Raw genomic sequence first — 72089 nt, 5'->3', positions numbered from 1 at the left:
CCGAGTCGGGGAAGAAACCGGTTTTCTCCCGCGCCGGCGCCCTTCTATCCCGCCTGCTCACCTCCTCCTCGCTTCGGGTCGCGGTAGCAACGGCGCTTTGCTTCACAGCGTTGAGCGGAGGTCCGAAAAAAAGTCCAGTCGCAGGAGACCGCAAAATTTGACTCACTGCACTGGCGCGGATTGCGCGGGAACTTCAAATTCGGCATTTGGAAATTGTCTTTTTTTTTTTTTTAATTAAGAAATACTAAATTCCCAAGTTTCGAATTTTGAAGGTAATGTCCCGGCATCATTTTCAATCGTTTCGGATAATAAAATAAAATATGATTTTGATCTGTCAGTGCCCCTTTAAACGGTTATTGTGAAATACAAAAAAAATAACGGCATCAGTCTTTTTTCTAATATGCAGGAAAACGGTACTATCGAGTACGAATGAAATAAAAACAGCGGAGTGCGTGGCCTACGACACATGTTGAGGTACATATACTTCGTTTTAGCTTAAGTCCAGGACGTAGCCGACGCTACGAGCTAATAAGACCAATCAAGCAGCCTCAAAAGCGCAAATCACTAGGTCATTTTTTTTCGTTTATGATTGGTTCAGAGATGATAGAACACGTACCAAAACATGACGAACATCGTGGCTGTGTTCCAAATCTTACCCAAATGGATCCTAGTTACTCCGGCACATCGTATCACGTGACAGCACAGATTGAAAAACGCTGGACGCGGATAGGTTCTAGAACGCCAAGGGTACAAAACCCTTACCCTGGAGTAAGATCAAGTAAATTTTAGAACACGGCTCATGACGGTGCGTTTTTGACGTTGTCTGGTTGATCAGCTCGAAGCGTCGGCTGTGTCTGGACTTAAGGTCCGTTCACACTCTTGCGACCGAGTACGACTGAGAGAGACCAGACCGGTTTTTAAGCCTCTTGCGACTTCTTAGGACCAGCTCCGCTGTAGCGCATCCGGTTCTAAGAGGTCGCAAGAGGCTTAAAAACCGGTCTGGTCGCTCTCGGTCGTACTCGGTTGCAAGAGTGTGAACGGGTGAAACGAATTATAGAGGTTACTAGGAACTGATAATACTACGTGTTAAAAAAGGCGCTGCCTGAGTGCGCGCCGCCTACTCAGACGTGCATACCCCCGTAGTCATTCTCTCCACTCCGCAGTTTTATCAATTTCTATGCACCGTTTCACCTTACCTCCGAGCGCAGCGGATGCTACGAGCCATCAGAGCCAATCCAAGGCCATCTTAATGTCACGTGACCTTGGAGAGGGGGCACAGCGACACGCGGAAAGCTTATCACGGGCTACTTCCACAGAGAGCGATTGGCTAGGATAGCTTGTAGCGTCCGCTGTTCCACCCAGCAGCAGCAGGCATCGAAGGACACGCAGTCCGCTGTTCGCATTTCATTCGTACCCGATAATGCATTGATATTCTGTCTCTTTAAGAAGTGCTTGCACTCGCTGACTATATAGCGCACCTTTTAGAGCTCGTTTTTGTATTCACACAGGTTACTAAATAATACATTTTGTGTACGTTTAATATCATTAAAATTCGGAGGAAAGCCATCGCCAACGGCCTGGTCAACGATTGTTTCTACGAAACGAAATGACAATAGGTGCGAACAGGCAGGACTATGCAAAAATTGTACATAACATTTTAAAAAGTCGTGCTGAGGATTAAAAAAAAAAAAAAAAAAGCCAGGCGGACGCTACGCATTTTCAGCCAACGCAGTACTGCTCACTTCGAAAAAGCAAGAGCAGATAGTTTTTTTTTTTTTGCACTGGCTAATTAATACAAAATAATTAGTCACCCCATTAAAGACAATTTCTGCGCACACCCTCCAATACTTTTGCTTCCTCTGAATGATCAAGTTTGGTCATTTTTCAAACACACCCGCGTAATTGAACGGACGCTCTGGGTATAGGTCCCGAAGACCTCACTGAATCATCCAATCCGTAGTAGCGACGGGCGGTGTGTACAAAGGGCAGGGACGTAACCAACGGGAGCTTATGAGGCGCGCTTACTGGAAATTTCTCGTTCAAAGGGAACCATCGCAAGTCCCTATCCCGACCACGAAGGAGGTTCCACGGGTTACCCAGTCTTTACAGACAGGGATAAAATCACGCTGCTTCGTTCAGTGTAGCGCGCGTGCTGCCCGGGACATCTAAGGGCATCACATACCTGTTATCGCCCTGTTTGGTGCAACTAGGAGCCCCTTGTTCCTTTAAAGAGTTTGAACGTTTCGGAGATTCACGCACCTATTTAATAGGCTAGAGTCTTCTTTGTTTTTGGAATTAACTAGGCAAATCGCTCCAGCAGCTAAGGACGGCCATGCACCACCACCCACCGTGTCGAGAAACATCCAATAGAGTTATCTCCATCAAAGTAGCCCTTGAGTGTCTACATGTTTGGGGCTTTAAAAGAAATGCGCGAGATTAAAAGAGAATTCCACGTGACTACTCGTTAGACAACGGCGATTTTGGCGCCCTTAGTCACGTGGGTACCTTGATGGAAACGGCAACCTCTGCATTAGAGAGTTCGCGCACAAATAAAATATAAAGGAGTTAGCACAATAATTTGTGTTAATTAGCCAGCTTAGCACATCGCAAAAATATCTTGACTGTAGACCTTTTGTGCAAGTGCGCCGCCATCTCGAATTGACGTCACTTCCAGTATGGGAGATAACATTGTTTTGCCTTTGCCACGCCAATAGAAGGCCTTTAGGATATAAGCGTAGCCGTCACACTTTCTCTTTTTTCCTCCCCTTTATTTTTTTACTATTTGCAGGTTGAAACGTTTTAATATATTTTCGTCGCCCATACCGGGGACGGGAGCACACAGAAAAGGTCTATACTCGATACTGCGGTGGTTGAACACGTGGAACTTACATACATACATAAAAGTGAAGGAATAAAGCACGGAGGACAAGCACAGGACAACCACTTTCTTTCATTTAGCAACGACGTTTATTTTGGGCAGAGACATTGCACCCTGAGCGAGACCCCGACAAGATAGGTTGATAAGGGGGAAGGCTAACAGGGAGATGGAAAGGGTGATATGGGGGACGGAAAGGAAACCTGGGAGATGGAAAGGTGATAAAGAAGAAGGGAAACTGGGAGATGGAAGGGGTGATCGGAGAAGGAAAGGGAGAAACACGAGGCACGGGCAGAACTACCGTGATGGTGTGTATTTACAGGGAGTTGCGATGTTTTTCAAGTTCAGGCCTGATGAATTCTAATTCCCGTCTTGATAAGGTTACTGAGGCCGACGAAACGTTGTTTTCTGCGTTCTGGATGAGAAAAGATTCGGTGATTTCACGTCCGTGGCGATTGCGGTATCCCCCTCTTGTCTTGGTTCCTGCGAAGTCAAGCGCGCATCCAATGCATTCGTTCGCGTGAACCGCGATCGGACGAATGGGGTTGTCGGTTCTTGAAGTGGCCTCGTTTTCGTGCTCTCTCAAGCGGTCATTGATACATCGGCCGGTTTGTGCTATGTACTCGGCACCGCATTTATTTATTTATTTATTTATTTACCCTCAAGGCCCCGAAGGGTATTACAGGGGGGAGTGGGGGGGGGGGGGGGGGGGGGGTATTAGGTGACAAGGGTACAGTTGTTGATACATAAAATATAATACAGTAATTAATGCACGCTTGCTCAGACACTTCAAAAATATTTACACAATGTTTTAACAGTAATACCAACTAGAAAATGGCTAATCAAAATGAAGAAACAAGGCATTTTTTAAAATTAATAATATTGGTTATGGAGGCTATGTCAGTGGAAAGGCGATTCCAATCATGGCTATTGCGAAAAACAAAGGAGTTATAATAAGTGTTACTTTTGTAATTGGGGATACCGACTTTGTACTGGTGATCTACGCGGGATGAAACATAAGTAGGTGGCGTTAGAAGTTCACGGCGCATGAAAGGGTTATTATGGTAAATTTTATGAAATAAAGTAAGGCGAGAAATGCGTCTACGGTTCATTAGTGTGGGTAAACCAAGGCTATTTTTTATTGAAGTGACACTGGATGTACGATGGTAATTACAGAGTATGAAACGCGCTGCACGATTTTGAACTGATTCCAATATGGCAATGATAGTATTATGACCAGGGTCCCAGATAGAACATGCATATTCAAGTTTAGTACGTACTAAAGTAGTATATAGAAGGAGCTTTAGTGACACTGGTGACTGTGAAAAATTTTGTTTGAGATATCCAAGCATGCGATTGGCGTTGTTAGTTACGTAGTCAGTGTGAGTTTCCCAGGAAAGATCAGAAGTTATGTAGACACCTAAGTATTTGTAAGAGGACAGAGACTGCAGCGGAGTGTCGTCAATGTAGTAATTCGGGCATATGTTAGTATCACGGGAAACTCTCATGGATTTACATTTATTAAGATTGAGTTGCATCAACCACTTGTCGCACCAGTTAGATACAGAGTTAAGATCAGATTGGAGAACAGAGATGTCGGAGTTATCAGTTATTTCTCTATATAGTACACAATCATCAGCAAATAAACTAATATTAGAGGAGGTACATTCAGACGGATCATTAATATAGATGACGAAAAGTAGCGGACCTAATACAGAACCCTGGGGAACTCCAGATGCTATGGGAGAAAGTGAAGAGTTAGTACCATTTGCATGCACAAATTGAGAACGGTTAGTTAAAAAAGATTCTATCCAGCGTAGCACGTTCGGATCAATGTTGAGTTTGCTAAGTTTTAATAGGAGTAGCCGGTGAGAAACTTTATCGAAGGCCTTAGAGAAATAAAGGAAAACGCAGTCTATCTGGGAGCCACGGTCAAGGACAGAATGAAGCTTATTAGTGAAGAGCAGAAGCTGTGTTTCACAGGAAAATGATTTACGGAAGCCGTGTTGAGTTGGGTAAAAAAAGAATTCGATTCCAGGAAACATGCGAGGTTAGAATATATGATATATTCGAGTATCTTACAAGGAATGGATGTTAAAGAAATTGGCCGGAAGTTGTTCGGTGAGGAGTGGTTGCCACTTTTATGAATTGGTATCACCTTTCCAACTTTCCAGTCTTCGGGAAGGCAGTCTTCCTCCAATGATTGCTTAAAAATCATTGATAGTATAGCTGATGAATACGACTTCGTGTTCTTTAAGAATTTAGAGTTAATATTGTCAATACCGGATGAGGAGGAGAGCTTCAGGTTATTAATTATTGCAGCTATACCATCATATGATATTAATATTGGATTCATTGGCAAAAAGTCAGGGCAATTAAAGTTTGCGCACACAGAAACATCGGTGGAAGAAAAAGATGGTATAAATATATCGTTTAGCAATGATGCACACTCATCTTGACCTACCCGTTCCCCATCTGCGTTTGTTAGCTTCAGGTCACCGTGGTTATCATTAGGTTTGATTAAGTTCCAAAAGTGGCGAACATTTGTAGATAAAATTGTGGGCAACGTGTTAGTAAAAAAATTGCGTTTTACTTCTCATACTGCACGTTTATATTCCTGCTCTGCGCAATGATAGGCGTTAAAATGACTATCTTGTTTTGAAAGTTTGGCTACACGAAAGAGGCGTTTCTTTTTATTGGAAAGTCGTAGTCTAGTGTTGTACCAAGGGGAATTACTTTTAGATGATAATGTGCGAACAGGAATATATGTGCTTATTAGATAGTTAACTTTGTTTCGAAACAGGCACCAATTTTCATCCACAGAGCGTTCAAAGAAATTTTTCCACAAAGTAACTCAGAAATTCACACAATTCACTATTTATAGCCGTAAAATTAGCTTTTCCGTAATCACGAATCTGTTTAACTATTTTTGGAGAATGACTTGTTGTAATATTTAAGGTAAAATGCAGCAATAAATGATCACTAAAACCAGGTAGATAGGTAATAGGGGAAACAAGGTCGGCGCAGGTTGACAATACGAGATCTAACACTGAGGCACAGGAGGGCGTAATTCTGGTGGGGCGAGACACTAGCTGAGAGAAATTGTAGTCCGAACATAATTTGAGGAATTTGTCACTGTCAGACGAAAAAGGGCTTGCGTAAGCTGTTTCCGCCGACCACACAATATTTGGATAGTTAAAATCACCCAGAAGGATGAAGTTTGGTGTGGGAGATCGCAAGGTCACTGTACTGATTACGTCATGAAGTTTGTTCAGAAAGCTATCGTCACTTGAGGGAGGGCGGTAACAGGCACCCAAGATATATTTTTTGTGATTCACGGAAAGGCAAACAAAGACTGTTTCGAGGTCACTCGCAACATTCAAATAAAGGGAATATATATGTTCGGCGACTGCAATCAGCACACCTCCGCCTTGGCGAGCTTCCCTATCAGTGCGATAAATTTTGAAGCGTTTGTTAGTAGTTAGGATTTTGTTATCATGACCTTTACTAGAGAGCCACGTTTCTGTCAAAACTACAACATCAGCCCCGGTGGAGTCAATGGCAGAGCATAGATCGTCGCGATTTCGCATGACACTTCGGCTATTAGTAAACAGAACATTAATTATTTCGGGCGCGAAAGAAGAACCACTACCCCTCGCACAATGTTAGGGCAAGGCAGATCGGGCACATGCTGCGCGGGCGCTTAAATTTGGTGCCACGTTATTTTGGAGGGAGGAAGAAGTTTGATTATTATCGCCTCCAGGGCTTCTTGTATTTGTATTTGTCTTGCCCGGCCTTCTGTCATTTCCAACTTCATACACCCTGTCGTTCCCATTTTCATACATAAAACATTTATTGTTCACGTAAAGCTGATTGTAGCGCAGTTGGAAGACGCCCTTTTGTAATTTTCCAAACTCAAAACGTTTCTGTCTTGCTAGGCGCGTAGCCGGAGAAAAATCTTCATTAGCCGTTATGCCGCAGGCTTTAAGCTTAGGTCGTGATTGTAAGATTGATTGTTTTGTTTTGAAAGAAGAGAACTTGACAATCACTGGTCTGCATCTTCCGACTGCATACGAACCAAGCCTGTGAGCACGTTCAACGCATTCATCGGAAACTTGAAGACTAAGTGAAGTAGATAACGCATCTAATATTTTTACTTTTGACTGCTCCCAAGATTCAGAGGCAGAATCTTCAATACCGTGAAAGATAATATTGCTCCTTCTTGAGTGGTCCTCAATATCGTCCAGGCGCTCGTGCAGTCTTTGGTTGTCCTTAATAACAGACTGCATTAATCCCTCGGCGGCCAATAGTTCCTCCCGGGTTGCATCGAGAGTTGCAACTTTGCACTCAACTCCGTCGAGCCAATTTTGGATGTCGGTAACCTTTAGTTCGACGGATTCTTGTTTACTCTTTAACTCGTTAATATACTTAATAAGGCTAGCTTGACCTTGGTCAATCTTGACCGTACGTTCATTAACATCTTGCAAGAGCTTGAACATGTCGGTAAACTGCTTGGACTGATCTATAGACATGGGTCCCGGATTCGCCTCGACGTCACCGGAGCGTAACAAGAGAAGTTTGAATGCATCAGCGGAATGTAGGACACGCATCGCATGTGTACACAACCAGTAATACAAAGAGCACAAAGAACAAAAAAAGCGCAATGACCGTGGGCACGGTAACTCGAGAAGCCGTAAGTTATTACTTCGTCTAGAGTGTATAGAATACTGATATCTTACCTGTATGTAGAACAAGAAAGGGTTCGTCAGCGACATTGCCGCTAACGAGTCACCGTGCCCACTGGCGTAGGCCACACCATGCGCTGCTTTTGTAGCAATTGACGTGGCTGTCGCAGTCGATGGTCGCGCTAGGTGCGGCTGAATCGATGCAGGATTTTCGATGAGGGCGACGTCTTCCAAGGCCGGTGAAGACGGGCACTTCCATAGAATGACGCTTGATATCCGGGCTTTGCCAGCACTGGTGCAGGCACGCGTTCCGCGATGTGATGGCGAGACAACGAACGCCGGTATCGAAGGCGCTCTCATTAACGAAGCCTGCGGTACCGTAGATAGGCACAGAGCCAAGGATCCTTCGGGAAACAGCGTCGACAGCAAGCATGCCCGTATGTAGAACAAGAAATGGTTCGTCAGCGACATTGCCGCTAACGAGTCACCGTGCCCACTCATTTGAGAGGGATGGAGTAAACTTTTTCTGTGCAGCAGGTTCAGAAAAGCGTGGCGTGCTTTTTTTCGCAAGCCGGCTTGGCCTCTTGTCGGTTGATCATGTTGCACATGCTTGCCAATTTGAATCTACTGGAAAAGACAACGTTCGTGTCATAGCGTGATGCAATGGAGACGGATACGACGGGGAGCATTATGAATGTAAGGTATGCTGGCTATTCTTCGACTGAAAGGCGTTTTTGTAGTTGCTTTTGGGTTAATAAGTTGGTGGAAAACGGACACGAGGCGTTCCACCGGATATCCGGAACTCAGGAGTCGTCGAGTTTGGCTCTTTATGCTATCTGTTGCCGAATGTTGACAGGATTACATTTTAGCTGATGTGATTAGCGTCTTGATGATACATATCTTAACAGTCTTTGAATGAACACTCTCAAAAGGGAGCACCGGCTTTTCTGAACGCGGATTTAACGCCCAGCAAACGCCTTCGTTGTTGTTTTTTTTTTTTTTTTTCAATCGCAGGTCTAGAAATTGTAGCCATTCCGAGGAGGGATCTTCCTTTCTGAATTTCAGTTTGCCTCCTGCGCTTTCGAACGAGGCCACGATCACCTCGACCTTATTGGCTTCAGGGTGAATACTCAGGTAGTCATCAACGTAGCGGACTACGGTGCATTCTGGGCTAGTGTTCTTGAGCTTTACCTGTATGGTTCTATCGACATAAGACAGGTAGATTTCACTTAATATGGGTGCAAGGCAAGACCCTATACACACCGCGGATTTTGGTATCCAGATTTTTCCTTCGTGCCCGATCATTGTTGATTTTAGGTAGAGTCGCAGAAGCTCGAGGAAGCCGGAAAGCGACGTACACTCCGGATGAGTTCTGGAAGCTACAGATTCCGTGTTCGGTGATGGCTTCTTCCTTCTACGGGTTCGAGAAGAGGTGGAATGTCCAGGCTGTAGTACATATCTTCTATGTCTAGGGAAACGTAGTCTAAGTTAGGAGCGAAAGTACGAACCGGTTCTAGGGCGTTGATAAGCTCCTGAGAGTTTTTGATTCGATAAGGTTGTGAGAGATGTACGCCGGAAAGATATTTCTGGAGAAACATGGCGAGGTGCTTCTGCCAGCATCCTCTCTCAGATACTATTGTGCGGAGGGGGACGTCCGGCTTATGCGTTTTAGCGGCGAAGAATACTTGCAGATTCTGGTTGGCTGGAGCTTTTACCATATTTTTCATTTTCTGTAGGTTTAGCTGCACGCATAGCTCTTTCAGTTTGCGGCGGAGGGATCCTGAAGGCCTCTTCTTAATGGCTGTGAAGTCCTTTTCGACTGCGGCTTTGGCTTTCGTTTTGTACATTTCGTCAACAATTACTACGAAACCTCCTGTTTTATCCGTCTGGAGGAGCTAGAGGTTTTTTCTCGAATTTCCGCTACTGCCGACCGAATGTTGACACTTGCCTTTGGCCGGGGGGCTGGATGGTGGCAGACTGAGCGGGTCGCTGCCCCCCAAAATTCCTGTCGTTCTTGTTCCGGTATGACTACTGCAACCTGGTGGATGGCTGCAAGGTGGTCGACCTTCGAGACCGGAAGATCTGGTGCGAACTTAGGTCCTTTTGAAAGAAGAGCCTCTGTGTCAGAGGACAGTTTTGCATCTGTTAGGTAGGTCGGTGGGGCGAACTTAGGGGTAGGGGCTTGCGTACGGCTTTGCAGATTGAATTGGGAGACAATATTGGTCCGGGACGACTCTAAAAGTTCTTTGGTAGCTTGCTGCAGAAATATGTAGGAAGGATGCTTCACGTAGGCTGGACCAAAGAGCTTGTCCATGAAGCTAGGCTGCACTGCTGATGTGACGCTTAATTCTCGGGAAACTTCCTTGCGGGATAGTTGCATTATCTTGCGGCTGGTTGTCCAGTTCTGGCTGTTGAATCCAAGGGCTTGGTGCACCGAAGGGTGAATGGTGTTCTTCCGCAAATAAAATCCCAGGTTCCGGAGACGGAGTCGAAGTAAGTTCTGTCTTTATATAAAAATGGCAGCTTGGTAAAACATAGTCGGGTCGAACATGGCGCAGATTCTTGCTCTAGAAACAGGACAGGACAAAGCTCACGCGATCTCATTGGTCACATCTAGTCCTGGCTGCCGACATCACATCGCTGGAGATGACATCGGTGAGTTCGATGTTCGATTGTTAATTTTAATAGACAAATCGACCGCGCATCGTTATGATTTATGGACTTATAGGATGTTTAGAGCCCGTAGAGTGTGTAATCGCCATATATAGGGGATCTCAAAAAACGTCCTCGGGGCACCTTTAAAATATTTCGAAATGAGTAGGGACGCTCTGGTGAGGGTAGGTGCAACTCAAAACCTGGAGAGCGTTTGCAATTTAATTGCGGCTCCTGAGGGAGAAGTCTGGGAAAGGATATGCGCCACTGTTGCCTGCACGAGAGCAAACGCCCGCTCTGTTGCAACTCTGTTGCTCCATACGCCTTTCCTCCTCTCGCCTCCCATTGCAAGCAACGAACGCCTTGGCGTAGCTTTTCTCGCTCCGGGAATTGCAAACGTCGAGCGGAGAAAGCAGGGTTGCCATACAAGCAGAAACGTCCAAGATGGCGGAATTTACTGTTTTTCGCTTTAAACAAATACGTAACCTATCGGAACAAAACTTGTGGATATGGAAAAGTAAACATTTATACCTTGCGTAAATTATTCAAACACATTAATGGGCTCTTATGACCTGAGTTAGGAAATTAAACACTATGCCCCGTAGACTCCCCGCAAAATTCAGCAATTAAATGGCGTCCATACCCTGTGATCCCCGATCTAGCAGTTGCACCCCCTCTCACTTGAGCCTCCCTAGAAATGAGAGAAGAGACTTACGCCGTCTATCGGGTAGCCGTTGAACACTTGACATTTCTGTATATTTCTTATATTTTAACGCATTATGTTTTCTCTCGTGGCTCGAATATCTTTTGGAGATGTTATAAACAATCATTTCTCATTAATAGCCACCTACATTTAATCTCCCATATACCGCAAAACCTTCCTTCGAGCCAGTGAAAAGCTGTTCCAGGGTCACCTCATAGAGGACGCCAGCATTCCAGTCTATTTTTCTCGTCTCAAGATATGCAAGGAACCCACTCCTAAGCAAATGCGTGTGTGTGAAAGGGACTACGGTCTGACCGCAGCCAATTAAGCAGGGCCAAAAGTGCATCGGCACGGCTCTCGTCGTTCTTGTGCAGTTGCTAGTTCCGGAACCAGTTGCGCTCAGAAAACATCACAGGATTACGGCGTGTGCGTGATTGGTTTAGACGGTGAGAGCGAACGCACAAAGACGACAAAGGCTCCAAGAATGTGTGCACCCTTGGCGCTGCTCGATTGGCTCGTCTGTTCCAACGAGTCAAATTTCAAGGCGTGCGCGTCTGGTCTGCTCCACCACCGCTTCTTTTTTTTTTTTTTTTTTACATCGGAGCGCAAGTTTGTTTATTAAAACTGCCTCGCCTCCTTTGTTTATGTGCCAATGTTATTTTTACTTCGTGCGTACATGACAGGGGAGCTTGATTCTCTCATCGCAAATATATTTCTTGTAATGTTTGTAGTGAAATTGAGAGGATTGAAAATGTAGAAGTAAAGGGATGAAAGAAATAAAAAAAAGAAAAGAAACGGAATGCCTTTGGCACTGAGTGGATGGCAGCGTGCCTTGCCACGTGTACTTGGATTTTTGCTAGGTGTGATCCCTTCACTCGCTTATATGTAAGAAGACACAGTTTGAACCTATGGTGTGCAACATACACTAAAATCTGCATTAATGCGTTAAAAAACGAAAAAGAAAGGGGAGTTTATTGCACCCACACTTTACCTATGACTTTAGAACTCGCGTAGGGGAGTAATTTCGCTTAGAGACCTCGCTCGATATCCCCCCCCCCCCCCCCCACACACACACACACACACTTCCAGAAGAACGAAGCCTCCTGAAAACACATGTTGAACAATATTCTAGGTACGAACGCAAAGTGTTGAAGGTGCTCGAAATTAAATTTTGTTATTTTCTCGGCGATCGCTGCATGAGGCCTAAATTGTTGTTGTTGAAAACATAATTTATTTCATTAAAGGAAGGTGTTAAGGGGATGGGTGCTAGAAAGAGATAGAAGATCTTTATGGAGGAATCAGTTCTGGCTGGTACCCCTAATCCGGGGCTGAATTTTTGTTTCTTTCTAGCAAATATTTTATTTTTGCTCATTTTCGCTTCGAGGTTTCTGAATCAGTTTTATAGTTTAATTTTAAATTATACAATGTTAGGTTTCTTGAATATAGCCTACTGCATATGCAATGCACTCCACGGATTTTATGGTCTTAGAGTACAGTTATGGTCAACATCCCACCACGACTAACAGTCGCGGTACGACTTAACGCGGACTACGCCGGAGCATCGCAACAGGATTGGCAGCCACCCTACGACTAAGCGCGGATTATGTCGGAGCACCTCAACAGCTTGTTGCGACCGAGGAGTTCCCCAGGCAGCCTCAGGCAGGGCCAGGCGAGGACAGGAACCGCAGGCCGACTCCAGGCAGGGACATCAGGAGACGGGAGGGTGTCTCGCGATAAACTCTGTTTTAATTACATATGTACAGAAGTTTCTTGTTCGTCGGAGAGCACACCTTGCGGCCTCTCGTTTGCTCTTTTTATACAGTCGCTGTTGATTTTCCAGCGGTTGGCAGCCAATGGTGGCCGAACTGCCAACGAACGTCATGTTCAGGCCCCGCCCCCACTCATCCTCTCGAGCGCGCACACACATACAGGCACACACTGCAGCGTCGGACGGGCTTCCCGATCCGGCGCCGGGGCATTCTTGACCTCGATAAGCCGCGCCAGGAGTTGGTGACGAACGATCCGCTGTCAGCTCGTGAGACGTTGGCTACGTTTCCATGGATGCGACCATGGCGCATCGAATCGAGATGTGACCAGTCACGCGCCCGCGATCCTCCTTTCCCTTCCTCGTCTACCCAATCATAGGCGGTTAATCTCGATTCGATTCGCTACGATCGCATCCATGTAAACTCAGCCGTTGACCGTGATGGAGATGATCCCCTCATTATGCGGCGTCGTGGCTCGGGAAAGGTTTAGCGGGATAATCCGCAAGTGGCGCCGGACGAAAACTTGAGCCGAACGTACTCGGCCGGAAGTCCCGCCGCCGCCGTCGTCCCCCGGAATCCTCTCCCGGTAGGGCAGCTGGTTCCTGGATGGACTGACCCCCGCAGCCAGAGAGAAGAGTCCGGCTCAGCTCCGCTCCCAGGTGTGGCGGCGTCCACGCGGCGCCGGGCGACGTGTTCTGTCAACAACGGCTCAGACGGCCGGTCGCCGATCCTAAATGCGAAGGCCAAACCCCGCCGGGTGGAAAAGAAGGGGAGGCGAGGGAAGGGCGTGACCTTCGCCAAGGCCTATCGCAACAACACCTCCGCCGCCACTGAGCTCATCAGGAGGGCAGCAGTCCCACACTGCTGCGCTGACTCGATGAGTGCTTCGCTTTCTTGGGAGAGGGTTCGGTGATCCTCTCCCGCCTTGAGACGTAGGCGAGGGTCGGCTCCAAATCTCTGGAGTGGGGGACCTCAACTCAGGTCACAAGAGGAAGGCGTGGGCGAGACAAACATAGCAAGTCACGATCCCAGTAGCGACAAGTGCTTCGCTCTCCTCCCCCGATCCGCCAGACCAAAAAAAATAAAGACAACCCCCCTCCACCTACTACCTAAAATCTCCCTCACTCGACACTCGAGCTCAGGCTGTCAATAAGCCCTTTAAAGTAAACCATACCCCAAACCAGGCAAACAGAAACAAAAGTTATGGTAGCGTGCTTTGACATAAAAACACAATCACAAAATCAAGATGACCCTTTCCAAGGATTTGAAACAAACAAAAAAACTTTACAAATTTGTACAATCCGATCATGGAGCTCGTTCGCGTCTTAGAAGCCCCGGCTTAGATAATCAGCGTTCCTCTTTTAGCTGTGCCCCTTTTTACCTCGCCTCGAAGGCTTACTACCGTGAAGCAAGGTCGCACTGCGGCTCAACAAAACGCGAAAACGGACTCCCGTGAAAAGAACACATTACGTACCGTTACGTAACTTACATAGGACATATCCCTATTAAATTCAAGCGCCTCCTCCATAAGGCAAACTATACCGAGGATAAAACCGCTTTAAAAGAACTCTACCGCCGACACAACGAACTGAAGCCGAACAACACGCAAAACTCAGACTCCCGAAAAAGGAAAAGCTATTCATACCACTTGCTAAGCCGACTTCAGGAAAAAACATTCAAATTAAGCCTTCCCCTTTTCTGGCGGCCTCTGCCTCGTCCGCTTTCACTGGCGAGAACTTGCGCTCTAACCTACACCCAGTCTGTTCTCGGTGACACTCTCACAAGAAAAGCCCTGGTCCCCAGACTCGAAAGTTTCCTCAAAGCCACAGTCGGAAAGTTCTGACTTGATTTCCGCATCTGACTTGATCTCCCGCTGAAGAACAAGCTGCGAGGCGAGCACGCACTCGTAGGACCCGAGGTACTTGGACGAGATTGAGGATTTGTCCAGCAAGGTTCCTGCATTCTGTCGATCATCTTCACTTCTCGTCGTGGAAGCATGAGACGAATGTGACGGCTTGACTCTCGGCTTCCTTACGCTGCGTGACTCCTCGCAGCCTTCGTTCTTCTCGTCCGAGCGGCTCTGTCTCGTCATTTCCGCATCTAGTGTAGATTTGCTGGTGTCGCCTCCAGGCCCGTTGCTCGCACTTCTGGTCTGGATCGATGGCTCCTTGGGATAGGTGTCCTGGCGTTTGCTTTCTCCCGGCCTCGAAGAGAACTTTCTGGAGTTGCGCGCACTGAGCCTCTTAAAGCGCCGCTGCTTCGAACCTTTTTGCTTTTTCAGCTTTGGCTTCCTAGCGTCACCGCTGTGCTCCTTGCTCCTCCAGCCGCTGTCGGTTGGTGCTTTCTTGGGGTGGATATCTTCACGATTTCTGTCTCCCAGCCCAGACGACGGCTTTCTCTTTCTGGAGTTGCTCCTCTTCAGTTTCTGGTGACGTTGTTGATTTGATGGGGCCGGGCCGGATTGGAAGGCACCGACCCTGCGCAGCCTTCTCTTCTTGGGTCTCTTTTGAGTGAACGGCCCGCTCATGTCGGCGCCTGGGTTGTCGCCGTCAGACTTGCCGTGCCTTGATCGGGATGACCTCTCGGACCGCCTGCGCTTCGGATCCTCTCGCTTGCCCAGACTTAACTCTTCCTTGTCGCAGCCAAGCCCCTTGCTTTCGCAACCGCTGTCCGTAAATACTTCCTTGGGATGAATATCCGCGGGATTTCTGTGTCCCAGTCTCGACGACAGCTCCCTTCTGCGAGACTCGCCTTTGCCAGATTTCCAAAACTGCCCTTCATCAGAAATGTCCGCACCAGGACGGAGAACGCTGATCTCGGGCTGCCTCTTCCTCCCATGTCTTTTCCGTCTGGACGGACACCCGATGTCGTTCTGCGATGAAGACGAGGTTTTCGAGGGACCCTGCTCCGGATTTTCCTCATCCAGCCTGGTTCTCTCCGCGCTCCCCTTGGATCCCTTTCTCTTGCAGCCGCCGCCGGCTGATGGATCCTTGGGATGGGTGCCTCCGCGCTTCCCCCTTTCCGGCCTGGACGACTTCTGTTTCTATCTCGACGCATCGCGCATCTGTTGACGTTGCTGATCAGAATCGTTCGGAGCAGGACGGAAAACACTGACCCTGCGCTGCTTCCTCTTCTGTTCCTTCTTTCCAGAAGGACGGCTCGAACAGGACGCTTTTTCTGAGCACCCCTGACTCTGGTCTCGCTCGTCCAGCCCCGGCTTGGTCTCGGAGTTCCACGGGGGACGGCCAGGACGACCCACTTCCTGCTCCGCCTCCCCATCCGCTGACTTCTCCACGTTGCTTTCCTCGAGTTGGATAGACTTCCGCGGCGGCATCACCATGCTGGCCTTGTCTTCGTCCCCCAGGAAGCAGACGTCAGATGCTTGAGAGGCCTCTTCTCTTCCTTTGGCGGGATCCCCTCCAACATCCAGCACTTCAGGTCTGGAGTCGGCGTTGTGCGGAACGGCGTCGGTAGTCCCGTCGGCACGAAGACCCTGGTCGTCGGTTAAATTGAACTCTTCCTCTTCAACCTTTTCTTTCTGACCCACCGTCTCTGCCGCTACCTGACGCGTTCTAGCTCCGCTTAGTGCAACCGCTCTTTCCCTCCTGGACACAAGGTCTTTTTCTCGTGGCTTCGGATCACCCTCGTACGTGAACCAGTGAGGAAATGTCGCTGCTAGGTACTTCGAGTCTGTGACCTCTACTACTACCGTTTTTCTTTGAGACCGAACTTCCTGCATCAACGTTTCAATCTCGAGCCTTTTCTCCGCCAATTCACGAACCCGCTTCTCGCGTTCACGTTCGCGTTTTTCGTCCCGCTCCTGCTTTTCAGCCTTCGCTCTTTCGTCCCGCTCCCGAATCAGCTCCCAAGCCTCTTGAAGCTCTACGTCGGACACTTCCTTTTCGCGAAGTAGCTCCATGATCGGCTTCCTTCGCTTTGCCTGCCCCACGCTTATACCAAGCTCCTCGCATACCGCCACCAACTCAGGAATGCGTAGCCTACTGACTTCCATGATCCCGAGTGTCGCAATCTCCCTCCCTTATCTAACTCAATCAGCTTGAACTTCGCTTTTTCTGAGCCGAAAGGGCAGCCTTCTACTCGCGTACCTGACACTGAGCAAAAGGTCTGGCAAATTAAGGAAAAATTGCAAAGCACTCACCCGTACCAGGAACCATGAGCAGGCACGTCATCCCGCCGCTGCTAACCAGTTGTTGCGACCGAGGAGTTCCCCAGGCAGCCTCAGGCAGGGCCAGGCGAGGACAGGAACCGCAGGCCGACTCCAGGCAGGGACATCAGGAGACGGGAGGGTGTCTCGCGATAAACTCTGTTTTAATTACATATGTACAGAAGTTTCTCGTTCGTCGGAGAGCACACCTCGCGGAAAAAAAAATTGGCTTGCTCTTTATGTTTATACAGCCTTGATGGAGATGCGCCTCAACGGGTAATCGGTCTCTTAGCTGTAGATGAGAAATTTGGCCAGTGCGGTACAACCGCTAACCTGGGGTTTTTAACGTGCATCACGCAGTAGTGATCACACGAACGCGTGCCGGTACGAAACTCATCCAGATCGAAACGGGCGGGGGCGGCGGGGATCGAACCCAGGAGGTTCCCAGCGCAAGCTTTCGCTCCACGCTCCGAGCTGAGACGCGTTAGCCCACTCGGCCACTTCCTCCCCTGCACACCTTGCGGCCTCTCGTTTGCTCTTTTTATACAGTCGCTGTTGATTTTCCAGCGGTTGGCAGCCAATGGTGGCCGAACTGCCAACGAACGTCATGTTCAGGCCCCGCCCCCATTCATCCTCTCGAGCGCGCACACACATACACGCACACACTGCAGCGTCGGACGGGCTTCCCGATCCGGCGCCGGGGCATTCTTGACCTCGATAAGCCGCGCCAGGAGTTGGTGACGAACGATCCGCTGTCAGCTCGTGAGACGTTGACCGTGATGGAGATGATCCCCTCATTATGCGGCGTCGTGGCTCGGGAAAGGTTTAGCGGGATAATCCGCAAGTGGCGCCGGACGAAAACTTGAGCCGAACGTACTCGGCCGGAAGTCCCGCCGCCGCCGTCGTCCCCCGGAATCCTCTCCCGGTAGGGCAGCTGGTTCCTGGATGGACTGACCCCCGCAGCCAGAGAGAAGAGTCCGGCTCAGCTCCGCTCCCAGGTGTGGCGGCGTCCACGCGGCGCCGGGCGACGTGTTCTGTCAACAACGGCTCAGACGGCCGGTCGCCGATCCTAAATGCGAAGGCCAAACCCCGCCGGATGGAAAAGAAAGGGAGGCGAAGGAAGGACGTGACCTTCGCCAAGGCCTATCGCAACAAGCTCCACTACGAATATGCGTGTATTACGTCATAGCGCCGCAACACGACTGACACCCCCCTACGACTAAAAGTGTATTCCGCCGGAGCGTCACAACACGACTGACAGCTCCATACGATTAAGGCTCTGTTCGCGTCACAGCGACGTCACGTTCGCGTCGCTCACCCGAATCGCTCTCAAGCTAGCATCTGGCACCCAGGCAAGTTATTTGTTAACACGAAATGGGTACCGTCTAGAAGTTTGGATATCTCAAACGTATTTAAGATGTCCCGAACTGAATTAATAACCTATTTAAAACATGATGGAAACCCGTAAAGAAATTGTACTCGCACAGGTGTAACAGGCAGGAAAACAGACAAAAAACATTGTTTTCAAATCTCTTAGAAGATGATTACACACAGCATGTTCCGTAGAGAAGTACAAACGTGCAAACGATCTGCGAAATGTAAAGAGATAATTTGAAGCTTTTATACAACTGAGAAGATTGCAAAACAAACAAGAAACGGCGTAATTCTAGGCAATATTGTCTATTTATTTATTTATTTATTTATACATACCCTCAATGCCTCGGGGGCGTTATAGAGGGGAGTGGGTCAGTACAAGTGGTTTTGAAGGGCTAGTCGGAATTGCTTGGAGTCGGGTATGGTGACTATGGCGTCCGGGAGGTCATTCCAGTCCACAACTGCTTCAGGGATGAGGGAATGCTGGTGTGCTTCGCTTGATGACTTGGGACGGGCGATCTTGCATGAATGGTCTAATCTTGATGATATGTAGGTGGGCGGGTTCAGAAGAGACATTTTCAAGAAAGGTGTGTAGAAGACTTTATGAAGAAGAGAAAGGCGGGAAATTCGACGGCGGGAGGAAAGTAGAGGAAGGTTAAGACGAGACTTCATTGATGACACACTTGAGGTACGAGAATAGTCATTAAAAATAAAGCGAGCAGCACGGTTCTGAACGGATTCAATGGAGTCTGTTAAACTTTTCTGATGAGGATGCCAGATGGAGGACGCATATTCTAATTTAGGCCTAACAATAGTGGTGTACAAAATACGTTTTAGGTTTTCAGGTGAGGATCTAAAGTTTCGGCGAATGTAGCCTAGAGAGCGGTTTGCTGAGGATATAACTGTTTTAATATGAGTATGCCATGATAGATTACGTGTGAGATTCAAGCCTAAGTATTTGTATTGGTTAGTATAATCAATGGGGACAGAGTTCAAAAGAAGTACAGGATAGGTGATTGACAATGAACGAGAAAAGCACATGCATTGACATTTATTAGGATTTAAGGACATGCGCCATGTGTTACACCATTCAGAAATTTTATAAATGTCGCCTTGAAGCGTTACAGTATCATCTGTAGAGGTTATCTTATGATAGATTACACAATCATCGGCAAAAAGCCGCACAGTGGAAGAGATGTTGAGAGGAAGATCATTAATATATATTAGGAAGAGTAATGGGCCGAGTAGTGTCCCCTGGGGGACACCAGAAGAAACAGAGCACAGGGAGGATTTGGTGTGGTTAGCATAAACAAACTGACGACGTTGAAGAAGGAATGATTCGATCCATTTTAGTATGTTAGGGTCAATTTTTAGCATAGAAAGTTTCAGCAGAAGGAGGTTATGTGGCACTTTGTCAAAGGCTTTGGCGAAATCCAGAAATACAGCACTAGTGCGGTAGCCGCAGTCAAGGTTTAGGTGAAGGTCATTAGTAAGAAATAGGAGCTGCGTTTCACAAGAAAAGTTGGGGCGGAAACCGTGCTGCGCGTTGCTAAAAAAGGAGTTGTTTTCGAGGAAATCAAACAGATGCGTGAAAATGATATGCTCCATGATCTTAGATGGGATGCAAGTAAGAGATATAGGCCTGTAGTTGAGGGGAGAAGACTTACTGCCGCTTTTGTGGACCGGAATGACCTTGCCGATTTTCCAGTCCCCAGGCACCACCCCCGACTCCAAAGACTGCTGAAATATCTTGGTTAGAAATAAACTACAAGACAGGTTAGTGTTACGTAATATTTTAGTGTTTATATTGTCAACCCCAGAGGACGACGAGACCTTTAATGAGTTAATAATTTGAGATACACCATTAAATTCTACAAAAACAGGGTCCATTGGAAAATAATCAGCAGGAACGTGACCAGGTAAAAAGTCGGTAGAAATAGGTGTAAACACATTGCAAAAAACATCATTAAACATAGCTGCACACTGATCATCTGGCACAACTTCACCCGAGCCGTTAAAAATCTTTGGTAAAGTGTGGTCTTTTGAGTTAACAATACTCCAGAAACGACGAGGGTTGTTAAGTAATATTGAAGGGAGCGTCTGCTGAGAGTACACGCTTTTGCACTCTTGCAGTTTCATTTTGTAGTTATGTTCACAATTTTTATATTTGGACCATGACTCAGGAGTATCATCACGCTTAGCAGCACGGAAAAGCCTTTTCTTTTTGTTATAGAGAGACCTAAGCTGTCGATTGAACCATGGTTTCGCCGAGGAAGGCCTGAGGTATTTGAATGGGATATGAATGTTAACAAGTTCATCTAACTTGTTTTTAAATAAGTTCCAATTCTCGTTAACATCTCGAAAATCAAAATTATTTAAGAAAAAAGAGAAATAGTCACACAACGCTCGGTTTATTTCTTCGTAATTCCCTTTGTCGTATAGCAATATTTTCTTTCCTGAACGAACAATTTTTGCAGTTTCAACTTTTATGTAAGAATGAATTGATTTGTGGTCACTGATGCCGTCCAAGAATACCAAAGGCATTGGAAATAATTCAGGGTGAGAAGTAAGAACAAGATCTAAAATGTTTGAACAGGAATGAGAGACTCGCGTAGGAAGGGAAACTATCTGAGAAAGATTGAAATCTAAAACGATGTCAATAAATTGTTGACAAACACTGGAGTTTTTAGAGCAGACAGGAGTTGGGTCGTTCCAATTAATGCACGGAAAGTTAAAATCGCCAAATAAAAGTATGGGATAGGTTGGATATTCTTTTGAAAGTAATGACAATTCATCGTGAAGAAGGCTTGAAAACGAGTGTGACGCGTCAGGAGGACGGTAACAAACACCAACCAAGACAGACCTAAAACTGCATTGTAAGCAGACCCAAACTATTTCAAGCTGTGAATGATTAGAAACAACTCTGCTAGGTATCTTTTTATCTACGGCTATAAGAACGCCACCACCGCGTCGTTGCTGTCGATCGAGACGATAGATAATGAAATTAGGGTGATCAGGCAGTACTTCACTATCAGTGACTTGAGGAGTTAACCACGTCTCGGTCAGCAAGATTATTTTGGCGCTGCAAGACGAGATAATGGTACTTAGCTCATCACATTTAGATAGAACGCTTCGAGCATTGGCATATAAAAAACTGATGCCCTCATACGAGCCTAATCTGCTGTTTCGAACACTCCCCGCCTTGCGCTATCGCTGAAGTTCAGTTACTAACTTAGAATGGTGGTCGGAGGTATATGTCTTTGGACCGATCAAAAGTTTATCGAAGCTTAGTTTGAATGGGGAAGTTTGTTGTTTGGCATATACGAGCAACGCCTTCCTTGCGGTGCGAACAGTTGGTGAATAATCCTCAGATAATGAAAAGGGTGTACCTTTTAGTTTCGAGGCGGAAAAAAGTAGCTGGTTTTTCATTTTGAAAGACAAGAATTTCAAAATGATGGGCCTTGTTTTCCCTTGACGGAAAGCACCAAGGCGGTGCGCACGCTCAACATGCGAGCTATCAACTGCGACGCCCACGTTGCCCTTCGCAAGGTCGAGTGCTTTCTGTTCAGAAATTTGTTGAGACTCGCTAGGAGCATCAGGGATACCGTAAAACAACAAGTTTGAACGACGCCAACGGTTCTCTAAGTCGTCTATGCGAGCAAGCAAGGTTGATGTTGCAGCACTCTGCTCAGACGTCACAACCTGTAGCTCATTAATGTCATGCTTAACTTCAGCAATGATAGATACATCCTTTTCAATTGAAGTAACCCGATTAGAAAGAGAAGACAGAGCGGTATCAAGGCTTTGTTGTTTCTCTAAGATATGTTTTATGTCGACCTTGATGTTTTTCTGTCCAGCTTCAAGTATAGTTGATTTGGATTCAATGGTTTGTAGCATAACAAACATGTCATTTAACTGCCTTTGTTCAGAGGCAGACAGGGGTCCCGGATTGGTTTCCACATCACCACACTGCAGTAGCAGTGCCTTAAGCATACAAAAATGATCAGTGACAGATACAATAAGCACTCCGGGGCATGGGAGCAGAAGAAGGTACACGTTGCTAGTTCGCTTAGTATGTAGGGAGAAATGTTTACAGACCTGTACGAAAACGAGCATGTCCTGGTTAAGCGTCAGCATTACGCTTGCGCTCCCATGCCCACTGGCGCGGCGACGCTCTGGCACCTCCTTTTGTAGGCCCATCGAAGGGTATTGTGGGAGTGACGACAGGGGTGGTGGCGCTGTATCCGCAAAGAAGGCGCTCCATGAAACAGCTGACGGGCCCTCCGATCCAGAAGACGATAAGGGTGATCCCGGACTGCCGATGACGTTGTTGGTCGGGGCAGCGATGACGGTTCCAGGAATGAGTCCGACCAAGACGAAAAATGGGAGCTGTACGAAAACGAGCATGTCCTGGTTAAGCGTCAGCATTACGCTTGCGCTCCCATGCCCACTCCCGGCAGCTGGAAAAATAATTTTCTCAAAATTCTACCGGCAGACGTCTCTCTTTGGCGCTCTCAATCAGTTCGTCGTGCAACGTTTCATCAACAGATTGTTTTACAGATACCCATGATTAGCTTCTTTTTTTTTTTTTTTGTAACAAGTCACCCTAGATTTTCGCCGCAAATGGCTTGGAGGGTGGGCCACGTGGGTTAACGTTTGTTTTAATGAGCCGTCGGAGAATGTCGTTGCGGAGCTGCGTGAACGGGTCTGCCGGCCAGTGACACAACCGCAAAAAGATGTCCCTGCAGCGTGCAATTCCCGTAACGAGTGTCGGTGAAATGTTAGTGTTGACGAAACGTGCCCATGAAACGAATATCCACGAAACGTTTATGAAACGTGTTTCCACAAAATGGCGGGAGCGGGACAACAAGAAAGTCAGTATTCTACCGGGAATCGCCGAATGATTTCAGAAAGCTAATGGGACGCCACTGCCGGTACAATTTCGGGGGAAAATTATTATCCCGGCTGCCAGGAGATAGACACTGCCTATTTCTACAAGTAATCCGGAAGGATATCCCTAGAAGAACGGCCAATTGTTGCCAAGTAGTTTGCAACGCATTTACGTGGAAGATACCGGACTTGAAAGATGTAATCCGAGATATATGTCGACACCGGCACTGCAACACAACCTCTCAAAAACAAAAAGAAGGTAAGCATCCGTGAAGATTCAAAACGATGTAGCAAAAGCTGTCATTTGCCAATCCGAACACTAAACGCATCACAAGAATATCATGGGCTTTAAAGGGATGGTGAACCGAAATTTGGATTTCAAAAAAACTATGCTGGAGATGTAGGCGGGACGCTACAATCCCTACGACACTACTAGTAAAGCCCGGTTCAAACAGACCCGGATTGCGAACCCGGGCGCCGGAACCCGTAGTGACGTCAGCGCTCCCTCCGTACGGCCGGTGACGTAAATACGGCTTCCGCCACCCGGATTGAAGAGTTGAAATTTTTTCAACTTTCTCCTGCCCGGGTCGTGACGCAGGTTTCCGTATTTTCTCCGCGGCCAATCAGAGCGGCGCGCTTCCCTTCTCCGCCCTCCTTGCCACTGGCGTTCACGTTGTTCCGCGTGCGAATGCCTCAGTCGCTCCGTGCTTGCTTGCAAAAAAAGCTCCGGTGATGAATTTCCCGCCCGTCTCCGACGCGAGGAAAGCAGCTCAAGCTGCAAAGAAGAGTGCCGCTGCGTTTGACGTACCCGAGAAAGCCTATGGATTAGTTAGCTAGTTCAGCGGTACCCCTGGATCTACGACAGGTATCGTAGCGACCACAAGGACCGGGAGAAGTGAAAGAACTCGATACTGCTTTTAATAATTTATTGACACGGTTTCGGAGACACGGGAGGTGGTTGCAACCCGATGAAACGGCCTCTTCAATGCAAATGTGAGTGGCCTTTAGAAAGGCCGTTTGTAGAGGCAGGCAGTGGTTGGCTTGCTGGCTGCAAAGAGACCAGAAAGGCAGTGGGATGTTATTAATAAGCAAATGTGCTAAGCTTCCAGCTTTTAAGGCATGCTTGTTCACTCTTTTTTTTTATACACAATGTTTTACCAGCCTCGGGCACTCTGTGACCGACAAAATCTCCTCCCCCCCCGAAACAAAATCCAGGCTACGTGCCTAGCTGCAACCATTGTGCGTGCGAGCTACATCTGACACTTAAAAGGTTAAAAAGGTCAACGACACTGGTACGCGCTGTAGACCAGTTTTTAGGCAGTACTGTACGACCGCTAGCCTAGGGTCTTTAACACCCGTCACGCAGTAGGGAAACACGAACGTCTGCTGGTACGATGCTCATCCAGATCGAAACGGGCAGGGGTGGGGATTGAACCCAATATCCCTGGGTTCTGTAGCGCGAGCTTTCGTGCAGAAAGCTTGTAAGCACACATCCTAGCTAGCACAAAGGACAAGGAAGCACAACGGGCTTCCCTCATACATGCACTAAAAGTAGCACAACACCTTGACCAGATTTTGTGGACCGAAAGAGTGTGTCGTACGAGCTGCACATGTGCATGCTATTGCTATTTTTTTTGTAGCACAGACGCAGTAAAATTTGGCAAGCATGTGAATGTTACAAAAGCTGCTCTCGTGATCCTGCCGCGTAAAAAATGATATAAACGTGCTTGCACTGCGGGAGCGCACGCTCCAGGTGAGTATTCCTGCGAGTGACGCGCGGGCCCATGTGGAACGCCACTTGATATATAACATGAGAATGACCTAAAATAAAAAGCAGCGCACCCTACCTCGCTCGTGACATTCGGAAGCACTCAAAGAATTCCCGGTCGTCGGGGTCTTCGAACATCTGTCTCACAACACTGTAGGACTGTAGTCTCACGATGGTGGCATACTCGTCGAGCATTTTTCGAGGCTTCAGGAGCTCGCGGACGGCCTTCCGCTTCTTCTTTTTCTTCACGTTCCGTAGGCACTGCTCACACGCAGCCGCGAAAGTAGTCAGCCGACGCCAGGTGATAGTTCTTGCATTTGTGACGCACCTCACTGCACAAAGGTTCATAAGTGAGGCAATTCGAGCTTCGTAGCCGGGATCCTGCCGAGACGACGCCATCACGAAACAAAGCGAGTGCCGCGGTGCCGCCGGTGCCGCTCTAGACGAAGCGCGCCGCGCGCCCGGGCTACAGGCATCATACCCGGGCTGCCCGGGCTGCCCCGGCGACGACCCGGCTTGACGACAGCCGCTGATTGGTTGCCTGGGGAGCCGCCGTGACGTCACTCCGTGACGTCAGCGCCCGTAAACGGGAGCCGGAAGTGATTACGTCAGTACGGGTTCCGGCTCCCGGGTTCCGTATTCCGGTTCTGTTTGAACCGCCCTTAAAGGGGTACTCCGCCGTTTTCTTCATAGTCCCCGATTTGCCTAAAAGCTTGCTAGACACACCAACAAACATCGCTGGACTAGTAACCCAAATATTTGGACAAAATAACGTTTTTTCGTGCAGTTACAGAATTTAAAATTTTGGACCTCATCGTGTTTTTCAAAGTGAAAAGCTCTACGGGCAACATTGAAAAAGTGACGTCATGGTTGGGTAGGAGTTCACTCTTTGGGCTGTAGACTTTGTTCACATCTGATTACAAACAGTTTCATGGTGTCAAATGAATGCTTTGGAAGGTTGCTCCAGCCCCCGCGCAGCAGCACGATACAAATGCTCGGCATAGTTCATATTTAGACTGCCTGCTCGAACTGCAATCCAGCCCAACCGTGACGTCAGGGCAATAAAAAGCGCGGGTATATTCGAATCTTAGTTTTGGCGTCGTTTTCATTTGCCGATTTCACAAAAACTATTCTGAATTTCGCGATACTAAATAGCCTACCGAAAAGAGTAACGGACGGCGATTTCGAATATATGGTTAGTTGGGGTTGCTCAAAATATCGCCGGAGTTCCCCTTTAAGGCGATATCTCAAATGGACGGCCGTATTTTTGGAAAAAGAAGTCGAGATTGAACCAGGCCGACGAGGCGCGTGGCGTCAAGATGCCTAGTTTCCTCCTCTGTTCGGTTCGCTCCTTCAAGGCCGCGAAGCAGAGAAGACGCAAGGCCGTTCCCTCTCCTTCTCGGAGAAACATGACGTAAACATTCCTGCCAACTGCGCTTCTTTTTTTTTTTTTTTGTTGAAAAATACGGTCATCCGTTTGAGATATCGCTGTATGAGTGATGTTTTGCTGTTTGTAGCATCCCGTTGCACGCTTTTGCCGCGTGTTTAGGGGAATCCAGATTTCGGTTCAGCATCCCTTTAAAGAAATCGTTTGTTGTCGACATACGGGTAGGACTTTTGAAACGAGATACCATTTTCCACAGAAGAGAAACTCACAGAAGCCCCGCAGGTCGCACCACACGCGAAACTAGGCCCTCAAGCACGCATTCCGGAATTGTCAACGGCTAATGAGTCATCCGCCAAACCACGTTATCACGCTTCTGCCGTTACCCGCGCACAGAGAGAGGGGTAAGCGATAAAAAGTCTGGGGTTGATTGGTCCGGCGATTGCGCACCTTCTACCACGATTTCGGCTTAGGGAGAGAGAAAACAAAGATGGAAGTAAAAATGCAGCAGCTCTTTCAAGGCGAGAACGAGGGTACGGCATCCCAACAATAAACACAGCAAGAGGATTTGTCACTTTTACCCAAGGTTGATAGAGCAGTGTACACTATGTGTGGCCTTGGGCTTCAGGCAGGTTCCGTGTTCTGCCTTATCATCACCAGCTTCGAGACTGTAGTCAACAAACCGTAACCGGAGACAAGATTGGCCTGAAACACGTATTGGCCTCGAGATCGACCTAGTGGTGGCGCTACGGTCGCGCTATCATCATCATCAAAGCGGGTATAGGAGAACGGCCGCCCCATAGACTCCACGCTCGCGCGCGAGACGGCGTAAGTTCTTGCGTTTATTTTGTCGCATACTATCGGTGGGAAAACAATTCTAGCGAAAAAGGATGCGGTACTATCCGGTGCTTCAGTGAAGATCGAATCGTGTTGCCAGCGTGCGGCCTAAATTGATATAATCGCTTCTGTGGGTGCGTCGTCTGCTCTAGGCAGACGTTGGAAAGCATGGATCACCACGACTGATGCCTGTCTCCGGCTGAACTGGAATATTTATGTAAATATACTTTTTTTATTTTAAAATGGATGTATCGGTTCATCAACGTGGGAATTAAAAAGAATACTATAAATTCCCACCCAGATAACATAAAACTGGTACTGTGGGCTGTGGAATCGCAGCTTCTATGCTTTTCTTTTTTTAACTTCTAGCTTTTGCAGTAATATAAATATTTAGAATGAAGATAAGTTAGCGCTGTATTGGAAATTGCCATGCTATTAAGTTCATCTGTCCTTTTACTGTGCCTTAGTGTGGGTAAGTTTTTTGGAGTCTGTATAAATCTACTGCGTTGCGATGAGGAGAGTGTGTCTCTTCTAGTTAAGATCGGCAAACTGCACGGTTGGCAGGACAACTGAAACAAGTGAAACAAACTGTTCTAATATATGTGCCGTGACTGTAATAAACGAGTGTCACCGACGGTAACGCAGCAATGTTCCTGTTATTAGATGCTTTTCTCGGTAGTGTGGGTTCACCCGCTTAAATTTTCTTAGTGAGGGCTGCGGTTGTCAAGAGGCTAATACTATAAATTTCTGGCTAAATAATTTTGTATTCAACCACAGTAGACTGTGCAACCCAAACAAATGACGCGCTCCACGACACAAACAGCATCGGCCGCTGTGATACTCTTTTACTGATGAGGGCCCTTCACGAGACTTTCCGATCAGCCTCCGCCCTCACCTAGCGTATATCGGGACTGGGCAGTTCATCATTTAACAACCAGATAATTCAAGTAATGCTTTAATTGCAATTTTTTTCAGTTAACTGGAGTCTTGAGCTGGAGAAAGTCAACAAGGAGTAAAAAATGCCTGCTTTAATATTTTTGACGTCTTTATTTCTTTTGTGGCTCAGGCTTGCACGGTAAACCACTTCAGCGTGCTTGTGATTTCACCGAGGGTGATTATACTGTTTAAATAATAACTTAAAAATACTTCATTTTAAAAGGCTTCCCGTGTTCATATTTAGAATGGGAATGCAATATGTCATTTATGACACAGTAAAACTAGTACAAAAATGTGTAGTTTTAACGTCTTTCACGCAATATGACCGGCGAAAAATCAGCATACGGATGTATTGATTGATTAGTCTATTAAAGGATAGCGATAAGTCGGGTTAATTTTCTAATCAAACCACAGACCCACTCAACATTCAATGCTTTATGAAAGCCACGGTTTGTGCGAGATAACAAAAATACGTGGGACCAGCGATTGTTTACAAACCAAACACACTAAGATTATGGAAGCTTCCGACTTAATACGCCTCGCAAGTGGGCTCATTTTCGTCTTCTGCGCATGAGAAAGGAAGTAGCGGTGACGTCAGAACTCCGAGCCGTGATTGGCTGATCGCGACCCCCTATCTGAGCGTCGTCTGCTCCTTTGCAACGTCGTCTGCTCGCAACGTCGTCTGCGTCTGTCTTACCTTTCCTGCGACTTTCGGAAGTGCAGGTCTTTACGATCGAGGTCGACTTCGCCTTTCAGCATAGGCGTGCGCAGAATTTTTCATTAGGGGGGGCGAGGTTTTCCCAGAGCGCCCCCCCCCCCCCCCCCCCTTCTATCAACGCACTCCCACTGATGTCCTTCCGCTCATATAGTAGTGCTGAGACGAGATATGGTTATGAAACATTTATTTCAACAATATTGAATTTTAACATATACAAAATATTATTAAGCAGTTGGTTTCACTTTCTTGTGAAACGTCCGCAAAGAAAGGCAGTCCGTGCGCAGCTGAGGCGTCGGTGACACAACGCGCGTACAAAGGATTTTTTGTTCTTTCTGAACCATGCAGAGAAAGATACGACACATATGCCATCTTTAACAGCACAGGATATCTAAAAATACTGCCTCAACATCACTCTGCTAGTATGGAAAATATGGTATGCATACAGGGCAAACGCATGGGTGCACCTACACATGGCGAAAGCTGTCATATGGCGTCTGCAACGTTCATGGAGAGGACGAAAAACGCCACCCTATACACGACGTAATGGCAACGCTTAAAAGCACGAGTATATACCGCAGATTAAAAATACGAAAAACAGCAAGTTACAATATTTAGTAATTATTGAAGATAAAACTCTGACATGTCATTTTTCTTTTTTTGAGTATCCAAATGTATAGTTGATAATCTTACTTTGTGGCGCTTTATAGAAACATGTAATAGAAACAAGGGCTATAATTACTTTTTGTGCACAAGATAACACGCAGGCATTACGTCATGCTCAACAAACATTATACAAACTAATGGATATGTTATGTGGTGGTAAACATATTTTATGGCTAGATTACTAAAAATGTGTAGCACGCGGGAGATATAGTACTTTTCACCAATCTTGAAAAGTCTAAAGCAAAATTCTACGCGATTTTGTCGCGAACTGTTCAATGACTGATTCAGAACTTGTTGACAATATAATCTGTCGCTCAACGAACGGTAAAAGCAGCCACCGAAGCCGGTCATGACTCAGAGTTGATCTCAGCTTTGTTTTCACAATGGCGAGCTTTGAAAACGTCCGCTCGCATGCGCAGCTAGTGACAGGGACAACTGCAAAGCCTTTAAGGCTTTGCAGTTGTCTCTGTCAGGTTTTTCGCCAACGGCTGGCCATAGACGGCTTGGCGCCTGGAGGGTTTTTCGCCGACGGCTGGCCATAGACGGTTTGGCGCCTGGCGCTGCGTCGCGGCGTCTTTTTATGTTTTTTTTTTTTTTTTCGTTGCGCGCACTAGAGGGAGGGAACTTTGGCGTCGGTGTTTTATGCCGTCGAAAAAGAAACCATGAATCGGGCCAACTTTGCGCCCCCCCCCCCTAGATGATTAGAGGGGGCGGCCGCCCCCCCCCCCCCTGCCCCCCCTGTGCGCACGCCTATGCCTTTCAGAGAGGGCAGACGAAATAACTCGAGCGGTACGTTGTTTTCGTCTAACAACTAGCAGACGCGCATCAAGGAGAGAAGTCAAAGAACTCACTGGCGAGTTGTCCCGAGGCGCCGAGGTTTGTTTGCATAAGTACCGAGAGTGAGCGTGTTAGTGTCCGAAAGTTCCCTCCCAAATACTTTTTCCCTCCCTTTCGTGTGCGGTGAGACTCCTCACTCTTTAACGGCGTGGACAAAGCGATGGCTGCTTTACCTTTCCTGCGTCTGTCGGAGATTCACCGCTTTTTCACCGGCGAGAGTCACCGTTGCCTCGGGAAACAAGGAGATAACAAGAGAAAAAATTGACCTCTCAATCTAAAATTGAGGTCAGCGATCAAAGTATAATACGCGAAGGGTTCGCAAGGGTCGCGCGGGCATATTCCATTCAGCACGCCAGCCGGTCGTGGGCAGACGGTCGCCGAGTCGCGGAGTGCCTGCTAGGCCTAACTGCGGAACTCGCTTGGTCGCGTTCGGTGGTATCGTGGTCGTTGGAGCTTTTCCCGGGTGTTAGTGGATCCAGCGTTCTTGTTCGTCGTGGTCTGTTTCAAGTACTTTTTACTTTTTTCTTGCTGCTTGAAGTCGGGACGCGTGAGAAGCGCACGTAGAAAAATAAACGTCCGTGGATCGTCGCGACCGCGACACTGTCGGCCATGCTGATTTGATCGTAAGAAGTGAGTAAGACAGCTTCGGAGCTGCCGTAGGATTTCGTCGTAACCTGCGCAAAACTTACGAAAATTTCGTTTCGTGAATACGAATTTGTTCTTAAGTTTTGTCTTACGCACATTTTTGGCGTAAGATCGTTTCGTGAATCTGGCCTCTGCGCTTTCGAAAGTCGCAGGAAAGGTAAGACAGACGCAGACGACGTTGCGAGCAGACGACGTTGCAAAGGAGCAGACGACGCTCAGAGAGGGGGTCGCGATCAGCCAATCAGGGCTCGGCGTTCTGACGTCACCGCTACCCCCTGCGCAAGAAGCAGACGAACTTGCCCTCCGCATAATAATCGTTTTGCTGAATTTCTACGCATGGGAAACGATATGACACAAACTTTAGTAAGAAGAAACGGCAACGAAAACATAAAACATTTAATAAGGAATGTCAGGTTCAGCCTGAAACGGGCTTGCGTCGTCGAGATCCATGCTTCTCAGCGTGCGCCCGTAGCAGACGACGCAGGGCGGTAGCCCCGCTTTCGCACGTTTCCAATTGCGGCCGCACGGTGGCGACACGGTTCGATCTCGAGGCGAATAGCGAGCGTCTAACCTGCTGTCAATAGCGAGTTTTAGTAGACCGTGTTTCCCGCTCCGCTATGTCCCTCCGCTACCCGGAACTCTACAACCAAGGCCATCGGCGCGCAGGCGCAGTAGCGGTTTCTTCGTAGCGGAGGGTTAGCGGAGGGTTAAACACGGTCTACTAAAACTCCCTAATACCGAGGGAACTGGAGAGTCCCATGAAGGCCAGCTTTTGGATTTCCAAAGAAGCTACCCACTGCCCAGCGCAAAAGTGGCTCAGGTGTCTGGCACTTCTGACCACACTTCCCGATAGTAGAGAGTTTTAGTAGATCGTTTTTTCGCCCCCATAACGATACCCGATCAGCTAAAACTCTCTAACGTTTATGTCTTCGGCGGCCGAGTTGAAAAACAGCTAGCACTGCTGGCCAAACGCTTGCCGACCGCGTCTATGTCCATGGCGGCCCGCCTGAAAATCAGCACTTCTGGCCAAACACTTTCCGGCCGTGTTTATGTCTCCGGCGGCCAAGCTGAAAACGGCTAGTTTGTGGCCGGACTCTTGCCGGCCTTGTTTATGTCGCCGATGGCCAAGAACTTTCCAGGGGCCAAGCTCTCCAGATACTGGCCAACCGTCGGCCGATCGAAAGTCACTTTTTGGTGCTGCTTGGGTATGTGTACTGTTGTGTTTGAGTATTGTTTCAATAAATAGCGCGAGGCGGCGGGCAAAGAAGTGAGCGCGCGCCTGGGATGTAAGAGACAAAAACGAGGGCACGGGACACTAAAAACCGTTTGGCTCTGGAAGCTACATCGGCTGCACCTCGTCCTGTCTCTTGTCGTAAGCACCGTGGTCGTAAGCCACAACATAATTGGCGACGAGCTATGGAACGTCCATCACGACTGCAACGGGCATCGTAGAAGGAATCCACCGGGCCACGGCAAGGACGAACGAACATGGCAGGGTTGGGAAGGTTCGATCCATTTGTGGAGGATGGTGACGAAGATTTTGAATCTTACGTCGAAAGATTCGAACACTACTTAAAGGCTACAAAGGTAAGCGAAGCCCTAAGGCCCTCTGTTTTTGTCACCGCAATTGGCCAGAAACCGTACAAGACTCTTAAGACTTTACTCCATCCGGTCAAACCAGAAGAGAAAAGCTGGGAGGAGTTGGTGGCGGTTCTGAAAGGTCATTACGCTCCGAGGCCGATGGTGATAGCCGAGCGGTTTAAGTTTAACCGTCGCTACCAAAAGGAAGAGCAGACGGTAGCCACTTTTTCAGTGGAGCTGAAGAGGCTCGCGTTGACTTGCGAGTTCGGCAGTTTCTTGGATGATGCTTTGCGTGACAGGTTTGCCGCGGGATTAAAAGACAAGAAAACACAGTCCGACCTGTTGAAGAAGACGACGTTGACGTTTGGTGCCGCGCGTGACATTGCTAAAAGCATCAAGCTCGCACGCAAGGAAACCATCACGTTTCAGCCTACTGCAGGTCGTCAAGGGTCGTCTAGCCAACGAGAAGAAGACGACGTGAACGCGGTTCGGCAACAGAAAAGGGAAAGGTGGCGCAAGTCACCTAAGGGTCCACGAGCTTCCACGACTAAACAGACATCCGGTCATACGGGAGGCACCACGTCTTCATGTTCCTACTGCGGACAGTTACACACTGGACAGCGCTGCAAGTACCGCAAATACAAGTGTCATGTCTGTAAAAAGGTCGGACACCTGGCAAAAGTTTGTAGGTCCAAAACAGACTCCGTTAAACATGTCGCAAGTGATGGAGCTGATGATATGCAGCTTTACACAGTCTACGCGTGTTAAACGGGAAGGCGTAACTATGAAGTAGATGTTAAAGTAGCCGACAAGCTCGTAAGAATGCAGATAGACACTGGAGCGTCCGTGTCGGTAGTGCCAGAATCGTAATGTGTGAAGTACTGGGCAAACATTCCCAAGGAGCCATGCAATCTTAAATTGAGAACGTATGGGGGGAATTCTCTCACGGTGACTGGGAAGTTGTCAGTACCAGTCGAGCACAATGGACAGAGAAAGACACTTCCTCTTATTGTAGTTAAGGCACCAGGGGGAAACGTAACCCCGCTGCTTGGTCGCGACTGGCTAGAAGAGCTGAGGCTAGACTGGTCATGCGTAAACAGCGTAAGAGAAGAAAAGGAAGCAAGGCTCCTTGAGAAGTACGCGGAACGTTTTGGAGAAGGTGTGGGTCTGATGAAGGGACAACAGGTCAAACTGGTTAAAAAGGAATATTGGTACCACTGTTGCAAAGTGAGTGGGCGACACCTTTTGTAGTGGTACCTAAACCAAACAAACAGGTCCGGTTGTGTGGAGATTACAAAGTGACCTTAAAGGGCCCATGAAACGATTTTTGGGTTGGGATAGATCATTTTAGATTGGGATTTTGCTAATAGAACATCGTTCAGTGGGCCAAAAGAAAAAAGGTAGAAAATCAAAAGCCTGACATTCAGTGCGAAAATTTGAAAACACAGCGGACTATTTCGTTCCTCCTTTCCTTCGTAACCGCTCTGCCTTTTCACTGGGATACATCCGCGGTCCCAAAAGCGTGTCATCGGGTCCAAACTGACGTCACACAAAACCGGACCTCACTTAGACCCTTCACCCCTAAGCTGACATTGTGGTGGAAGCTACGGGCTTGCCGGACCAATCGGCCACCTCCGTTTCATCACCTGACTTCATTCTCTGCAGCCACATTTGCCACGCTTACGTGGCAAAAGTGTGGCTAGCCCAAGGAGCACGTAGCTTCCACTGTCAGCTTAGGGGTGAACGGGCTAAGGAAAGAAACCTTTGAAACTTTTGAGCGACGGGCTAATCTTCTAGAAGGACAATGGCTCTCTCCGGGTACACAAACCAAGTTCCGAGCGAGAGGGGCCTACCTTCTTTTCGTCTTCTTGAACTGTTTGGTGGAATGCGCGATTTATGAGTTGAGGAGGAAAGCGAAACAGGAAAAAGTTGGAAAAGCGTTTCATGACCCCTTTAAACCCAGTCTGTCGGACGGATCAACACCCTCTCCCGCTCATGGAAGATTTGTTCGTTTTACTGAGTGGTTGTAAGTACTTTACCGTACTTGATCTGTCTAGAGCCTACCAGCAGCTGGAATTGCAACAAGGCGGTAAGTTGGGCTAGTTGGTTTAACATCGTCAAACGTGAAAACAGCGCGAAAAATTGAACAATGGACAATTGAAAGAAGTCAACTAAAGTTTAATTTTCAGGCGAACCAGAAAAATAAACACAGACCATAGGAAAGAACCAATAAAGACACAAAAAATTATACAACCCAACCGACAGGATTTCTACCACGTCATCACCCTCACACATGCCTGCCATTCTCCCCGATAAAAAGGACCTTATCATCCCCCAAGCGCACCGACGGTGCGCTCACACATTGCCCTTCCCCTTTAGATAAAATGAAAAATGCCTCTTCAATCTCCCTGGCGGTCTTACTATTATTGCGCGCTAAGATCGTCAAGTCATGAAAAACAGGTACGCAGCCGACCTACTGCAATGTACCGCTAAGTGGCCAGCGGGGGAGGAACGGAGAGAAATGGAATGCTCCCTCGCCCCCTCGTTCACGCACCTCCCCGTTTGTCCAATGTACACCCTACCACATGTGAAGGGGATCTGATACACAACCTCCACTGCGCATGGTACGAAAGGAGCGCGGTGGTTGACATCACATTGCAAATCACTGTTCCTCCCTCGGTTGACAGCAGTGCACAGGCGTGACAGCTTCTGGGGTGCTGAAAACACCACTGGCACGTTAAACTTATGCGCCACTCTTTTGACTTGATGAGAGAGGGCGTGGAGATAAGGCACCACCACCGGTCTTGTTGTCGGTTTTCGTCTAATTTTAGGACTGGGTCGGCCCCTGAACACCTTTATGAGGGACTTTGCCATGCCCACAATCGCATCCGGAGTCACAAGATTTGGTCACTGTGAACACACACCTTGGCTTGTTTAAGTCCACGAGATTGCCTTACGGCATCACTAGTGCTCCTGCGATTTTTCAGTCCGTCATAGACAAAGTACTGGAAGGGCTGAGAAATGTCGCGTGCTATCTAGACGATGTACTAATAGCGGGAGAAACTTATGAGGACTGCTATAAAAAGGTGGAAAGCGTGCTGGCACGGTTCAGCCAACAAGGCATCAGACTAAAGAAAGAAAAATGTCGATTTTTTCAGACGTCTGTTCATTACTTGGGACATATGATAGATCAACATGCAGTTCGACCATCGGAAGAGAAAGTAAAGGCCATACGGGAGGCCCCATGCCCCAAAAATGAATCAGAACTGCGCGCCTACTTGGGCATGATTAACTTTTATGGCAAGTTTGTGCTGAACATGTCAACCGATCTGATGCCGTTGTATTACTTATTACAGAAGGGCACAAAATGGCGTTGGTCAAGGGCAGAAGACAACGCATTCAACAGAAGTAAGGCGTGGCTTACACATGAAAACGTCTTAACGTTCTATGACCCAAAAAAGGAATTGGGGCTCGTATGTGACGCTTCAGCGAACGGAGTGGAAGCGGTGCTTTTTCACAGAGTTGGGAATGATGAGAAACCGATTGCTTATGCATCACGAACCCTGAGCAAGGCTGAAAAGGGTTACGCCCAAATTGAAGAAGAGGCCCTAGCAGTTGTTTTTGGGCTGAGAAAGTTTCATAAGTATCTGTATGGCAGAAATTTCAGCATCTATTCGGATCACCAGCCGTTGGTAGGGCTGTTAGGTCATGGAAAACAAATTCCGGCGATGTCAGCAGCCAGGATGCAGAGGTAAGCTCTCTTACTTGCTGCCTACAATTACAAGTGGGTTTATCGGAAGGGTAGCCAGATTCAGAATGCTGATGCGCTGTCACGTCTGCCTTTGCCCAACGTGAACGATAGCTGAGACTACGTCAGTTTCTTTTCGGCGGTGGATGAAGTGCCATTGTCAGCTGGTGAAATTAGGAGAGAAACTGAAAAGGATAGTGTGATGAAAAGGGTGTTGTTTTTCACACAGAACGGATGGCCTTCACATGTGGACAATGAGGCATTGCAACCGTACTTTGTGCGCCGTCACGAATTGTCGGCTGACCAAGGGTGTGTAACATGGAAAAATCGAGTGATCATTCCCGAAGTGTTTAGGGAAAAAGTGTTGTCCCTGTTGCACGAGGGACATCCAGGCACCACCAGAATGAAAATGCTATCACGTAGTCACGTGTGGGTGGCCTTTGATAACATATGATGTCGAAAACACTGTCAAAAACTGTAGTACTTGTCAACTAACGCAGAACGCGCGACCACGTGTTCCATTATTAACGTGGGGTTGGCCAACGTGCAGATGGCAAAGGGTTCATCTTGATTTTGCATACCGGGATCAGAACTGGTTTTTGATTGTCGTAGATGCTCATTCAAAGTGGGTAGAGGTGTTTCTAATGAGTTCCACTACGACAAAATGTACTATCGAAAGATTGCGAAGTGTTTTCGCCGCGTTTGGACTACCAGAAGAGGTAGTGACAGACAATGGACCCCAGTTTGTGGCGACAGAGTTCGTAGAGTTTCTGTCGATGAATGGGGTACGCCACACGAAAAGTCCTCCGTACCATCCCGCCTCAAATGGAAGCGCGGAACGGTGTGTGCAAACCGTCAAGAGGGACCTCCTGAGGCAGGTAATTGACGAGCAACGGACGAGTGTACCGAAATCGATGCAACATCGAGTCGACCAGTTCCTGTTTGCATACAGAAATACCCCAAGCGGTACGACCGACAGAACTCCAGCCGAGCTGTTTCTCTCTTGGAAGCCTAGGACCCGTCTGAGCTTCCTTCATCCTGAAATGGAGAGACGCATGAGAGATCGCCAGCAACAAATCAAGACAGCCGCCGACATGAGAAGAGGCTCTTGGCGAACTTTTGAAGCAGGCGACCAAGTCCTCGTCCGGGGATCACGTCCGACAGATCCTGCATGGTTGGTGGGACTTGTTGTGAAGAAAGTTAGTGCATCAACCTACGTCGTGATAGTGCAAGATCAGCATCGGTATGTGCACGTGGATGATGTCCGTCCGAGACACTTCGAAGATTCGTCTGCACAGAGAAGAAATGTCGACACTCCGGCTGCAACACCACGAAGGGCGTCCGGTGGTTCTCGAGACAACATGACAGAGCCTGCTGCCTTCGATATGGAGCCTCTTTCCTAGACAGCGGTACCGACCACACCAGTGCTTCGAAGTAGCATACGACAACGTAGGCCACCGGAGAGGTATTCTTGTGTGAGTCAGCCAAAACATTGATGGGGAAGGAGTTTTGTGTTTGGGTATTGTTTCAATAAATAGCGCGAGGCGGCGGGCAAAGAAGTGAGCGCGCGCCTGGGATGTAAGAGACAAAAACGAGGGCACGGGACATTAAAAACCGTTTGGCTCTGGAAGCTACATCGGCTGCACCTCGTCCTGTCTCTTGTCGTAAGCACCGTGGTCGTAAGCCACAACATGTACCAATTCAGTTTCACCGCTCAATTTGGCGGGAAAATTAATTTCATGTGACCTGAAGACCTACAGACAAATTGAGGTTCCCCGCTTAATTTAGCGGAAAAATTGTCAATCGACCGTTATCGTCATATCGTCGAATAAGCATCACAGCTGTCGCGGATGCATCACATCGTGTGATCGCCGCGCAATTATTTTACTTCGCCGTTGCTTAGTGATTCGTAATTTATGGTATTGTATTGCACGGAGAAGCACTCAATTGATATGAAATATGACTACATGTTTTGTGGTGTATGAATGCGACCAACAATCGATTTGGTAATTTGTAGCACTTTAATTACAAATTCAATAGCTTTGTGTTTGGCGCAATAACCGCAACAACGGGTGCAATGCTTTTCCGCGTCTTAAAGTGTTGAACTCAGCTATTCTTGACACGCTGCGAAACTTCCACGCAATTGAGGGCCATTTAAACTGCCAATGCCCACACAACAGGCAGCCTCTGTGCATGCGTTACCATGTTATGGTGCGTCTTCTGTAACATTTTCTTCCATCATAACACTTGATATTGAATCTTTGGTTCTGATGAATATCTTGGTTGAATAGTTGTGAGCGAATAAACCCGACTTCTAGAGAAATAGGGTACTTGAGTTAGAGTTACTGTTGGGTTATTCAAACACTAATACTCTAGCAATGTGATTAATTAATTTGTCGTGAGGTTACATCATTCAATTTCAAGTCACTCATATCTTCGAAGGAACCTGAAAGAACAAAGATTTAAAGACCGCAGCTGGCGTTTAACCGACCTGTGAAAACACGGCCTTGTGACTAAAGGAAGCGATTTTGTAGCGAGTCACAAATCGGCCTAAAAGTAATAAATAACTTCAGAAAAAGAAAAAAAAGACGTTTCGGTTTTTTTTTTGTTTGTTTTAAAAAGATTTTGTTATTTTGTTTTGTGTTCCACCGGAAGTTTCCCTTCGACATATAATTACGCTGTGCCCGATGAGCCGCCATTTTTTCGACATGTGGGCTTCTATAAAAGCTTCGCTACCACGTACACATATACCTTGGTGGGTCCGCTACGGACGGCCGCATGACAAATTCAACGTCAATAAATGTACCGCATGTCTAACGAATTAACCTTATAGAGCGCAGTTACTTATTGAAATTAAGGGCTCCCTGCTGTTTTCCCGGGCTGAGCACGCAGTAAGGGATCTTTCCCACAAGCTTCACAACTATCCTAAATTTAAGAACGTTGTGGGGAACATTTGATTTTTATTTTTGAACGTGGCCGTCTGGTCATTTTATGATAAGCCAGGTGTATACCTCTGTTTGCTGTGTTTCGTCCAAACGTTTTCTTCTGTTGTCTTGCCTACACTTTGGCTAGTGCTTTCACCGAGGGATTCTCTTTGCCTAGGACATCGGAGCATGTCAGTCGGTGGCGTCATCCAAAGACGAAACGGATTCTTGAAACGGATAAGCTCGCTGATTACTAATCGGAAGGTCAAGAAAAAAGCTCACTTGATGAATTTATTTGAAATGCATATTAGTAAGGTCTACAACAATGCTATTTTTACATTGTTTTGTTAGCTCCGTAGGTAACTGATTTCGTGTTGAAACGAGGAAAATAAACAATTTTAGGTACGATATACGTAAGTACGACGTAGTATTTTAGAAGTGTTTATTTGAAAAAAAAAAGTTAACAATGTTAAGCAGAAAAACCAAAATAATACATTTATTCAAAATGTGGCTCTGCCGCAGAAGTAGCATTTATAGTAACATGTGGTTAGCGGCAAGATGGCAGTGTTGTAGGTTCTGCCAAACACGTTTGATTAACGCATACCTGTAACAGAGAGAAGATAAAAGCATGGACATGTCATTCAGCGTAATGTGTTTTTATGCGACTCTTGGTGTTTTATTTGGGTGCATATAAGAGGTCTTGTGTTTATCCTGAGGTATTTATGCTCGAATTAATTACGCAACCTCATAAGGCACCACAAAACACACTCTTAAATTATACGGCACCAACTCTAAAAAAAAAAATTGATAAAGAAAGCATATGCGTACCCTGCATGCGCAACATGGTTATTGTTAAGACAACCACGCCTTTTTTTTTCATTTGACTTCAAAACCGTGCGGACGGGCACCAAACTTTACCGCGTATGTTTGTGCCCTTAATGAGAGCTCTCTGCCATAATGGAAAAGCTCAAACCTGGCGATCACTTGTTTTGTACTAACAATGTCGCGCGACGTACAAGCAAGGCTCTTTGAAGGCGTAATGGAAAAGCTGCCAGACAACAGAGACAGGAAAAAAAGAACACTGAGTATATTATAATAGTTGGAAGCCTTGAGGTTCTGTGTAACCATGATTGATTTCTAAGAGTCTGTCGTGTTATTGTAGGAGAAAGAACACAGCTCGCAGGTTAACGAGACTTGCTGTTGGACTATAGTTGGTGCAGGATGCCGAGGAAACTTGTTAGTGTAAACAGAAACTGACACGAGAAAGGGAGCACGGACAAACACTTACAAGTTTCATGCTGTCGTTAACTAGTGGTATAAATAAGAAATTGGGGAGGACGCTTCAGCTTCGCCTTTAAGAGTGGAACGCATGAACGCTATCGGACCCCGTTCGCCTCACCTTCCCAACCACCACGCAAACGTGTCTTGCGTAGCCTAATCAGTAGCGTGTCCGGCGCACAGTCGAAGCGTCGTGGGTCTGAATCCCGCCTAAAATTTTCAAATATTTCTTAAGGCAAATGAATTACTTTATAGAGTGAAAACACTTCAGACATTCGGCGACTTTAAGTTTATATTATACGTCGCATTTTTTAATCACTTTTATTCCACGCGTGACGTAACGTTTCACGTGAGCATTGTGGGTTGTTCGAAATTTCCGCGCGAGGTCATGTGGCTGCGACGTCATGACTCTATCGACCAATCAGGATTTTTGCTGTACGTCACCGACGCCGGCTTTCCTGTCAAACCACCGATTTTCTGCGACACGAGCTCCTTAACGCTGTCGCGCCAATATTTATTCTTATTTTCAGTGACCAACCAAGAGCTTAACGCCTCCTTAGTGGTGCGCTTATCAATGAGTTAGTGAGTAGAAAAAAGGTTAAACAGGATAAAAGCGAAACGTTAGGTAAAAAATAATAGCCTCAACACACTTTCGAAATTTACGCTTTTCATAAAAAATATTAAGGACAGCATTCGCACAAATCTGTTCTAAATGGTTATAAGTCAATTGTAGGCGTGTCATGGGTGCAGCGTGGTAAAAGTCGGTAGGGTAAAACAGAGTATAAAGTCTACAAGACTGACGAGGAACGTGCAAACAGATGTGACTGAGTAGCTCTGGGGGCGTATTGCGCGTTGTAAACCTTCGGAAGGGGGGGGGGGGGGGGGGGGCGTATCGCGTGTTGTAGTTTATTGGATGCAGACAGTGCCGACGGACTGAGTACTGTGAGTAGTCAATAATTTACTAATTACGTTCTCGCCTGGGGCTTCTAACGTTTTGCTGCAAAGTTGTCTAGGCCTTGGAAGGCTCGCGTTGTTATTTGCTTAGTAAAAGCAATACATAATACAAACTCTACGTGAATAAATGGCACCACAAGGGTCTGTTTTAGCTGTTGACCAATATTAATTTTTTTTTTTAAGGGCTTACAAAGCGAAAAATAAAACTCCTTCATTGAGGCCTTTAGACAGAGTGACGCATGGGCAGTAAAAAAATAAAAAGTATAAATTTAAGGAATTACATTAGTTACAGCTGTACTGAGTATGAGCACTTTTTCTTATCTGAAGGTGTATTGCTATTACGAACACTTTTGCCGACCCGTAAAACTCAATTGTACTAAAACTGCTTTGTGATGACTGTTCGAGATAAGTAAAGCGCTTGTCTTAGAAGAGCCAGCTATAGCTACGACAGGGTGCACGTACAGTTCTAGACTTTTTAATTAAAAAAAAAAGATAGAATATGTAGAGGAACGTGGCAAGGAAAATGTAGATACTAAAATCGCGAAAGTGCGTCATACAAAAGGAGATTGTTGCGCTTCATCGCTTTTCGTAAGTTTTCTGTTTATGAAGCAAAATGTTTTTCACTTTAAAGGGCAGCCTTGCCCAGTCACATAAAACACAATTTTATGTCATGGTTCTTTAAATGGACTCGCTCACTTTTCTATGTCCGCAGGGTGTACCGTCGGGTAAGTTTTCTTCATGTAAAGGACCCTTTTTATCGTGTCTGCAATCAAATTTGCATTTTTCCCAATTGATGGTGTCCTGAAAGTGAGGGTGAATTGAAATGATTAGGAACAATTTTTTATTCGCATTTTTTAATGCTTTTTTTAGTACGAACTTGATTTGTATTTGAAGTGCTATCCGGTACTACTCACATTGCTTATTCTCTCCCATTTATTTTGGTTGTGACATAAGCCTAGTAGACGGTTCATGAAATCTGTCGCGTTCTTGATCCATGGAGGCAGTCCTGCGGCATCTGCAAATGTTCTGGGCCGACGATTCTCTGTAGAAATATAGATCATAAAAATAATTGTGTCTTAATTCGGTGTACTATATCGTCTTCCTTTTCCGTGCTATGTACAAGAAGAAGATACTAAAATGATATTGCAACAAAAACTGAAATATTACCTTTTTTTACACGGGTACAGACCACGAAGGGAAAACATTGAAACCTTCGGTATGCTAAGGTTATTCATTACTTTTTCGTTATCTAAAATGTATGGTTTATGGTTTTTATGAACAATTTCCCGGTCATCGCCGAAAAGCATTAAATACGCGCACTTTACAAAAAAATATAAGGCCGGCGCGGCAGTTTACGGCATTCCTAGAAAACGGTCAATTCGGAAATTTTTTTAAGTTCTGGTTTTCTATCCCTGCCACCGGTTCTAATCCCCGTGGCCAATAAGCTCAACCACCGTGTCACCTTCTGTCGGCAAAAAATAATGTGCCTTAGGACAAAAAAAAATGAAACACTGCGTTGTTTTAATGTGCTTTGACTCTTGAATTCACCTCCTTCACGTGAAGAATTCGTTGCGGCACTCGGTAAACAGCGATATACTAAAATAAAAGTGTGTTTATTATCTACACGCACGTAGCAAAAACATACTTAGTCGCGCTTTTATAGAACAAATAAGTATACTATAAGTATACCGATTGTAGACTATACGCAAACTAAAATACGAATTTTGTAAATTTATGTATACTAAAAGCACTCTTCTATCGCATTTAAAATATTGAAAAGTAAAGTCTTCCGGTGTACTTCAACTACAGTAAAACAAAACCAACAACCCATAGTAAAGCTTGTGAAAGCAGCACGTATACTCTTTCTTTCGAAAATAGTCAAAAACGTATGCCATGTGCAATAACGCTGAAAATTGAACCGGCAAGAAGTTCCTTACTTCCTGCTGCACATGTAAAGGAGTAAGCGAGTATGCATACCAGCCATGACATACACGAGGACAATTTTCTGTCCTTACACTTACAAAGTAGACGTGCACTTGGTATCTGCGCACATTAGTAGCGTGCTTGGGACTACTTGGGTCACAAGGGGGGGAGGGGGGGTTAGCAAGATTGAAGACGCGGAGACGCCTCTTGATAAAGAATCGAAACTTTAAGACATTTCCGAATTAAGTGTCCCTCTTGGAACGCCACAAAATGCTGTGACCTTATATTTTTGTGAAGTGTTCTGGTATAGAGGTTTAGATTATCTATAGGAAAGTTCTGATTACCTCTTATCCTGATAATTAGAAAGTTTATAATTCCAACGTAATTAAGAACTGAATTATACCAGACGTTTATAATTTTTTCTAAAAAGGGCATTTCTCAGAGACCATTATGACATCAACCTTTGTTTTGTGCGATCCGTAATTTTTGCGGGGGCGATTTGGTCTATGTTTCGTGAAGCAGCTTGTATACACGGGCGTCATAGTAAATTGAATAATTCTTTAAAATAAGTTAACTAACTTTATGTTTTAGTAGTAGGGCTAATGTTGTCGTGTTTCATATTGTAGTATTTATAGGAATTTCTATTGGAAGGCCAGAGGTTTAAAAGAAATGTTGCAAAATGTAATATTGGTTTTGAGACATTCATCAACAATTTTTCGCGCCCCCCCCCCCCCCCCCCCCCCGATTTCAACAAAGCGCGCAAAAAGAGCGCCATAAGCTTTACCCGCAACGACGCTCACAAAGTGATGTAGTTGTTTCAGTCAAGGACAATCATTACTTGCATCGTCGGTGGACCTACCAAGGACACGCAGCCGACATAGTGACATGGTGACATGATTGAAAAGACCACGTCAGTTTTCCAAGCGTCATTATGGCTTGCAGCAGTCTTTCCGAAAGCTATCTCCAAATCAAGCAGAAAAAAAAAACAATTGATCGAATAATTTCTTAAAGAACCAGTACCTTATTGCAATTCCTTTGAAGCACTCGTCTAACTCTCCCCACATTTTTTAAAGATATTTCTTCGGATTAAAATCAATCACCTTCTGTATATCGCATGTAGTATATTAAAGGATATTTCTTCAGCGCTATAAATGCATTCATGCATGCAGTGAGATCTATTTTTACATGCAGGCCAGACTCTAGATGGCTCAAAAGAGAGTAGATTGCTGTGGCTCCAGGAAAGATTCTTCTTATGAACAGGGGCATGATTACTTTTATTGCACCTGTGTGTAGCAACAGGGGTAATAAAAGAGAACAAGCGAAGAGAAATAAAAAAGGGCATTATACAACGACGTCTTTGTTGTTACTTTTTTTTTGTTTGTTTCCTTGTTTGTTCCCTTTTATTGCACCTGTGTGTAGCAACAGGGGTAATAAAAGAGAACAAGCGAAGAGAAATAAAAAAGGGCATTACACAACGACGTCTTTGTTGTTACTTTTTTTTTTGTTTGTTCCCTTGTTTCGGGGTTTAAAAGTATAAGTATAATCGTTCTCCAGGTAGCCTGTACCATTACCCTTATTTCAATATTTAACATGTGTTTATTTTGCACTTAAACCTATACAGCTTAAAAATCAATTTTAGTAGGAGGCATTAAAAGTGTTAGGACCGACCATAAAAAAATATATAATATCTACGCAATATAAATAGGATGTTTCTATAGTTTAGTTAATTTTTTTTTTTTTCAAATGGCGCGTTGGTTTGATGGATAAATTTATCCATACATGGGATCCTCGGATACACCCCGCTTCGGAAGGACGCCATGTTTGGTTGATCGGTGGCGTAGTCCGATACCGTGGCGGCGCGAGGTTCCCTTGCACGCAAATGCAGGCTTGGCTTTCTCGGCGTCTTGCGCTTTAGCCTCTTTGTTTACCTTCCGCGTGTCGAGCGCAGTTTCGAGACGATGAGGTCTATGGCTCGTTTCGTCGAAGTCTTAAACACTGATCGCAGCAGCGATGAGAGTGATTGTAATCAAGAGATGTCGGAATTTCGACATTTTGTCTTCGACCCAGTTGATACCAATACCAGCGACGACAACGAAATAGTCACAGACGAACTCGCCGCCGCCCGCAACGATCTCGCACATAAGAGCACTCAAACGTGAAATGGTCCTCATACAAACCATTGCGTCTGGCTTGACCCAGCCATCGCGCTCGAAAATAGAGTTATGGTAGATCGTTTCGATGAAACAGTCACCATTTTAATGCTTTCGCATTAAAATGGTGGCTGTTTCTCCTGTAATTTCCTACATCCCACCGCACAACAAACTTCGCGCGACGTTTGGAACTGCTTTTGCGTTGGGAGCTACGCAAGCGTTCCTTCTACTATTAACTAATCTGACCGGGAAGGTAACTGTCGAGCCAAGGACGAAGAATGGAGGAGTCGGGCACACGTTCGCACCGTGCGAGGTCAAAAGGGCGAGAGCGAAAGTAGCATTGGAGTCGTCGAGTGGGAGAGGGTGTGATCGTCGTGGCGAGCTCGTGGGCTAGGGACGAGCATGGGGAACGCTGTCTCAATCTAGGTAAGCCTAGATTGAGACAGCGTTCAACTACAAATCATAATCACATGGTTTATAGGCACCATGGCGTGGCTACCTCAGGCAGTGTTGCCTGGTCCCCAGATAAAAATTGCCAACATTAGTATACTGATTATTGCAATTGCTAGAGCTCTAAGAATCATAAAACTTGGCGTATATATTAATGTAACCCATGAGCATTCCATTTCGTAATGAACTAACCGCTTAGTAATTGTAAAATTATTTTGGCACGTCGACCCGCAATAGTAGCATGTTTCGGAATCGCTCATAAAAACCTATGTCATAAAACAAACTGCTCCCAAACAAAATGAGAATCTTTGTATACGTCGCGAGACACATATTGCTGCGCGCGCAGCTGGCCAAGTAGGCAGCGCGCGCGTGGCATAGCGGTTATCGCCCCTGTCTCCCACGTGAAAAGGCAGGGTTCGATTCCTGGGAGTGACGTGTATTTTCTTTATTCCTACAATTTAGTGTTCTGGAAAATTCACGAATCCTGTTGCTTGTTCGAGGTCCGAATGTTCTACGCGTCGAACTTTCTACGCCGATTATTCCAGGTACATAAGGGGTTTCGCGTGGTGAGCCAAAGTCAGTTTCGCCTCAGCGTTCGCTACATCGCCGCCCTCAACGCCCGCGACGCTCCGTTGTTATCTTTCTTGTTATCTTTCTTCTTCCTTTTATTTTTGGGCACAAGTTCGCCCCATTAAACGTTTAGTTTCTTCAGTTATTATCGCCTCATCACAAATCATTCGTGACATTTTGGTGGAGGTGCGGGGTAGCGCATGCCCGTGCAGCGCAGCTCTCCGAGTTCCCGCAGTAAAGTCCGAACCCTAGGACCCAACGAAGACCAGATCAAGACCCGATCAAGTCGCTGCACCCAAGGTGTACACCAATAATACAGACTTCTGCCACCCAGGACCAAGCAGCGAACGAGGCCGACGATGGACGACCAGCAATCGCAGACCCCGACCGCCGCCGCCGTCATCTACCTGCCTGTTGCCCAGCGAACCCCGACGACTTTCCATGGTGAGACCCACGAGGGCGTGGAGAACCATGGCTTCTGCACCACGAACGTGTAGCACGCAATAATGGATGGACCACTGAGCAGCGCCTCCAAAACCTCTACTTCTCTTTGGAGGGTACCGCGAGGCAGTGGTTCGAGAACCACGAGGCGTCGCTTACGTCGTGGAATACCTGTATCGCCGGCCTGAAAGAGTCATTTACGAACCAGACACGACGACAGCGAGCGGAAGACCTCCTGCAAGTACGAACTCAAGGGCCCAACGAAACGGTCACCAGCTTCGTTGAAGACGTCCTCCGGCTGAGCAGCCGCGCCGACCCTCAGTCCACCGAGGAGAAGAAGCTGCGCGTCCTGATGAAGGAGTGAGGAGTGACATCTTCGGCGGCCTTGCTCGCAACCCACCGACTACTGTCGATGAATTCGTTGCCGAGGCAACTAACATCGAGCGTGCCCTGTCAATCCCAGCCAGCCACTACAACCGACTCGCCGGCACGCCTGTTGCTTCGACGCTGATATCTTCCCGATTCGACCAGGGCGGCACCAGCGCTGACAATCTTCGTGCAATTGTCCGCGATATCGTCCGGGAAGAGCTCAGGAAGCTGCTGCCTACTGCCAACCAGCCGGCTTCGCTGTCGATAACCGAAGTGATGCGCGAAGAAGTTCAGCGGGCAATCCAACCGGAGGCTCCTGCCAGCGTAGCAGCACCCGAGGAGCCCACCCTGACCTACGCCGCAATGGCCCGACGGCCACCGCCTCCTCCTCAAGCCTATGTCACGCCGCCCCGACGTCAGTCTCCTGCGCCGCAGAAGGGAGGGTGATCGCTTACGCAAGCTGGGCACTGTCAAAAGGCTGAGAAAAATTACTCGACAACCGACAAGGAATGTCGCGCTGTCGTCTGGGCGTTAACCAAGTTCCGCCCGTACCTGTACGGGATCCAGTTCCGCGTTGTCACGGACCACCACGCTCTCTGTTGGCTCGCCAACCTCAAGGACCCGTCAGGACGCCTCGCTCGCTTTAGCCTTCGACTGCAAGAAATCGACGTGACCATTGTGCACATGATGCCGATTGTTTGTCCAGGGCCCCAGTCGAATCTCCTCCCGACAGCACCGACGACGATGATAACACCCGTTTTCTCGGAGAAATTACAGATACCGACATGGGAGCACTTCAACGAGACGACCCCGAACTTCGCGCCGTAATCAACCAACTCGAAGGTCAAGGAAGCTCAGTTGCGCGAATCTTGGCCCGAGACTTGCCAAGCTGCGTTCTGCGGCGAGGCGTGCTCTTCAAGAACAACTTCGGAACGAGCAACCCTTCCTGGCTGCTGGTTGTTCCGGCCAGCCTGCGAGAAGAAATCTTTCAAGCATGCCATGACGACCTGACGGCTGGACACCTTGGCTACAGCAGGACGCTCACCCGGATTCGTGACAAGTACTACTGGCCGAGACTACCGAAAACAGTCCACCTGTACACACGGCCGTGCCATGAGTGCCAACGACGTAAGACGCCTCCGACGAAGCCAGCAGGACACCTGCAGCCGATACCTGCACCGACTACGCCCTTCCAGCAGGTCGGAATGGATTTACTTGGGTCGTTCCCAACAGCGACGCAAGGAAATTGGATTATCGTCGCGACCGATTATCTTACACGGTACGCTGAGACGAAAGCCCTGCCATCGGGAACAGCGGTAGAAGTCACCAAGTTTTTTGTCGAGTCTATTCTCCTTCGACACGGCGCACCTGAAGTGCTGATCCCAGATCGCGGGTCATACTTCATGGCACAGCTGACTCAAGAAGTTCTTCGGCTAAGACAGACCAGCCATCGACGAACAAGCGCCTATCTTCCGCAGATCAACAGGCTAACGAAGCGGCTCAACAAGACGATCGCCAACATGATCTCCATGTACGTCGACGTATACATGGGACGCGGTGTTGCCGTACGTCACGTTTGCGTACAACACAGCGGTGCAAGAAACCACGGGAATGACACCGTTCCAACTGGTACACGGCCGGACGGTTACCACAATGCTCGACGCCGTGCTGCCTCACGTGCCGGCCGACGATGGCAACGACGATGCTCAACTGATCTCGCAACGCGCGGAAGAAGCTCGCCAACTGGCAAGAATCAAGATTCATGCCCAACAGCGAGTCGACGCACGCCGCTAACCGGGTGTGGGTGTGGACACCGATCCGCCGCCGTGTTCTCAGCGAGAAACTACTGAAGCGCTACTTTGGACCCTACAAAGTGCTTCGTCGACTCGGGGATCTGAACTACGAGGAGATGCCCGACGGAACACGGACTTCATCACGCCGCCCTTCACGACCAGAAGTCGTCCACGTCGTGCGCATGAAGCCGCACTACGCTCGATAGGACTGTGGACCTTATGTGTTCCAAATGACTCTTTAGTTTACCATTATTTCTGCTTGATTTTTGTTTTGTGCTGCATCGGGGCGATGCTCTTTTTAAAGGGGGGAGTAATGCCGCGCGCGCGTGGCCTAACGGTTATCGCGCCTACCACCCACGCGAAAAGCCAGGGTTCGATTCCCGGGAGCGACGTGTATTTTGTTTATTCCTGCAATGTAGTGTTTTGGAAAATTCCCGAATCCTGTTGCTTGTTCGAGGTCCGAATGTTCTACGCGTCGAATTTTCTGCGCCGATTATTCCAGAACCCCACGCGTGTACATAAGGGGTTTCGCGTGGTGAGCCAAAGTCAGTTTCGTCGAAGGCGGCGATCCTGCTGGTTCGACGCCCGCAACGCTCTCCTTTCTTCTGTTCCCTTTCTATTTTTGGGCACAAGTTCGCCCCATTAAAGGTTTTGTTTCTTCAGATATTATCGCCTCATCACTTGTCATTCGTGACAGTATACAGTGAGGAGCGATTTCGAAATCTCTGTCTGTCGTCCCAAACTAAGCCCCTAAAACTATCTACTTTTTCCTTCGGGGAAAGTGTGTTGTGCGACATCCGTGCCCTGTCCAAGCAATTTCAAAAGCTTTTTTATTTTTTTCCTAATTTTGAAGTGAACGACGGTTGAGGACATAACGTTTTGGTTTTTCAACTATTCCTTATGGCGAATTCTATTAGTCGTTTTGGAGGGCGCCGTAATCAGTAGACCTGATCCGAGATGGATCACGCCATCCGAATGGAGTCGCCCCGCCTGCGGATCCCTTGTGGAACATGAGCATTCCTCCGGGATCGGCGGATGCCTTCCCGTAATTCCCCTTCCACCGGTTGTTGGTCTTGGAAAAAAAACGTTTTCGCGATCGCGGCGCTAAAACGTGTTGAGCGCACGAGCCAAGTTAATCATGATGTGAAAGGTGCGCGTCGATAAGCGCTGTGTATCAGCGTAGCCGCATAGCCCACTTGTCTCTTCATCAGAATACTCGTGAACGGTGGCCTCTTCTGTGGAGGTCCATTGGCGGCCTCTTTGGCCGAGGTCCGAAAAAGCAGTCCAATTCAAGCGGGACATAGAAGCTATCCTCCTCGCCGCTGCTACTCGAGCCGCTGCTGCTGGAGGAGCTGCTCGAGCAAACTTGGTGACGAACTGTCACCAAGCAGAAGCAGCAATAAAGCGGGCGGCACTTCGCGAGCGGCCATTACGAATTCTTCCGAGGCCAGCTCACCGAGATACCAGACGAGAAAGAAAGTCGCGTTTGCGCGCCGAGGGCTGGCCAGGCTGGCTTCCGGTCGAATCCGCCGGCGGACCGACGTTTTTCGGATCCGGATCGAGATATAGAGTGAGAGCTGATCCAGAACAACAAGTGGAACGCGTCCGTCTCGATCCCGATCGCCCAGTGAAATAGGCGCGCTTCAGAAGAGGCGATCCCGGCGTGCTCCAAAACTAACACGGGAATTCGCCATTAGACTACTTTGTCTATTGAAAGTATAAAAACTTACAAACGCTTACCCTCGTGCGGCATTTTATACGTTTACATTTCTGCCTTGTTGCGTAAGCCCAGGTTGAGATGATGAATATTGCAGAATTACGTTATTCGCACTTATTGTGCACGAACATGTTTATAAGCAAGGCACTTGTAGATAAATAATAAAGCGTTCATTTTAGAGCGCAGCTCTTAGGCGCCCGTTTCCGACTTGAACGGCGTCGCCGTCGGCGTAACCGCGCGATGCATTATGGGTAAATTTCCCCACTAAATCTAGCGGAAAAACTTCCCCGCTAAGTCTAGCGGAAAAATTTCCCCGCTAAATTTTTTGGAAAAATCTCTCCGCCAAATCTAGCGGAAAAACCTCCCCGCTAAATCTAGAGGAAAAATTTTCCCGCTAAATCTAGGGGCAAAATTTCCCCGCTAAATCTAGCGGAAAAATCTTCCCGCTAAATCTAGGGGAAATTTCTCCCCGCTATATCTATCGAAAAAATGTCCCTACTAAATCTAGCGGAAAAATTTTCCCGCTAGATTTAGTGGAAACATTCCCCGCTAAATCGAGCGGAAAAATTCCCCCCCCCCCCCCAAATCTAACGGAAGACTTTCCCCGCTAAATCTAGCAGAAAATTCACCCCTAAATCCAGTGGAAAAATTCCCCGCTAAATCTAGCGGAACAATTTCGCCGCAAAATCTAGCGAAAAATATACCCGCTAAATCTAGCGGAAAAATTTTCCCGCTAAATATAGTGGAAACATTTCCCTGCTAAATCTAGCGAAAAATTTCCCGTCTAAATCTAGCGGGAAAATTTCCCCGCTAAATCTAGCGGAAAAATTTCTCTGGGGGTCACGTGACCCCCCCTCCCCCTGAAGTCACGTGCCCCCCCAAGTCGTGTGACCTCGCCCCCCCCTCCCGAAGTCACGTGACCCCCCCCCCCCCCCCGTAACCTCGGGGAGGGGGTCCCGTGACCTGGGGAGGGTCACGTGACCCCTCCCCCAGGTCACGTGTCCCCCCCCCCCCCCCCCCCCCGAGAACACGTGACCCTCAGTACCCTACCCTCCTCCTCCTCAAGAGCTGCGCTCTAATTCGGCGTTACAGGGAGTTGTAGACGGCTTTCATTTATTTTTGCTAATTTTATTGTACAGTGTGTTTCACAAATCGTCGGCAAAGTCGTTCTTTCAAAAACTACGCTTCACGCAGAAAAAAAGAAAGAAAACTTCTATATTACATTTGTCTCTTCTAAAGAACGTATTAGAACGAATAATGGCGTTCGCGATCATTGAGTTTTTAATTATATTGAGTAATCAACCTTTAACTCGCATATTTATGGGCACTGCTCTATTTAGAATACCGCCGCTAATCGTCCGAAATCTCTAAATCAATTCACTTTTTTAAAATATAGGAGGTATACGTGCAGCACTTTACAGCCCCCCAGAAAGAGCCCTAAGAAGTAGGCGAGTCGCTTCACGTTTACCGATATGTTCAGAGGAAAATCTCAACTGACATAGTTTTTAGCAAGAATATGTTGCAGGTACATATCTCATGAAGTGTTTTTCGCGAGGGAATGTGTTTCGCTTTATCTGACTTAATTTGTTTGTGCGCGTGTGAGGGTATGAGGGTACTAAATAAAGATGTCGGTTCCCGTAAAAGCGGCCTCGCCGCTCTGTAAATCGTTCAGTGAATCTGTTAACCCCCTCTTTCGTCACCCCGTCACGCAGCAGCAATGAGCGACGAAAGGCCACACCAAGCCGCCGCGTAGAGAGGCGGAACCCAATAGCGTAGATAAATCAATAGGCACCTTTCCTCCTTTGCCACCACTTGTAAAGAACTATCCGTACAAGCTAACACCACCATTGCGAAACGAGAGTCAACTCAACTTCCCCAGAAAGGTACAGAGAAGTCACATGACCCGCCCTTACTCAACATCACCCTGCAAACGTTCATCAATCCCATGTCACCTCGGGAACTCGTTCCTCGCCAAACTCACGCCCGTCACCTAAGTCATGAACTCACCATGCTCACAAATTCCCGCCCCTCACCGAACTCATTAGCTCACCAAGCATGAAATCGACGACGTCATAAAGTCACGCCCTTCGCCGAATTCATGAACTCACCAAACTCATGAACTCACTGAACTCATAAACTAACCAAAATCATGAACTCAAGGCCCTCACCGAACGCACGCCCCTCACTCAACCTGAAACTCATGAGTTTTTGAGGCTTACGAACTCACTCACCCTCACTTCACGCCTGATCGGTGAGGGTGAGTGATGTGAGTGAGCGCACTCATGAGAGAGTCTCGCTGAGGTATAGTGGGAATACCCGAGGTACGGGGCACTAGAACTGAGAGGCGTGCCAAGCACCGCTTGTTCCCGCGGGCACCTTCACCGGACACTGCCGCGCCGTGGCGTAACTACGAATGAGTCCGTTACGTCAGACATTCCAACGAAGCTAGCCCCCTAATCACCAGGTGGTATTTGGAAATCGTTTTATTCGTTTTAAAATTGCTCTTTCGTGAAGTTTTGTCATAAAAGAGGCCACGCGTGCACAATGAACTAGGCGCCAAAATTTCGCTTCTGTACCCCTTTAAGCAGCGCCTCTTTTGTGCAAAGTCAGATATCTTTAGGTCGCGTTTCCGTTGTTCATCGCTTTTGTGTCCTTTCAAACGCTCTTTTAGTGCCCATGGACAGACAATGAGGGCAATGAAAGACGCTAGTTGGCACGCGTGGGTTTTGCATTATGTGATGCTATAGCTTCGCTAGGTTCGCATCAGACTTAAAAAGACGGCGTCTCGCCACGGAGGTAGGAAGCTTGTGGAGGCGACATGACGCCATCAGAGGTGAAGCCAGGGATAATTGTAAAAACATGCCCCCTACAATGACGAAAAAAACAACATCGCCATTTCACAAAAGCGAGAGTTAATTTGGTGCTAACGGCTGTTTTGGTCACCCTGGGGCATATCTAACCGATCGCGAGCTCTGCTTCCGGTTTCACTTGGGATTTTTTCGTTTGGCTGGCTGGCTTGAGAGGGTATGTCGCCTCATCTGCTTCCTACCTCCATGCGTCTCGCGGACGCTAGGGGAGGTGCCTTTTTTTGTGGTCGCGTCTCGTAGACTCTACAGTGTCCCCTGGAGGAGAGAAACAGGCATATGAGCGCGTGCTGGAGACCGGTCCTCTGAAAGAGACTGCCTGCCGTTATCATCTTATAGACACTGAACTAGACAAACCGGAAGTCGCGAGAGGGAGGCATTAAACTTGTGAAGGGTTGTTCGGGCAAGCAGTAAAGACTATCCAGGACTAATAAGCCTACAGTGGGGCGTGGACGCAGCATACCTCCAACTAAATTTCGCTTCGCGGTGTAAATATTCCACTCATAAACATTTTTTTCTTGAGAAAGTTTTTTTTTTGGGGTGGATATACGTGTCCACATGGGCACTTAAAAAACGTGTTTTGTGACTTTAGTGTTCCTCTGGTCGTTCCTGACTGACTGCTACGAACGCTTCTTCCAGAGAAAGGTACTTGCTTTTATGTGCTGAAAACAGACTATGCAAAATAAAGTGGAAATTATTAATTACCTTCTTTCTCTGACTCAGATTCCTCATTTTGGCTCCCAGAACCTGGAAAGGTGAGCGGAAAAAATGACATAGAACATGGTTGAATTATATTGATCAATAACGCTTGTGGGACAAAAAAGCGGAGGAGGCTCTGAGGTGGTGGAACAGACAACGTCCAGCTCCTATGTAAGATTATACAGTAATAATCATAGTGTACATAACGTTTCGAAATTTCGATTCAATAATCAGGAAATACACGTAGCAGAGCGCGTTGAATAAAATATAGTTCACGCGCACTTAATTGAGGAAAAACACTGAATTGAGGACTGGGGACAGACACTCACAGTTTTTTTAATGAAATAAAATGAAATAACTGAGTGCCTGTCCCACGCCTAACTGTGGATTTTGCATTATGTGAAATAACTGTGAGCGCTCGTCCTGCGCTCAACTCTCGGTGTCCTCGTCTTTTTTCGCGCTGTTCGTAATCTCTTAAGTGTGTCCCTCGTCGTTTTAAGTGTCTTCATTCTTTCTGTGTAAACTATAAATCGGAAAATTAAATTTTTTGTTCACACATGTCTCACCTGCACTTAAAAAATTCTTGGGATTTCACGGCTCCCTTAATCGTCAGTAATTGACAGCTGGCAATGCTAAAAAAAGTACTACCTTTTTTGTATTGAAAACGAACTATGCAAGATCAAGTGGAAATCTTAAATTACCTTCTCCATTTGACCCAGTTTTCTTTTCTTCGCCCTGAGAACCTGAAAAAAATGTGGGTAGAAATTGCATAAAACACAAATGAATTATCTTTCACGACAGTGCTCCTCTGACGAAGACGAGGAAGAGAGAGACTCTGAGAAGGTGGAAGAGACAAACATCCAACTCTGGGGTATAATTTTCAAGTAATTAAAATATTGTACTTAAAGCCTTTTCTGTTACCAATAAAACCTTGCAGTAACAACTACAGCAGGAATAAGCACGTCACTGAAAGAGAAAACGGTTGTGCTATCGAGTGGCGTAGCAGGGGATTTTTATCGGGGGGGGGGGGGGGGAGGGGGGGGGGGCGGGGTGAGGTGGCTGGGATGTCCCTGTCTTCAAGTGCGGAGAGGGGGAGGGGGGAGGGTCAAAATGCACGTGTATATTATAGGGCCGGCTTCATTTCGCGGGGGGGGGGGGGGGGGGGGGAGATAGAGAGAGAGGGCTGAAGCCCAGTGTTGTACGCGTTCCTAAAAAAAAAGTAACGAAAGCTCGTTCCTCGTTCCTTCTGATTTTTGGAACGCGTTTCCCGTTGCAAGTTCCATTTGTGAAAAAGGAACTCGTTCCCATTACAGTTAAAATAATGGAACGTATCGTTACATATACGTTACATTCGTATTTGGTGATTACCATATTTAGTTAGATCAAGCAAAGTTTCCTTTTTTATTTATCCCATCAAATGGCAACATAGGAATTTGAAGGCAATGATGGAAGGGCACCAGTAGAAGAAGACAAGCGGAAGCAGGGTTTCATTTGTTGATATATTAATCTTTAAACATCTCAGTTTTCAGCCATTGTTTATGGTGGGCGAGTCAGACGAGCTAAATGTACTGTTACCCCATATTGCACGAGCGTTTTACAACCTCACACGTTTCAATCAAACAAAGTCATCTGTTCGAACTTAACAGCAGTTGCTTCTTGATGTTGCTGTTCGCAAGACGAGCAAGTGAAGAAGAAGGTAGGGCTTTTGGAAGGTCAGTCTTGAAAAATACAAGTCCTTCTTCAGCTTATACTCATGACATCAGTGTCACCCAACTTAAAGAAACTCTAGAACTACCCTTACTGTCTAGTCGAAGATTGAATTCTCGGTTAGGTTTATTGCATAAATTCTACTATAACTATCCATACTCCCATACCACTACTCTTGCTCCTCCTGACCGAGTATCATCACGCCTTAATCGCAGTCAATGCATCAAGCGTATTGCAGGCAAAACGCTTGCCTTCAACACTTCCTTTTTCCCTCATGCAATGGGCATCTGGAACTCCCTTCCCGACGACACTGTGGTCATTACTGACCCAATAAGGTTTCGCCACGAAATCTCTTTACTCAACCACTAATCATTCCCAACTAAACCATATCAGTACTTTCTGTTTTTTACTATTGTTATTTTGACTCTCTCCTTTTCGTATTTTTGTCGTTTTCAAGTGTCAAAGTGTATTTTAGTTCTCGTCTACTCCCCCCCTTATGTAATGCCCCACCCGGGCCCTTAAGGATAAATAAATGAAATGAAATGAAGGTAGGATTCCTTGTTCAGTTTGAAGGTGGGGAACAAGCAGAGAATGAATAACGGTTAATTTTTGTACATATCTTAAATGATCAATATTTGGGACAGAAGGGTGCGTTCGATGTCAGGTAACCTGTTCTTTTGTTGTAACTTTAGGTCTCTTCGTGGAAGTTCAGTGATGGCGGTAGTCGGCCTTAGATTGCTGGGTGTATGAGGATTCGTGGAAGCAAAGAAATTAGCTGAGTTCGAAATGCCTCTCTTTCTATGCCTTTTCCTTCAACTAAAAGTTTGGCTTTTAATACCGCAGTCTCGGGCACTAAAAAAGAATCAATCAATGTCCACTATAGCTCTCCTGCACCCCACTGTTACCAAGTGAGGACCACATAAAATAAACCCTACGATAAGTAACCAAAGGGTTAACGATATCCTGCTCTTCGTAAAGGTATTGTTTTTATTCTTTTTATAATTTTTCTCTTAGAAATAAAATATAAATTATCCCACTGGACGAAAAAAAAGGAACACCGTTTCTTTTTCCGTTCCAATAAAAACGTATTGAGTTCCCGTTCCAGTTCCAATGATGCAAAATGGAACGGCGGCGTTCCTTCGTTCCTCCTAAAAGGAACGCGTTCCAGGAACGCCGTTCCGTACAACACTGCTGGAACCCCATAACCCCCCCCCCCTTTTTTTTTTTTTTTCTGGCAACGCCCCTGGTGCTATCATTTTCCGGGTGCCGTCGCTTTTCTGCCAAGCGAAAGGAGCTACAAGCTTGGCTAACTACGCCATACGTCTTACAAGAGCGTCCAGATGGGCCGTGCAACAAAAATAAGTCGCTTGTGCCGCAAGCAGTTCAACTATGGTGCCGGAAACGCGCCTATCTTTTAACTATTTTTTAGCCGCGTTTACATGAATGCGACTTATACCCCTGTTACACGGGCACACTTAACCGCGGTTAACTCAGCTTAACTGCTTTTGCGCGGCACCACAGATACCGCACTATACTCTCTGACAGCTATTTCAGAAGAAGTGAAGAGCGCGCGTGCACTGCTTTGATAGATGCTCAAGATGCTCAAGTGCACGTTCGCCCATAGCTTTGACTGCATAGCCGCAGAATGTTGTCGGCAAGTATTGTGCGCTAACTGCGGCTTAGCCTAACTGCAGTTAAGTCTGCCAGTGTAACAAGGGTGTTAGTCGCATCAAATCCAGTTATCGCATTCGATGCGGTCATGTAAACAGCATAATGCGCTAGAGAAGCGCATCGCATTCAATTCGCCAGACAGAGGTGGATCGAGACGGCGAATGCGCATTCATTCAACCCATGTAAACGGAGGTCGCATCGCATTTTGGAACGGGGAGGATTATGGGAAGGCGCTCGCTGCAGGAGCGAGTGAACTGCTGAGAACATGGCAGCGGCCAACTTCGTCGTCGGCGGTGGAGAGCGGCTCCCTGTGGTCGCCCGCTGTTCCTCCCGAGAAGAAACGCGAGCTTTTATTGCCAAACTAAACGAGCGGAATATCACTGAGCTGCATGGAGAGGGCGGCCCCCGCCCAAGCCTTGCGAAATACGACTTGCGTGTCCAAGGGAGTGCCTACAGGTTTCGGCGCTAACACGAACGACGCCGAGAGCTCCGAGCACTGCATGGTAGCGCAGAACGAGCAGCTCCTTCCTCGGTGCCGTCCCTGGCTACGCCGGAGCCTTTCAGCCTCGGGGTCCGGTCGTGGTTGGCAAGGTATGACGAGGCGAAGCGCGGTGGCGTCCTCAGAGCGGTTCACGACGATCTCGCTCGCCAGGCCGTGCGCACGCACGTCGCCTCTGATCCAGAGTGGCCCAGCAGCCCGACCCGGAGCCCAAGACGTTTGGGTTTTGATGTTTCTTCCGTCTCGTAACTTTTTGCACAGCATCGAAGACAGCGGGCACGATATTTAGTTTACGCTCGCCGAAAGCGTCGACGCCATCACGCACTTCACGTGCGATGCATCGGCAGTGATGTTCCATACCACGTCCAAAAATTCCATTTTTTTTTGGGTACTAAAATTCCCTTTTTTGGGGTACGTTTTCCCTGCAATATTTTGAAATATCCCCACATATTTTCCTACATTTCGTTACTTTATTTTCTCATCTGCTGATTCCTGTGACCATGCAGGCCACTTTGCACGCATTTTATCACAAAAGCTGCGTGAAATCGCATGTTTAAAGAGAAGAAAATATTACTGCCCTACCGAAAAACCCAGTATAACGTTTCGGTTTGTGGATTACGGAACTGGGATTTCAGGTTTCCAGAAACAATTCCAGTTAGATTTCCAGTTTCGAAAGTGAAAAATTATACTGGATTTTTGGTAGGGTGGTCAGTTTATATTTTTATTAATTAAATATTATAACCTTTAGCAGTGCTTGGTAAAGTACGTGTAAAAAGTACTTGATGTAAAATACAAAGCGAATGATAGGTTATGTACTTCAAGTAAAGTAGTAAGTATATTGGGTGCAATTTACTTGAGGTAAAGTACTATAAATATGATGCACTTTCAAATTAAAGTACAATTAAGTACTTTTTAACACAATCTTACGTGGGGGTAATCAAAAGTGCATCAGATTTTTTTTTTTTAAATGACGGCGAATGTTGGGTGGCCACGGAGTAGACGGAGTGTCTGTTTCACTCTCGCTGACAAACTATTTAACACCATCAACCTATAAGGCACTTATTTGCATCGGTCGTATAGCCGCCATTACTTCACTCAAAAAATTTCCAAATAACATTGTTTTCTAAAGTACAGGCACATAATCAGAGAATGTACTTCATTTAAAAAGACCCCTTAAAAAATGTTTTTTTTAACAGTCCGGTTGGGACAGGCGTTTCAAAAAATTTATTTTACGCTATTTTTTTAGAGCAATATTGACGGCGCGTGACGCGATATAGTTGGCAGTCACCTCCTTTTCATTTGTTTTCTCTCTCGGCATTTCGGGCGCATGGAGGAGAGGTGGATCGCTTTCACGTTGAGGTGGAAAGAACGAATGACCATTCCATGACGTCATGAACTTCGCGCTCAGAATTTCACATAAATCTCCCGCCGTCAATATTGCTCTAAAAGTTTTTATTTTTTTTTATTTTTCGCGTAAATTTTATTTCTTGACACGCTTGTCCCAACCAGATTGTTTAAAAACACTTTTTTTTCTTTCTTTTCAGGGGCTCTTTAAGCACAAGTTTTCTTAACCTACTTGAAAAAGAGTCGTTCAGACACCCTTTTCCTGCACCACAACTTTCTTTCTCTTTCTCATTGATAAACGAATTACCAGAGTTTTGAGGTTTCAGGCCTTGATACCCCTCAAACGAATAGTTTTCTGCTCTTTGTGTGTTCGTGATCATATATGTAAAATGTTTTTTTTTTTTTTTTTTTGCTGCGCTGCCACACTCTGTGCTTGCTTTTTTCGTAAAACTTGATCCATGTATCCCTCCTACCTTGGCCGCCCCAAGGCGGCCGGTAGTATAAAATGAATAAAATAAAAAATAACTTTTGGACCACACGACTCTTTTCGTGTTTAGTTCCCTCACTAAGCTTTTCCCGAATTCCCTCGTTAATCCTTAAAATTCCCTGCAAACGTGTTAAAATTCCCATTTCTCTTTTCACCAAAATTCAGACTTGAAATTCCCTGAAAAAAGGAAGATTCACTGCATGGAACATTACTGTGCATCGGAAAGCGTGGTCAAGTTTTGAGGCCGGTGCCGGAAACGCAGCTTTAACTTTGAGCTTCTACACGACGTGGCGCTACCTTCGCGTAGGGCTTAGTGCGCATTTATGTAAACGTTGTCACGTCGGCTTCTTTCGGGGAACGATTGGAGTCGATGCGCTGAAGTAATTCGTATCCATGTAAGCGAGGCTTTTGATTTTGTTAGAGGTGGATGCGGCAGACGCTTCGAAAACAGCGACGCATGAGTGCACTCGTTCGTTCCGATGGCGCTTCTGGAATCAACTGGAATCATCTTTAGCAGACAAGGAACTGCAGTTCCTTGTTGTTACCGCGCCTGTTTTTGTTTCTGCGACTGTCGCCGCCTGCGGAACGCGCGCCGCTTTTGAGTCGAAAAGATCGTCTGCTAAAGACGCTGGCTCTCGGCGCCGTATGCTCGTTCGTTGGCGGCGTTCGTTGCGCCATCTCTTGTGTCCCGTGCGAAACGGCGCCCTGTTGTTTGAAGACCGGTGGCGTCGCTGCGTTTCCATAGGAGCTAAGCCTTTTTCTTTCTTTACTTTTTCCTCGGGTAAGTTCGCTCTTCGCAAATTTTACAAAAAAAAGAAATGCACCATCTGTGGGCAACGCTGCACAAAGTTGTAGCGCGATTGGTTAAGAAACCGAATTTTGCAGTCGATTTGAAGAGCCTGGCCTCTCCATGGGGGGGGGGGGGGGTGGGGAAGGGGGTAAGGAGGGGGGGAATCACCCAGTATATATATATATATATATATATATATATATATATATATATATATATATATATATATATATATATATATATATATATAAGTTTTTTTTTTTTTTAAGCTTCACAGATTTGTTTAATGAACGCCGTGAAAAGTTCCACTTTGTCTCCGATCAATATTTTATATCCGCTTATCGTGAAATCATAAGTTTTCCAAACGGCCGAATTTAGTCTTTTCAATAAATATATTTATATAAATATATAATAATGATATTGTAAATATAAACAAACTAATAAAATACATAATATACGCTGATGATACCAGCCTATTTCTCGCAGAAACGAGTGTTGAAAAATTAATCGTAGACGCAAATGATGTTCTTAGCCAGTGTCTTATATGGTCCAACAGCAAAGTTTTTCGACCAAAGCGCAGGGCTCTGCCAATTAATCATAATATTACAATAGGCACCGTACCAATCGAGTTAGTGAAACAACATAAAACGCTTGGAATATTTTTTTCTGAACACCTTTTGTGGAATGACTATGTCAATTATCTTGTTACGAAGGTGTCTAGGGTGGTTGGAGTTATGTCACACTGACGGAATAGTTTCCCAGTTAACGTGAAATTACAAATCTACTATTCACTATTTCAGCCTTACATTAATAATCGCCATCTTGTTTGGGGGACAACTACACAAAGAAACATAGAAAAACGTACTTTACGTCAAAAAAAGATGCTCCGTTATATTGCCGATGAGCACTATCTCGCTCATACCAAACCTTTGTTTGCCAAATATAAAATAATTAATCTTGATAAGGTGTATGACTATAGATTACTGCACAGCTTTCGCTTTTCATCTCCTGAGCATGCTTCGCTTTTAAGCAAGATGTCGGAGCTCTCCGAACATCCTCGTAGTTTCAACACCCGTCTTTTCGAAAAATGAATAGTACCACGAGCTCGTACTAACTATACTTACCAGTCAATTACATATCGTCTAGTTTATTACTAAGGGCCGGTTGCACCAACGTCGCTTATCTTAACCCAAAGCGGCGCTTTCCTAAGCCGGCTTAGCGCCCTAAACCGAGCTTAGGTAAGCACGGGTTTAAATTCCGGTTGCACCAACGTTAAGCCGGCTTTACAGACGCGCCCCTAGCTAAGCGAAGGATTTGCGTAGGGAATCTAGGGACAAACAGAGCAAACTAGGGAACGCTCAGAGCGACGAATACGATTGGCGGAGAGGAATCACGTGATGTAAAAAAAAACTGCCGTAGTAGTCGTCGTCGGCGTCTGCTTTTCGCTGTATTTCTTCGGTGAATAACAAATTAAAGGTCTCCAAATTCAATCATTTTTTTGTTTAACTTTCAATAACAGAATTCAAAGCTTCAAATAAACACGAATGCTCTTTACATCTGTGATTGTGTGTTTAATATCGGTTGATAACAGGATATTTTGACAGTGGTAGTAGTTTTCGTGCTCACATTTTGAGGCGAAGGAGCCATCGGGGGCCCCAAATCTCACCGAACGCGGGAAGGACACTCTACTCGCTACATCGCTGAAGACAAAACATCATGGATATAAGTAGGCAGGTAAGATGACTACTAAAACCAAATCAAGCCTGAGACCGACGAAGTTCAAAACAGTGACGAACTCGCCACGGCAGCTGCGAAAATGCCCGGAAATCGTCGAATAGAAGTCGTCGAGAGGTCAGGTCACGAGACCTTGCATCGACGGTACTCGTTGCTATCAGCAAGGCGACAGAACTGCACTGTACCGTCGTTGAACATCCGCTGCAGCCTCAAACGGACTTCAGTTTCACACTGTCGAGTACAGAAAAAAAAAAAAAAAAAAAAAACTCCCACTAGTACATTGCATCGTGCCGATAAGAACGGTCGTCTCTTCGCATCACCTGCCCCAGCCTGCCCCGATACAGCAATGAACGAATCTAACATAGTAGTCGTTACGATTTGTCGTCGCCACGAATGAAAGATATAAAGCAAAATATTCCTAAAAAATCGCGATCACCAAAAAGTTACGGAGGACACAACAAGGCGCAACTTTCAACTGAATTTTATTGAAAACGTGTTCCGGTATATAGTCTCAACCATCGTCACACTGACAACAAACGACAAAAGTAAAGGGAAAACACCATCACAGAGCACAACTCGGAAACAACAGTATCTCGTTCTCGGGAAACGAATGAAAGATATAAAGCAAAGTATATGAAAAAAATGCGATCACCGAAAAAGTTACAGTTATGGAACGATACAGTTTTCTGAAGCCAAGATTCTACTCCCGAGATAAGGAAAATTCACTGAAGATTGTCTCAAAACTCAGAAAACGAAAGAAATTGAATCTTCGCTGTTTTATTACTTAAAAGCGCCGCAATCTAATGCAAACGGCAGAGGTGTCGACAATCAGCTGATCGCCGAGATCATGTACTGCCACTATTCAACGCGCTGATCAGATTGAAGGATACGCGCTGCAAGTGTAAATAAACAAGGTGGTAAATAACAATACGTTACAGCTATGCGAAAATTAGTAAGTACATACGAATAAGCTCGTTGACAGAAGAACCAACGGGAATACAGACGTGAGCCCCACAGCTCCGTACGTTTCTCGGTTAGGGCTAACACGCCCTGAAAGTGGAGAGCCAACTTGAAAACAGGGGTCCACAAACACTTCACGCGACAATATTTTGCATCCTTGTCACAATCGAAAGTCATTTTGTCGAGACTTTCACGCTGATGTAGCCTAAAACACTTTGCACAACCAATTTCGTCCACCGCGTCGACCGAGACAAACCAGCCGCCATGTTTTTAATCCAGGATTAAGAAACAACCAGAAGCAAAGCGCCCAATGTTGGGCGCTTAAGTTAAGCGTAGTTTAGTGCTAGGTTTAGCGATAAGCGAGTTTGGTGCAACCGAACGAAACCGAAACTGAGCTTAAGTTCCCGGCTAAGCTCCGCTTTGCGTTCAGCGACGTTGGTGCAACCGGCCCTTAGGGCCGGTTGCACCAACGTCGCTTATCTTAACCCAAAGCGGCGCTTTCCTAAGCCGGCTTAGCGCCCTAAACCGAGCTTAGGTAAGCACGGGTTTAAATTCCGGTTGCACCAAGGTTAAGCCGGCTTTACAGACGCGCCCCTAGCTAAACGCTGGATTTGCGTAGGGAATCCAGGGACAAACAGAGCAAACTAGGGAACGCTCAGAGCGACGAATACGATTGGCGGAGAGGAATCACGTGATGTAAACAAAAAGAAAAACTGCCGTAGTAGTCGTCGTCGGCGTCTGCTTTTGGCTGTATTTCTTCGGTGAGTAACAAATTAAAGGTCTCCAAATTCAATCATTTTTTCGTTTAACTTTCAATAACAGAAGTCAAAGCTTCAAATAAACACGAATGCTCTTTACATCTGTGATTGTGTGTTTAATATCGGTTAATAACAGGATATTTTGACAGTGGTAGTAGTTTTCGTGCTCACATTTAGAGGCGAAGGAGCCACCGGGGGCCCCAAAACTCACCGAACGCGAGAAGGACACTCTACTCACTACATCGCTGAAGACAAAACATCATGGATATAAGTAGGCAGGTAAGATGACTACTAAAACCAAGTCAAGCCTGAGACCGATGAAGTTCAAAACAGTGACGAACTCGCGACGGCAGCTGCGAAAATGCCCGGAAATCGTCGAATAGAAGTCGTCGAGAGGTCAGGTCACGAGACCTTGCATCGACGGTACTCGTTGCTATCAGCAAGGTGACAGAACTGCACTGTACCGTCGTTGAACATCCGCTGCAGCCTCAAACGGACTTCAGTTTCACACTGTCGAGTTCAGAAAAAAAAAAAAAAAAAAACTCCCACTAGTACATCACATCGCGCCGATAAGAACGGTCGTCTCTTCGCATCACCTGCCCCAGCCTGCCCCGATACAGCAATGAACGAATCTAACATAGTAGTCGTTACGATTTGTCGTCGCCACGAATGAAAGATATAAAGCAAAATATTCCTAAAAAAAATCGCGATCACCAAAAAAGTTACGGAGGACAGAACAAGGCGCAACTTTCAACTGAATTTTATTGAAAACGTGTTCCGGTATATAGTCTCAACCATCGTCACAATGGCAACAAACGACAAAAGTAAACGGAAAACACCATCACAGAGCACAACTCGGAAACAACAGTATCTCGTTCTCGGGAAACGAATGAAAGATATAAAGCAAATTATAAAAAAAAAAAAAAAAAAAGAAAAATGCGATCACCAAAAAAGTTACAGTTATGGAACGATACAGTTTTCTGAAGCCAAGATTCTACTCGCGAGATAAGGAAAATTCACTGAATATTGTCTCAAAACTCAGAAAACGAAAGAAATTGAATTTTCGCTGTTTTATTACTTAAAAGCGCCGCAATCTAATGCAAACGGCAGAGGTGTCGAGAATCAGCTGATCGCCGAGATCATGTACTGCCACTATTCAACGCGCTGATCAGATTGAAGGATACGCGCTGCAAGTGTAAATAAACAAGGTGGTAAATAACAATACGTTACAGCTATGCGAAAATTAGTACGTACATACGAATAAGCTCGTTGACAGAAGAACCAACGGGAATACAGACGTGAGCCCCACAGCTCCGTACGTTTCTCGGTTAGGGCTAACACGCCCTGAAAGTGGAGAGCCAACTTGAAAACAGGGGTCGATCAACACTTCACGCGACAATATTTTGCATCCTTGTCACAATCGAAAGTCATTTTGTCGAAACTTTCACGCTGATGTAGCCTAAAACACTTTGCACAACCAATTTCGTCCACCGCGTCGACCGTGACAAACCAGCCGCCATGTTTTTAATCCAGGATTAAGAAACAACCAGAAGCAAAGCGCCCAATGTTGGGCGCTTAAGTTAAGCGTAGTTTAGTGCTAGGTTTAGCGATAAGCGAGTTTGGTGCAACCGAACGAAACCGAAACTAAGCATAAGTTCCCGGCTAAGCTCCGCTTTGCGCTAAGCGACGTTGGTGCAACCGGCCCTTAATCATCTTCTTAATAAAAATACTGATATATATCAAATGGGAAGGAAATCATTACTTATGCATTTCTTGTGAATTGTCCCGTGAAATGTCTTGAGCATACCCATACCTTTGAATAAATTTTGCATTTCGTACAGTGCTGTTAGAAGTTATGCGTATGTGCGCCTTGTGTTGTTTTGCGTGATTTTCTTCTATATTAGCTGTACATCTTTTCAATCTGCCACAAGTTCTGCGAACATTTTTTTTTCTTTTTGTTTAATGCTGTTAGAATTTGTATGCATGAAGTGATTACTCTGCGTATCTTTGCATGTAATATCCTTTAGCGTTCTGAATGGATGTCCTGCTGACAAATCCGAGATGGGCCCCAGACCTCGTCAAGCTGCCACTGGCAGCTTTTTGTCTAGGGTCTCCGTTGGCTTAAAGGCCACAAATAAAATGATTGAGTGATATATATATATATATATATATATATATATATATATATATATATATATATATAAATTTTCTCGAGGATCTCATTTTCGCAGATTTGCACGAATTATTACAAAACTCTTTGACCTAAACCCCAAAATATTGAGCCCGCAAAAAATAAGTCGTTTACAGAATATATATATTGAAAAGACTGAATACGGGCGTTTGAAAAACTTATCATTTCACGATAAGCGGATATAAAATATTGATCGGAGAGACCATATTCTGGTATATGTCAATTGAGCGTGAAAATGCTAAAGGAGCCGCTATGCATGCTTGCCCTTGTGCGTTTTTGTGAGCCGATTTTTGTGATATTGTCACAGATGTGCGTCTATACCAAGCGCCTCTCGCTCAGCTGTCTGTGCTATAACTCGCTTTTTCTTTCTTTTAGTTTTGTGTAATGTGCATATTGCTAAGGCCACGAGCTGCGTGTGTTTGCGGTAAAGAGAACAAACAAAATAAGCACAAAAAGAAGCCCACTCTAGCAAACTTAATTCTGCCGATGTATTTACAGGTGGTGACACATTAAATATATAACCATAATTTTACTTCAATTTCGCAAGCGACAAAAATCGAACGTATCAAGCACTGTAACCATCTGATAAAGTAATTATTATTTCCAGAACCAGGCGCTTATATTGGGAGCCTAAATAGTGCTAGTAATGTAATATTGAAGCACTCGATAAGGTCACAAGTAAAGACGGCTATTCCTGCCTTCGCCACTAGTTAGTTTTATTATACATAAGCACAGTCGCAGTGTCACAGTGCCAGTAGATGTAGACTCCACATATTAGACTCACCGGGAGCAATATTCTCACCAGTAAAAACCATGCCCCCAAAAAATTTAATTCAAAACAGAACGTGATTAAGTCTGGCAAATTAAAGCAAAATATTAATATTTATTCTTGGTTTATTGTTACCCATTTTATGTGGTTATAAAACAAATAAAATAAGCATAGACAATATAATTTTAAATACATATGTGGCATTAAGACAATCAAATGTGCTAAGAGGCTTTACTTGAGTTTTATTTTCATCTGTAATGTTTTTATGGGTACCTCTAACAAAATAAAACCAGATATATTGTTGTAACACTAATAAAACGACAAGACCAGTTAGCAGACTGTGAGATAATTTACTAATAAAATGCCACTGATATTTAAAATTCGCGGAATACAAATGTCTTACTTATAGACTGAATATTCTTTGTATTTTTTATGTTACAATGGCCTGACAGAGACGTATTGGGTGGAATTGACTGGTTGCCTTGATATATTTTCTTTTATTCGTCGATGGTAAACCTAGCAGCACAGATAAAAATACAGGCAAATTCAAATCTCGTTCAGGTATGCTAGTGATTGCGGCAACTCAGCTTCCCTTTCGGTTTTGTTAACTACGTTTGTTATTTTAATTTAATCTGTGTATATTACGGTTATTGACCTGTTATATTTTGGTGATTAAAAAGCAATGATTTCATTGAGTTTCTCCTCGCGCTTTGAAAACGGGTCACTACTATCTCTAGAGGTTTGTAAATTAAACAATATAAATTGAAGCTCTTGAGATAAATTTTGTGAATTAATCACAGACACAATTTCAAGCATTGGCTTGCTTTTCAAATACTTACCACGTAATGAAAAAAGGTTGAAGTTGGAGGGGAGCATGTTTCCCAAAGGGACCTTGAAACATTTTTCCAACTTTTTGTTAACACATTTCTCAGTTTATTAGAAATCTCGACTGAACTCGAAGAGGAACCCGCTTCCGGTTTTGTGCGTTATACCCTAACAAATATTGGTATTAGTGATGAAGTTGGTTTGCACAGAATGCATTTCCGTGACATTCTGTGGGGTTTGTAGTTTTCCTTTTTCTTTTTTTTTTTTTTGCGCATTCTAATCTCGGTCCTTTTATTACGTGATGGAGGGCACATCTTGGATTTCTTTTGTGCCATTGATTTCTACCCCTCCCTTATGACGGCTAAAGTAGCTTACGCGAGTTACAACGTGCACGCTTCTCGCCATTGGCGTAGGCCAGTTTTTATCCCCAATTTCTGTATCCCACAACCTGATTATTACATTTCCTAGCTAAAAATAAATTCCAACCTATTAAACACAATCGGAATTTTATCAATAAGCCTTAATATAATCAGATTTCTGAACTAGAACTTTCAATCAAAAATGAGATCGTGAATATATACACAGAAAACATTACAAACTAATTAGGGGAAAAATTACTAGCTCGTTAAAGATAAGCAATAAAAACCTTTCTAGATAAAAATATTTATAAATATAAACATTCATATATATATATATATATATATATATATATATATATTTATGTAGTTGTTCATTGTCTATTCTATCATATTGATATGATGCAGCTAAGAAAATCCACTCAAGATCCAGGAAAACTACAAAAAGAAGCAAAATGACAACAGTTCAAGAAACAAGAAGCAAGATTTAACAAAAAAAATATGTATATGTGTATATGTGTATATGTATGTTACAAAGTAAAAAAAATAAATAAATGCACCGCGGATATCTGCAGGCTCGTTTCGGGGGGTGGTCGCGCTGCTCCCTTCCTTCAACTGACAATTATTAAAAGAAAAAAAATCTTTTTTATCTTTTTATTAATTGGCTTAAACTTGTTATACCTCGTGTGGTACACGTTAGAGAGAACGTTATTTTTCAATTTCGTTTTGACTCTCCACTTAGAATTCTGCCCCGTGGAAGGATGCCGAACTTACAATCATAGAGTTGTGGGTTTGATTCCTCTTAGGGCGCGTTTGGATTTTTCGATGGTTCTTCTCAAATTCCCACCCTTTTGTACACTTATTTTCAAGTACACCTCATAACGTGTTACTCCGTGGCGTTCCGTCCCCAAACCGAATCGGAGCTTGCTGCGGAGCTCGGCTGGGGACTCGTGTTCAATTCGTGCTTCACGGATCTAATACGATCCTCAGCCGAACGCTGACACGTCTCATTTCCGCCTTCAGACACACACCCTGTGTTCCCAGGCGACTCAATAAAAATTATATCCAGTCATATTCGGTAATTCCTCACATTTCGTACACTTAAGATGTAGATGTGGTAAGGGTTACACGACTTCCGCCATTTTTTTCTTCATTGTTATACGCTTACTTAAAGAACCTCTGACAAACCCCCCCCCCCCCCCCCCAAAAAAAAAAAAAGTTTTTTTTTTCATGCTGGGCGCTAAAATGGTGTATCAGGATATCACCCAAAAAATTGTTTCACTTTAGAGTTGCGTAGATTTTTAAAAAAAATAGAAATACGAAGTCAATTCAAAGTTCCCGCCAGTGAACTGTGACGTAACAGTGTACCGCAAGAGGTCGAGGCGGTCAGAAGGGAGGCATCGCCGGAAGTCATGTGAGTTGTATCACTCCCAAGCTTACCGCGACCGCGCGTAATATCGTTTTTTTATTTTAGATGCGGAGCATCTCTTGCTCGGGTCTATACTCTGTTTCATACTTAGCGTGCAACGCTGTCAAAGCTACTGGCGCGAGCATGGGGCTTGATCTCGTTGATCATTCGCACGCGGGTTTGCGCAAACAGTACCATAGATGAAGGTGCACGCGCTCGCGCCAGTAGCTTTGACAGCGTTGCACGCTAAGTATGAAACAGAGTATATGTCCCGCGGCGTCGTAGTCCGCACTCACACTACGCATGCGCAACTCTCCTCCTCCCCTCTCTCCAGCAGCTGCGCGTTACTCTCTCCGCTCTCTCTCTCTACCAGCTGCGTGCACTTCGCGTGCGTTCGCTTCGACTCACACCGCGCGCGCATCTCTCCTCCTCTAGTCTCCTCTCCTTCAAGTGTGAATATAAGCAGCGGTAGCGCGCTGCGCGCGTTCAGGGGAGGAAGTGGCCGAGTCATTCAGCGCCCGGCAGTCGAAGAGTGCGGACGCGCGATGGCTCGCTCTGATAGCGAGGTGATAACGGCCGACGCCGGCCGCGGTGACAGGCATTTTTGCATCCCTGCTGACTACCGGATCGTGCTGCCGACGTTGCCGGTTGGAGACAAAGGAAAAAATCAAGTCTACCTTCACTGCGATGTGAACGCCAGGCCTATAAGGATCGTCGACTTCAAGGAGCCCTTGGAAAAAGCGGACCTTCAAAAGGATGTAGCAGGGCTAGGTGTGTGCCAAATGGGACACGTGTGGCTCTGTAGCCTAAAAAGTGCGGCAGCGAAAGAACGACTGCTACAGCTTGGCCGGCTCACGGTGAAGGGAAAGCTGTGCGTCCCCGTAGACCCCAACCGACAGGAAGTTCGGGCCAAGTTACATTGGTTCCCGTTCGACGTATCCAACGACACTCTCCGGAAGGCACTGGAAGAGTACGGCACAGTTCACGAGGTGACCAAAGAGAAGTGGCGAGTGGAAGGCTTTGAAGACATCGAGTCGACCACCAGGATCGCTAAACTGATACTCAAGGAAGGCAAAACGCCGGAGAACCTACCTCATCAGCTAAGGCTTCAGGGGGGCACGATCCTCGTTGTCGTACCCGGGCGGGCGCCGTTATGCCTGCGGTGCCGAAGGCAAGGACATATACGACGCGATTGCCGTGTACCTCGGTGCGGGCATTGCCGTGGCTTCGGACATGTGGCCCAAGACTGTGCACGCACGTACGCGAGTGCTGTAGTCAGCCGAGCTAGCGACGAGGGATGCGACCTCATCATGGATGAAGCGGAAGCAGAGGAGGCCGCAACATCGTCGACGCCATTTGAAAGGGCACAGCAAGACAAGGCGACAGTCGAAGGTCAAGACAACAAGAGAGCGGAGGCGACAGTCCGAGACGAAAAGCGCACGGTGTCGGCTCCTGAAGCCAACGAAAACGAGGGGCAGGCGACAACGCCTGGAAAACCTTCACCGGATGAGGTGGCGGTGACGGCGATGGGGAGCACCGGCACCGAGTCGGCAGCCATCGAGTGTGAGCCAGCCATGGAACTGGATCCCTCAAAGGTGAAACGGCGACTGGCCGACGAGTCTCCGAAAAACGGCGCACCGGTACAGCAGTGGTCTGAGGGGGAGTTTCAGCTGATAGGTAAACAAGGTCGCTACGTCAGCAAACTACGGTCCTCGTCGCTGACCCGCGACGGGGGTCTGTCGCAGTGAGTAGTGACCCTGGTATAATATGACGCAAAGGGTAACCGCCGGAAGCTGGGTCTGACACAATAAAAAACGGCACAACTAGCGTCTGGTCTGCGCATAGGGACCCTTAACGTTAGGGGACTTGCGGCACGCCGCCGACAGTGCCAGCTGAGTCGCCTTCTCTTAGAGAAGGACCTAGACGTTTTGGCGGTCCAGGAGACGAAGGTTAAAAGTGAGAGTCAGACCGAGTTCCTGGTAAAATCGTTTACGTCGAGGTATAATGTCTGCGTCAGCCACGCTGTAGGTAGATCTGGAGGATGTTGTCTGTTCTTGAGGAGAGCTGCTGGGCTCATCGAAGAGAACGTTGTATCGTGTGAATCGGGAAGGCTTGTTCTCTGCGATTTTGTTTTCCAAAATCAAAAGTGGAGGGTTATGTGCATTTATGCGCCAAACGTGGAGAGTGAGCGACGCGCCTTTTTTGAATCTATCGACAGATTTGTAATTAGT

General features: G+C 46.3%; 3 protein-coding genes across 3 annotated transcripts; 1 reads left to right on the top strand and 2 right to left on the bottom strand.

Annotated features, from left to right (window-relative positions):
• Window positions 1–6540: 6540 nt before the first annotated feature.
• On the bottom strand, window positions 6541–7485 carry LOC120837190. The gene has a single exon (XM_040206425.1). It carries the CDS (start codon window positions 7483–7485, stop codon window positions 6541–6543), a length of 945 nt encoding a protein of 314 aa, XP_040062359.1.
• Window positions 7486–39698: 32213 nt separating this feature from the next.
• Window positions 39699–67315, bottom strand: LOC120837189. The gene is made up of 6 exons (XM_040206424.1): window positions 67285–67315; window positions 55061–55102; window positions 54366–54407; window positions 42298–42425; window positions 42080–42184; window positions 39699–39755 (listed from the first exon to the last, which is right to left on the bottom strand). The coding sequence occupies exons 1-6, from the start codon at window positions 67313–67315 to the stop codon at window positions 39699–39701; spliced, it is 405 nt and encodes a 134-aa protein (XP_040062358.1).
• Window positions 67316–69562: 2247 nt separating this feature from the next.
• LOC115310266 lies at window positions 69563–71606 on the top strand. Its single transcript, XM_042293748.1, has 2 exons — window positions 69563–69567; window positions 70808–71606. Exons 1-2 carry the CDS (start codon window positions 69563–69565, stop codon window positions 71604–71606), a joined length of 804 nt encoding a protein of 267 aa, XP_042149682.1.
• The last annotated feature ends 483 nt before the right edge of the window (window positions 71607–72089 follow it).

Source organism: Ixodes scapularis, unplaced genomic scaffold, assembly GCF_016920785.2.
Source record: "Ixodes scapularis isolate PalLabHiFi unplaced genomic scaffold, ASM1692078v2 PGA_scaffold4__175_contigs__length_147842914, whole genome shotgun sequence".
Taxonomy (NCBI): Eukaryota; Metazoa; Arthropoda; class Arachnida; order Ixodida; family Ixodidae; genus Ixodes; species Ixodes scapularis.
The sequence above is the reverse complement of the archived record's forward strand: the minus strand, read 5'-3'. Positions and strand labels throughout refer to the sequence as shown.

What these genes read in the sequence shown, in the direction of transcription:
- LOC120837190 (XM_040206425.1), bottom strand. Translation starts at nt 7,485, where the DNA reads ATGCGTGTCCTACATTCCGCTGATGCATTCAAACTTCTCTTGTTACGC.
- LOC120837189 (XM_040206424.1), bottom strand. Translation starts at nt 67,315, where the DNA reads ATGGTTTTTACTGGTGAGAATATTGCTCCCG. An exon ending in ATCTGAGTCAGAGAAAGAAG is followed by an intron (nt 42,426 to 54,365) that starts GTAATTAATAAT and finishes ATATTTCTACAG; the next exon opens with AGAATCGTCGGCCCAGAACA. An exon ending in CACCCTGCGGACATAGAAAA is followed by an intron (nt 39,756 to 42,079) that starts GTGAGCGAGTCC and finishes TCTCTGTTACAG; the next exon opens with GTATGCGTTAATCAAACGTG.